The sequence below is a fragment of the Pleurodeles waltl genome, chromosome 12 (assembly GCF_031143425.1).
Source record: "Pleurodeles waltl isolate 20211129_DDA chromosome 12, aPleWal1.hap1.20221129, whole genome shotgun sequence".
Classification (NCBI taxonomy): domain Eukaryota; kingdom Metazoa; phylum Chordata; class Amphibia; order Caudata; family Salamandridae; genus Pleurodeles; species Pleurodeles waltl.
The window spans coordinates 419890042-419962130 of record NC_090451.1 but is presented as its reverse complement, the minus strand read 5'-3'; positions in this window follow the sequence as shown (position 1 = coordinate 419962130).

Sequence of the window (72089 nt, the reverse complement as noted above, 5' to 3'; positions counted from 1 at the left end):
ATGCCTTACATTACGTAGCTCTATTGAGGGGTTATTTGAACTGAGGATGTGGACATGCATTCACACAAGATGGTCACCTGCGCATTTATTGACACATTCTGCCACTATTTCCTGGACTGCATCTGTGCATGGTCCTGCGTCTTGGCAGGATTTACCTTACATAAATGCATTGCTTTTGAGCAAATGTTTTATTTTCTAACTCTTTGTGTTGTGTTTTTACAAACACACATACATGTAGCTGTATGAGCCAACCCATTGTTTGTATCTGAATGCAAAACCTGAACATGGTAACATAACACTGTTCTGTGGGGAAAGTGTGGCAACATTGGTCCTAAGTAGTCAATTCTGCTCCCACACAGGATTCTGCATTTATATGTTTTCTGTGAGATGTCACAATGAATTTACTATGTGCCTGCAGATATTGATGTAACATATGAATACTGTATGGGCTGAACTGCGCTCTCAGGCATATACTATGTGCCTCTGTTCACAGTCATTAGACTATAAGTTCACTCTACTGTCCTCCACAAGTGAAGCTGTATAAATGGCAAGATGTACAACACATGCATGCAGTCACTGTACACTACAGTATTTACATTTGCACATTCTTTGGATTGTGGTAGGATGTCTGATGGTCATTACAATGCACCAGCACACATTATCATAACATGTCCAAACAGTGCCAAACTGGACCTGCATATGGCACAGATTGCTGACATGCACACATTTTTTGATTAACAAGATATTGTCCAGCGGTGTTTGTTACACATTGCTACATACATGTGTTATGGACCAATTACCGTCATATGTGATGTGAGTATTTTGATGTTTACAGTGACTATGAAGTAAGATTGCTTATGCAATGGGAGTGTTCATAAATTTATTGGCATTTTAGAACTTTTTTCAAGAAGTTTATATATTTGCGTCCATTGATGTGACTCATGCATCTGCAAAATAATACTGTACTATTTGGTCTCTCCTCCATGTCCCAGCAATTGTATGCACATTGTGGAGTTGGTGCTCACCTTCCTGATCATCATCCTCCGTGCCTTCATGGTCCTCATTTCGCTTGTCCCATAGGACATTGGTCTGCACAAATATATTGTGCAAAATGCAGCACACATGTATGATCTTATATACCATAGGGGTGAGTAGAGCAATCTCCCTCTGGACATGTCGAGGCAATGAAAGAGTGAATTAGGGACTCCAAAAGTCCACCCAACTAAGGACCTGGTCCTGCTAGGTTGCATGGTTGTAGCTCTGCTCGGCCTTCATCTGGGGCTGTGCATATGGGGTCATGACCCATTGCTGCAGATCATATATTTGGTCAGCTGAAAAGACAGGAGAGGAACAGTCAGTCAATGGTCATAATAGTTGAAGGACACACATTGAAGTGCAGTGCCATTGTTAAACTGTCAATACAGCACTGCTTCACTGTTTGAAGGCAGTGTAGGGCATATTTTTCGGCATTATGCAATGTCCTTGGTTTGCAGCCTCAACTGGCAGGCAATGGCCAGCATTGCACCAAGACAGGCACATTAGCAAAATGGTGAATGTGCATCTGCCTGTCCTATGAAATATACTATGTGCACGAGGATCTACCTTGCTGCACAGTCCGAACCCCTGGAGGACTGATGGAGAAGGTCTGTGTGCCACAATAAGAACCACACATAGGATGGCAAGTGTGTATATGATAATTAATGTAAATTTCCATGGTACACATGACCTGGCGTGGAACAATTATTTGTAACACATCTCAGTTTCACAGGTATTGTATACATGACATACCTCATGACCATGGGACTTACCTGTGGACACACAGACAACAGAAATGGAGGCCCTTTTTTCAACAAGATGTTGGAACACAGCATTTTCCATAGTGTTGCACTGCTGAGGATTTTTCTACCATTTTAAGACACACACAGGGCCTCATTTACGAGTTGTTGCCACAGGACAGCACAGGACGTCACTTAGCTGCACTGCCCTGTGTCAAAAGGAAAGGGCAGGTATGTGCTGTATTGATGAAATAGTGCACTTTCCTGTTCCTTCTGGATGCCCCAGATTGCAATTTGGTGCCTCGCTCCAAAGTAGGCATCCTTGCACCATGGTGCAGGTGTGCCTGCGTTGTTGGTTCAAATGTTTTCATGCAGTAAAGGACACTTTACAAAAATAATTATGGAGGCTTTTTCCTCTTTCTACGCGTGTTGCAGACTCTGCGTTTCATTTGCCAATGATGCACTACTTTCCCATAAACTTGCAGATATCGATGCGTCTGTCCTGCTGTGATTTTTACGGGGGTAATGCCTACCTTGCATATGTTTCACATTACCTGATGCAGCCGGTCGTAGAACAGGTTAAAAACAATGCAGACATAGAAAAGTGGTGCATTATACCTAATGCATCATTTGTAAATATGGAGCATGGAAAAAAATTAGCAGTAGCAGTGAAAGCTCCTTGCAAATATGCCCCTCATGTTGCAGGCGCAGGAATATTTTACAGTGCATTTTAGTGAGTGGCAAATGAGTGCTGCAGCCCACTTGTAGCATTTAATTTGCAGGCCATAGGTACACGTAATACTGTATACTAGGGACTAGTAAGTAAATTAAATGTGCTAATCAGCTGTATACCAATTTATAATGTTTTAAAGGGAGAGTTAGAACACTTTATCACTGGTTAGCAGGAGTAACGTGTGCAGAGTCCTATGGTGAACAAAACAAGCACAAAGGGTTCAGTTAATTGATGCAAAAATCTGAGGGAATTCCATACAATGCAACAGATGGCCTTTTCCTATTGTTTTCCAAGATTTCATGACTAATGTAATAATTGTGGTAATTAACTGTGCATGGCCAGGGAGCAAGATATTATCACCCTAGGGTACGAGTTATAGATTTCTGATCTAAATATAACTGCTGAATTTTTATGCTTCTGTGTGTGTTTTTGTGAATTTGAAGGGTTCTTTAAATTCTATTTCTTAACAATAATGTCCCAATAACCTTTGCTTTTTTCAGTGAATTTCCATGATTTTTTATTAAATTACCATACGTTAATCCAAATGCTGCTGTGCACTGCTTTTTTGCTCTACACAGTGGGGGGGTAAGCCACAGGTCTGGGCCTACAGCCAGGCCCTGTGGCTAACCCCCATGCTGCCAACCCCATGCTGTGGGTCTGTGAGTGGGTGTGGCAGTGGCTGCATTGGTGTGTGACTGGATGTGTATGGTTGCGTGGGTGTGTAAGTGGGTGTGTGCGTGGTTGTATAGGTGGCTGTGTGGGTCTATGAGTGGGTGTGTGAGTGGCTTTGTGGGTCTCTGAGTCAGTGTGTGAGTGACTGTGTTGGTGTGTGAATGGATGTGTGAGTGGATGTGTGGGTGTGTAAGTGAATGTGAGTGCATGAGTGGCTGTGTGGGTCTTTGGCTGGGTGTGTGGGTGTGTGAGTGGGTGTATGAGTGGGTGTGTGGGTCTGTGAGTGGGTGTGTGAGTGATTTTGTTGGTCTGTGAGTCAGTTTATGATTGGCTGTATAGGTGTGTATGTGAGGTAGGTCTGTGAGTGAGTATGTGAGTGAGTGACTGTGGATCAGTGACCGGGTGTGGTAGTGGTTTTGTGGGTCTGTAAATTGGTGTGTCAATGGGTGTGTAAGTGAGTGCATGTATTTTTTATAATTGGGGTCTGGATCTGTGGATCTTTCGTGGATTCACATGGGGGCACCTTGCTGAGCCCCTGAAAAAATATACCTCTATCCTGACCCCTTGTATCCTATTTAATCTTTAGCAATTTCCGGGGTACCATGTCCCAATAGACAAAATGGTGGCTGCATCTTTTCTCTAAGGTTGCTGGCAGCCAATCACAGAACTGGTGTGGCATCTGGGTCCGTGATTCCACTGCTATGGATCTGTGTCTCTAGATATATATAAATAGCTTTTTCTTTAATAGCTCGAGATCTTTCTGGACCAAGTTCTACCTTACTGCCAAATTTGGGCTAATTCCGTTCCTAAGTTCAGGCTGTAGTGGTATCTAAAATCCCTATGGGAACTTGCAAGGGGAAAAAGTGTTTTGGGACCCCCATTTCTCTCTTCACCCACTTGACAAATCATGCTGAATTTTTCCAGACAGCACCTGAAATGACCGGCAAACTAATTTTCCAAATTTCATGAAGATTCATCAAACAGCGCCAAAGGTATTAGCAAAACAAAAATCACTTTTCCTATGGAAACTATGGCCCAGATTTACTAAAACATCACGTATCACATGTGAGCAGCTGAAAATGCTGTGCTGCACCTTGTGAGAAAGAGAGAGCTGGAGAGTGCCATATTTGCAGAAATATGGTGCCCTTCTCCTCTCTCCCCAACCTGGAACAGAAATTTTCTGCTCTGCACCACACACACATTTTTTTATCATAGTGCAAGGGTGCCTGCATGAGTATAGCATTGGTTTTGTACTGAAGGATACCCTTCCAGTACAAAATAGTATGTTTAGGCTAAATTTAAAACTTTTCTCAGCTTGAATGTGTGCTGTAAAGTGCAGCACAAATGCAAAGTCGGAAAAGGAAGGAGAAATAAAAGCATTTCTCAGTGATAGCATCTATTTGAAATGTTGCTATTTGTGAATGTAAAATCCTATCTATTTTTTTTAAGTAAACTGGGTTTTGTGGAAAAAACCTTTAGTGGTTGCATGGGAACATCCATGCACCACCTATGGAATGCCCCCTTGGCGCTCAGTAATGCAAATCAGTGCTATGATGTTCTTTGCACTACTCTCAAGTGATTTTGCATGGCAAATACGTTTTTGCTGGAAGGTAAATTAGTAAATAAAGATTTTTCAAGAAACTGTGACTCACACCCATGTCAAGCACAATTTTCTCATCAATATTTGTTTGGTAAATGCTGCAGTTATGTCATAGAAGATATCACTACTGATCTAACATGTGGTATAATGTAGGATAAGTACTAGTGCATGGCAAGGGCATGGGCTGTAGTTACCTTAGGGTACGAGTTATCATTTCTTGAGATTAGTATAACTATAACTGTTGAATTTCTATGGATTTGTGAGTGTAAAATCTGAACCTAAGTATAACGTTCTAGTAACCTTTGGTTTGTTTTTTTCAGTGAATTTCTATGGGTTTTTTTAAAAATCTATTTTTAAACTATAATGTCCCTGTAACCTTTGTGTTTTTCAGGGAATGTATATATTTTTTTAATGTTAAGTGATGTTTAATTACCTTGTGTTAATCCAATCCCCACCAAGCAGTTTTAAGCCCTGCACAGTGGGGATTGGTCAGGCCCTGCAGCCAACCTCCAGCAAGTAAACACCTCTCCCCTCCAATCCGTTGGATGAATTACACCAACTTTTGATGAAAGCTAGCTCTTTATCCAGAAAGCATGCTTTTTGTGACTTGGTGTAAATCTGTTCAGTAGTTTTAGAGATATTAAAGGGAAAAGAAATATAGATATATAGGAATGTGGAGGCTCCACGGATCCCGGAGATCTCATGCTGAGATCTAATTGGCTACTAACACTTCAACAAGGAAAAAATGCAAAAATATAAGAAAAGGGGGCAGGATACAAATACACGAACTCTTTATCCTTTGTGCTGGGGTCCCCCTGGGATCCCACCAGGGCAAAAAAAAACATTTAAAAAAATAATTTCTTGCAAAATGTGCAGAGGTTCAGGGAATTTTGCTGTAAATTAAAATAAAATGTGATCTTCTGTGTTTTTTCTTAATGTACCCCCCTTGCAGGCCAGGCTCCAGGGGCATGCAGACTCTATAAAAATGGAGGAAGGTGCATGGGACCCCTCTCGAAGGGACCACCTCCCCAGGACCAATTGCTAATTTTAAATCAAGGAGGGGGGCTATATATGGCCCTGGGGACCACCATAATGGTATTGAAGAGAGACAGAGAGAGAGAGAGAGAGAGAGAGAGAGAGATTGTTATTCAATGGTCTCTCATACAATGACTTCAAAGTGTCACACTAACAAGATATTTAGTTTAAATGGTATATTTATGGTTTGATGCCAAAACAACAGAGTCACTTTTGGCCTACTGGTAAAGCACTTTGACTGTCACCTAGTAGGTTGAAGGTTCAACATTCCTAGTGATAGAACATTTACATCTTTTTCCAATCAAAATCTTTGGGTCAAATGTCATAGATATGTCTGGAGAGTGCATAGTAAGAAGTCACCTGGGGGCCTAGTTGTTAAGGTCCTTGACCCCCACAGTGACGATGAGGGTTCCAATCTAGGTGTGTCAGTGGATGTTTCCTTGCTTTAATTTCTTTTCAAATTCAAATGTTTAAGGTGAATACTGAAAGGTGATCTCACTCTTTTGCGGGGAGTTTGGGTACCTATAGGGGGTCAACTGCAGGGCCTAGCCACAGGCCAGGCCCTGCGCCAACCCTTGAAATTGACAGCCAAAAGCCATGCATTGCACAGGGATGGATGGTTATAGGGAGATGGCCAGATCCTGCTGCTAACCCCTGCTGTGCACTGGCAAAGCCCATGCGTGGCAAGGAGCTTGGTGCTTGTAGGGGGTTGGCTGTAGGGCCTAGCCACAGGCCAGGCCAGCTGTGGCACACAGCAGTGGTTGTATTAAAATAAAGAAATGTAAATTACTTTACGTTTTTAAAAAAAACAGAAATTCAATGAAAAAAATAAAGATTACCTGGAATTATCGTTAGGAAATATGATTAATAAAAAAACAGAGATTCACTTAGAAAACAAAGGTTACAGGGACATTATAGTTGTGTTCTAAATTTACACACACAGAACCAAAGAAATTCAGCAGTTATAGTTATGATTATCTCAAGTAACTGAAACTCGCACCCTCGTCATACATTGTTAGGTACCCCACACATTAGAGCACTCATGACTTCTTTAATAACATCATTGATAATATCAATGTAATATTGGCAGCAAAATTATTGAGGAAAAAACTGTATGGCGGGGGCACGAGCTATAGTAACCTTAGGGATCGAGTTAGTTACTTGAGAATACTATAACCACTGAATTTCTATGACTTTCTGTGTGTAAATTCAAACCCTACCTACAACTTCCCTGTAACCTTTGTTTTTTAACTGAAAAAAAATATATATATAGATATATATTTACATATATATATATTTATATATATATATATATATATATATTTATATATATATATATATATATATATATATATATATATATATATATATATATCTGAGTGTGTGTGTGTGATAGTTATAGTAAGGACCAGGTTTTCAAACCAAATGGATTTTTTGGTTTGATAATAACTGTGGCACTGTTTGAGGAATCTTCATGAACTGTTCTACAAAAATGCTTAAGCCAACTCAGCACTTTCCTGCAACGTTTCAGGGTGCTCCATCAAGTGGGTGACTGATGACATTGAGGGCTTCGAAAATACATTTTCTACATGCAGTTTTCCTTAGAATAATTAATCAACATTACCACCAAAATGGCTAAACAGAATTATACTAAATTTGGCAGAAAGCTAGATCTTGATCCGGAAAGTGTGCTTTTGTGATTTGGGGTAAGTCTCTTTAGTTGTTTTTGGGAAATTATGGTTCAAAATTATTGTATCTACAGCAATGTATTATATTTGCAGTACTTCTGCAACTAAAAAAACACTGTCATTCACCAGTTATATTTAACTGAGGTAACTAATACTCACACCCCCACGTTGCACTGCTTATGGTTTCACATATTGCATCACTCATGACATATTTTATAATATTATTTATAACATCAATGCGACACCTGCAATGACATCATTGATAACAATCCTGAGCATGGAATATATATGCTATTACTCTATTTGCTACACTATCACAGTATTTCAGAGGAAAGCACAAATGTAAATGCTTTTGCTAGATAAAAATGTAAGTACACTTACAACAATGAGCAAGTGCCCACATAGGGCCTTTATTTTATAGCGCAAGTGCTTCATTGATGTTTTTTCAGGGCTTGTTTTTCAGGGGCGAGCGCAAATTGCTCTGTCCCCTATTATAGTCTCTCTTTGGGCTTCTAACCACACCCATGTCATGTCAGTCACTTTCATTGGTTCGTAGGCTTGCCTTTTAAAATCCACTTGCTTTCATTAGTGAAAGGCATGCATATGTCATGCCTTCTCTGGTGTTTAGCCCTCTTCGAGCGCATCGAGAAACTACTGAAAACATATGAGACCCGATGTTTTCCGTCTGGTTTCTGGACTAATTTGTATCTTTTTTTGCCACGCGATGTATCTGGGCAGTAGTCCAGCACTTTGCATGACATCGATCCTGTTACATAGGTAATTGCACTTTTGCCGGTTACATAGATAATTGTACTTTTGCCGGTTACATGGATGATTGCAATTTTGCCAAACGTTTCACTGCAAGCAAACTTTTATTTCCCTTTGTGTGTCTGCTTTGCGCTGATGGCGGCTGTTGGTTCGTTTTTCTTCCTGCGGCCTCCTACCTCCCTCGGGTTTGTCCGTACCCTCCCATGAGGCTTGCTGTCAGTCACTATGATGCCCATTTTGTTAAACACAATTGAACTTTCACATTCAGCTGTGCACGGAGTACAGCTCACGTATTCACAGCTGCATTGTTTTCAACCAGGGAAGCAGATAATTCAACTCCCCACCTGAACCCCCAGGGCTCAGGCATTGCAGCGCCCACCACATTTAAGTGCCTCTTAGTTGTGGTGGAGGTTTCCGAAGAGGCAGTTCAGAGTTTGTCTCTAAGCAGATCCTGCTATGGCATTTATTGCCTGAATGCTGATTGTGCTAGCCTGAATCTGTTGGATAATTAGAATGCTTTGCTTACACCTGCTTCTTTCTGGCACCCCACCTGATACCGTTTTTACTGGAGTTGCCATTATTTTTTGTTTTTGAAGGGAAGTCATTACTTGACTGTGAATACGCTTGGCGCAGCTCCCACAGAGCATGTGATCTCAAGTGCACAGCACTTGACAGCTTCCCAGATGTATGCCAATCCACATCATTTTATTCTTACTTTTTTTTCCTTTCTAATTGTGTGGTTAGACAACGCCGCTGTTGGCAACGTATTGTTTATAATTATTTAAAATATAGCTAGATTGGCTTTGGTTTCATCCAGGGAAGTAGTACTCCAATACCTCATGCTATTGGCTATGTGGTGTATTATTCTGCTTTTCAGTGAATACTACGTTGGAATGCATGTGTTTGCATTTCAGAAGTAAATAGAGTCTCCACGCAGTTTATCACATCCCGTTCTTTATCTAGTGTATGCATTTTTATTCGGAAACCGTTTATTTGACTATATTTCCTTTCATTGCCAGTGCCATAAGGGCAGGCTTTAATGTGATGAACAGCATTTGTGCATTTAAACAGCATTTGTGAATGACTGTTCTTACATGCTTTGATGTATGAAAGTCAGATCTATTGGCTTTGTCAGTGCTTGTTTATTCCTTTTGCCCTGAAAACATGTGAAATTAAGGAATCACACATGTTCCTCCCATTATGAATTAATTAGGGACATACTGAAGGTACAGCCACATCGATAGCATATATATATATATATATATATATATATATATATATATATATATATATATATATATATATATATATATATATATATATATATGTATATATATATATATATATATATATATCAATATGAGCCAACAAGAATTGCTGCACTCCCAGAGTTAAAGATTAGCAGATTCTATTTATTAACAGAGCAGTATTTCAAACAACCACTACCCATTTCAACATTCGTCTTCCTCAGGTGGTTTCAGTTTGTAGGCACACATGGTTCTCATTCACCTGCCTATATAGATGCAGGGGCATGCTGGGAGTTATAGTTCAAAGTGCCACTTTCAGAGTCCTTCTTTAAAGATAGCTGATCAATATTTGCTTTCTGCTTATTTCACAAGTAAACAAACTATGAGAAGTCATACCAGTCTCTGTGTTGTTTCTGCTCAGTGCTCTCATGCTCGTACTTCCATTAATAAAGACGACATTCACATAGAGTCAATTCATTAACCGTCACTCGGCAGATGCGACGCGGGAGGAGCATCCACGCACAAGACCTCTGTCCTCGGAGCCTGCGTCTGGGTCGACTTTGTGCTTCCCTGAGTTTCCCAGAGCCGGAGAGACCCCCGCCCAGCTTAAAGAGTTTTATGAGGCCATGCGCCTCATATTTGGGCGGTCCGACCCCGCGACGGTGCCTTCGGGCCCAAGGGGTTCTGCTGAGGGGGCCTTACGGTTCTGCGCCGGCGGCTTCTGCTCCGGCCACCGAGGTCACCTCCGGGTCTGCACGCAGACACGCACCAGCACCGGGCACACCCTTCTATGGACTGGGATCAGGAATTGGGTGAAGCCAGTGGTCTGGATACTTCTCCTGATCCTGGCATGCTGGCTCCTCCTACCGTGGCTACGGCACGGGGAGCGACTTATGGTATGGTGGTCAGTAGGGCAGCTGAGTTCCTTGGTCTTGTGCTTCCCACTGTTGAGGTCAGGTTTAATCTCCTGATGGAGGTGCTTCTGCCTGGGGCTTCTACTTCCGAACCCCTTTTGCCATTTAATGTTAATGAAGCCCTCCCCAATGTCCTTTTGGGTACCTGGTCCAAACCCATCACGGGTGCTCCTGTGAATAGGACTATCGCCGACATTGGCCCGCTCCAAACAGTCCTAAATTCCTGTCCCAACACCCAACTCCTGAGAGTCTTGTTATCCAGGCTTTCTCTTCTTCATTTGCATTCCCTTCCGCACCTCCGGACAGGGAATCCAAAAGGCTGGAACAGTTTGGCAAGAAGTTATTTTCTTCCTCCAGTCTCGTGCTGCGGTCTGTGAACACTGCATGCCTTTTGGGCCGCTATACCCACTCTTTGTGGGATACAGTTGCACATGTCCTGCCGCAGATACCAGAGTAGGCCCGTGCTATCGTCTCCCAAGCTGTGACCGATGGGAGAGATGCGGCAAAATTCACAAGATTCAAGGATTCCCAGGCTACAGCTTGGTCCCTCGGTCTTTCCTCTGCCCCTTGCCCCCCCAGTCTGCTTTTCCCCACTTTTGTGGCCACGGAAGGGGCTCCCTGTCATGTCCTCCCGCCAGCCACTGTGCCACCCATGCTGTTCAGCCTCTGCGTGGCCGGGAACGCAGAATCCCACGTGGCAGGGGGACTGGGAACCAGAGGTCTGCCCAGTCCACCTCTGCCCTGCTGCAGCTTCCAAACTTTCCTAGTCCATGCCCTCACTCCTGTCCAGTTGGTGGCAGGATTCGCCATCACCTGCCCCACTAAGAAAACATCACCACGGACAGGTGGGTTTTGCAGATAGTTCAAAAGGGCTACTCTGCCAGGAAGTCGCAGCTCTCTTGGCCAAGGGAGCTATAGAAAAGTTCCCTGTGCCCAAAGTAGGTTGTGGTTGTGCTTCCCGCTACTTTCTGATACCAATAAAGGACAAGGGCTTACGTCCTATCATAGACCTTTGGGACCTAAACTACTTCCTCAAGAAGGAGAAATTCAAAATGCTCAACCTGGCTCAGGTTCTGTCTGCCTTGGACCCAGGAGACTGGATGGTAGCGTTAGATTTGCCGGACGCTTATTAACACATCCCCATCCTGCCTGCCCGCAGACGTTTCCTACAATTCGTGGTAAGTCACAATCACTTTCAGTTTACTGTGCTCCCCTTCGGCCTTACCAGCGCCCCTTGGGTGTTCACGAAAGTGATGGCGGTGGTTGCAGCTCATCTGCACAGGTTAGGGGTCTCAGTCTTCCCCTACCTCGACGACTGGCTGTTGAAGGCGGACTCGCCCCAGAAAGTCATCTCCCACCTTCAGACTATGGCGAACCTCCTGCACACGTTGGGGTTCACTATAAACATGCCAAAGTCACACCTGACTTCCTCTCAGATGCTCCCTTTCATCAGAGCTGTTCTGGACACAGTACATTTTCCGGCTTATGCTACCAAAAAGCGATCCAAGACATTCAGGCCCATATTTATACTTTTTTACGCTAAACTGCGCTAACGCAGTTTAGCGTCAAAAAGTTTTGCGCCGGCTAACGCCATTCTGAAGCGCCATGCGGGCGCCGTATTTATTGAATGGCGTTAGCCGGCGCAAGCAGACCGGCGCTGCCTGGTGAGCGCGAGAAAAACCACGTACACCAGGCAGCGCCGGCGTAGGGGGAAAATGGCGCATGGGCGTCTTAAAATGGGGCGTCAGGTTACGTCGAAAAAATCATCGTAACCCGACTTGCGCCATTTATTTTCGACGCCCATCCCCCATCAACATGACTCCTATCATTGTAAAGATAGGAGTCATGCCCCCTTGCCCAATGGCCATGCCCAGGGGACTTCTGTCCCCTGGGCATGGTCATTGGGCATAGTGGCATGTAGGGGGGCACAAATCAGGCCCCCCTATGCCACAAAAAAATAAAAAAAAAATACTTACCTGAACTTACCTTAATGTCCATGGGATGGGTCCCTCCGTCCTTGGGTGTCCTCCTGGGGTGGGCAAGGGTGGCAGGGGAGGTCCCTGGGGGCAGGGGAGGGCACTCTGGGCTCATTTTGAGCCCACTTGTCCCTTAACGCCATCCCTGACCCAGGCGTTAAAAAGCGGCGCAAAAGCGCCGTTTTTGGCCACGCCCACTCCCGGGCGTCATTTTTGCCCGGGAGTATAAATACCACGTAAAGGCCTGGGAGTCATTTTTTAAGACGGGAACGCCTCCCTTGCATATCATTAACGCAAGGAAGGGGTTCACGCTAAAAAATGACGCACACTCCGGGCACTTTGGCGCCCGAAGCGTCTAACGCCAGAGTATAAATATGGCGTTAGTTGGCGTTAGTTCTGCGTCGAATTTGCGTCGAAAAAAACGACACAAATTCGGCGCAAACGGAGTATAAATACGGGCCCAAGGCTATGATTCTGATCTTTCAGCCTCAGTCTTGGGTTTCGGTGAGACTGACTCTGAGGCTGCTGGGCCTCATGGCTTCCTGCATCCTGCAAGTAACACATGCCAGATGGCATATGGGGGCTCTGCAGTGGGACCTGAAGTTCCAGTGGGCGCAGCATCAGGGGAATCTCTCTGACATTGTCCAGATCTTCGAGAGGACTGCGAAAGACCTGCAGTGGTGGCTTTCGAATCCGCATTGGGTTCACGGCAGATCCCTCTCCCTTCCCAAACTAGATTTCTCTATAGTGACAGATGCGTCACTTCTGGGTTGGGGTGGCCACATGGTAGAGTCAGAGATCAGAGGGCTCTGGTCTCCAGCGGAGTCTGGGCTCCATATCAATCTTCTGAAACTCTGGGTGATCAGGCTTGCGTTGAAAGCATTCTTCCCTCTCTCAAAGGGAAAGTGGTGCAGGTGTTCACGGAAAATACTACCGCCATGTGGTACTGCAACTAACAGGGTGGAGTAGGTCCTGGACCCTTTGTCAGGAGGCACTATGCCTCTGGACATGGCTGGAACATCAGGGCATTAACCTGATGGTTCAACATCTGGCGGGTTCCCTCAACGCCAGAGCGGACAAACTCAGCCGTCGATGCACAGCCAATCACGAATGGTGTCTCCATCCGGAGGTGGTGCAAGGTCTCTTTCAGCAATGGGGAGATCCTTGGTTAGATCTGTTCGCCTCCGGAGAGAACGCGCAATGTCAGCTGTTTTGCGCGTTGGAGTTTCTAAGGCGGCACTCGCTCAAAGACGCTTTTCATCTCGAGTGGAACTCCGGCCTCCTTTCCGCCTTTCTGCCTATACCTCTTCTGCACAGAGTTCTCAAGAAAATCAGGAATGACGGGGCCCAAGTCATCTTGGTGGCTCAGGACTGGCCAAGGAGAGTATGGTATCCAGAGCTATTGAGCATGTCTATCGATCCTCCACTCAGACTGCCTCTTCAGGCGGATCTTCTGTCGCAGCAACACGGGACGGTTCTTCACCCAAACCTGTCCAATCTCCACCTTCATGCGGGGAGATTGAGTGGCGACAGTTGACGGCTTTTGCACTTCCACCCGAAGTCTGCAATGTTATCTTGGCAGCCAGGCGTCCATCAACCAAAACTGTATATGCCTGTTGTTGGAATGAATTTGTGGCATGGTGTACCAACAAATCTGTTGATCTCCTTTAGGCCCCTCTATCTGAGATTCTTCTGTTCATTCTTTCTTTGGCCCAGCAGGACTCTGCTTTGGGCACCCTTAAAGGGTATTTATCTGCCATTTCGGCCTTTCTTAGGCTACCTGATAAGCCCTCACTCTTTAAATCTCCTATTGTGAGCAGATTCCCAAGAGGACTCACCCATTTATTTCCTCACACTCCAATTATCATGCCACAGTGGGACCTCAATCTTGTACTTACTTATTTGATGTGTACTCCCTTTGAGCCAATGCATAATTGTCCCTTGCGGCTCCTCACCTTCAAAACTGTCTTTCTTGTTTCAATCACCTCTGCTCTCAGGGTGAGTGAGCTTCAGGCCCTTTCCTCAAAACCTCCATACTTGTCTGTGCACCCTGACAAAGTAGTGTTGCGCATTAATGCTTCCTTCCTTCCTAAGGTGGTGACACCCTTTCATGTAGGCTACTCCATCACTCTGCCTACTTTCTACACACCCCCACATCCTTCCCATGAGGAGGAGAGACTCCACCATCTGGACCCAAAAAGAGCGTTGGCATTGTACCTCAATCATACTAAAGATTTCCGGGTGGACGATTAACTCTTTGTTGGGTGTATGGGTGCGAAAAAAGAGAAGGCGGTGCAAGAGCATACCATCTCTTGATGGGTTCTTTTTTGCATCAAAATGTGCTACGCTTTGCCCAAGAAGCAACCTCCTGAGGGATTGCGTGCTCATTCCACCAGAGCAACTGCTGCTTCCACTGCGTTAGCACATGGAGTTCCTGTCCTGGATATCAGCCAGGCAACTACGTGGGCCTCCCTGCACACGTTTGCTAAGCACTACTGTCTGGACAGTCAGGTCCGTTGGGACGGCTACTTTGGTCATTCGGTCCTGCATGACTTCCTAGTATGATCTTGGTTCGCAGCCCACCACCGAGGACGGCATTGCTTTGGTATCTATTCTAAGGTAAGGGATCTGCAACTAGAAGCCTCTATAAGATGTAGAAGTGTCTTACCTTCGGTAATGAAATATCTGGTAAGTAACTTGTACATCTAATGTGTAACTCTCAAAATACCCAGATAAGAATAAAACACCTTTGCATAAATTGCCCTTATTTGCATATTATGCTGTAAACTGTGCCTTGCCATTGCACTCAAGTCAACATTGGCTCATGATGTCATTCACCACTTCAATGTATTCTAATAGCTCTGCAAAACGAAAAGTCCGGTTAGGAGTTCACAATGCTAATAGCTCTAACTCGAGCAAATGCGAGACCAATTGCATTGCAAATCCTTTTTTTTTTTTTACTTTTGTGTTGTAGCCGTATGCAGAAGGTTATACTATGGTGCTAACATTATAGATATGGTCTGCTTAACCAAGTGATTTTTGTCATATCCCGCACATCAATTTATAAATAACATAGATAGTTCAATTTATGTCTGATCAGGTGTCCTGATCGACAAAAATCTCCTTCACCAGCCACCTCCTCACTGGGTAAATAGCGGTCACTGGACTCTACAACAATACATTTATACATATAGAATGTGCATACCCGCCCTCAAAGTGCTAGATATGTTCATGAGCCACACACTAGGACTGTCGTGGCTTCTATCAAAACAGAGCGACATATTTCTGTCAATGAAATGCTGTTATGACAAGGTCTGTCACCTAAGACGGATGGCCCTTTCTCTGAAGGCTTTAAATAGGAGCAATAGTGGCGGCGAGCGGCACCGAGTTGAATAATTAGATTGTTCTCCATAAATCTTCAGGTGCAGACATCCAAGCAGGTCCATTATGTGTGTCGTATGTTAGCACTAACTTTTATGTGGTGTGGACACAGCTCTCTGCTATGCTGCGATGATGGGTGAATAAATCAGGCCGAGAGAATGGGACTCAGAAAATGTAACACCTTATTTGCTCTGAAGGTGCGAACGGCCTAGAGTATAATTACAGTACCAGGGTAATCTATTTTATAGCTAAAACACTTATTGATTGGATATGCTGGAGAGATTGTTAGTTACTGCATCAATGGTTTGTGTTCCTTACTATCCCTAGGCTTGTTTACGCTGTTGTGTGAGTCGGTAGACTATTAAAAAGAGTGTTCTAGGCCACACAGCCTCACTGTGGAAGAGAATGCCATCCCTATGCAGTCTTATCCTCTGATCTCATGCCTCTGCTATAGTGGGTCAGTTTATTGATGCAAGGCTGAATTACTAGCACTGTGTAGTTTCACCAAAAAGCACAGGGTTAGCGAATGTGATATCACATAGCCTTCAACACATAATTGTGTAACAGGAAGTTAAATTATAGACTACAAAATTGAAAAAAGACTAACTAGTAAACCGGAAGACACGCTAGCTTTTAAAGAGCAGGATTGAGGCCACTTATGGGCACATTTAGGAGCATATTTATACCTGTTTTGCGCCGAATATGTGTTATTTTTTTTTTTTTTTACACAAATTGGGTGCAAAACTAACATCATATTTATACTTTGGCGCTAGACCCGTCAAGTGCCAAATGTTTGGAGAGTTAAAGTCATTTTTGGGACGTGGAAACCTACTTTGTGCAAAGTAGGTGTTCCTGTGCAAAAAATGACTCTATGGCCTTAGCACAATATTTATTCCCCGTGTTAAAATCACAGACAGGAGGGAGGAGGGGTCAAAAAATGGTGCAAAGCTTGCTTTGTTCCATTCTTTAACGCCTGGGTCACAGCAGGCATTAGGGGACCTGTGGACCTATTTCCATGGTGGAACACCATGAAATAAGCCCACAGGTGCCCACCCTAGGCATCAGGGACACCACAACCCACAGGGGGGAAGGGGAGGGTGTGGGACCCCTCTTTTCTAAGACAGGAGTCATGTGGCATGGATGGTTTTGCGTCAGAAAATGACTCTAGGCATTTTTTTTTTTACTCTAACCTGCCTAACGTCATTTTTTGGTGCAAAACCCCCTTCTTCCATACCGCCAGCCCCACCCGACTAACATCATTTTTTTTTTATGTTTAGCCTACCCTTTGCACCGGCTTGCACCATTCCATAAATATGGTGTCCGGCTGGTGCACAGAAATGGTGCAAGCCAGTGCTGAACTTTTTGGTGCAAAACTGCGTTAGTGCAGTTTTGCACAAAAAAGTATAAATCAGGGCCCTATTAAGACACAGCACCGCTGTAAAGTCATGCACGTTGGAGCAAAGTAGCACAAAGGGCCAGATTTACAAGGTTCTAGTGCTTCTTAGCTTCACACTAGAGTCATTAATTTTTTTTTACCCTAATGTGGCGTGAAGGAAACCATTCTCCTTCGCCATATTTACAAAGTGGTGCAATGCTTGCATTGCTCCACTTAGTAACCCCTTGAACAACATTAAGCCTGCACCAGGCATAATGTATGCAGGGGGGCGTTACCCTGCAGGGATGCCCGTAAAAATTAAGCAGTGAAATTTACATTTCACTGTGCCATTTTTAGCATCTTTTTTAACGCCTGCCCAGAGATAGTGTTAAAATGACGTGCCCATTACTTTCAATAGGCCTCCCTTAACTTTGCAGTATTAGCGCCACAGTTTATGGTGCTAATCCTGCAAAGCACCACAACAGCATCATAAATTCTTATGCTATTGTCATAACGTGCGCCATTTTGTAAATACGGCGCACACCTGGTGTCGTTAGGGGGAGCAGGGGGGCGCGCAAGAAAAGTGGCGCATTACAGCTGATGCGCCACTTTCGTGTAAATCTGGCCCGAAGTCTGGTGCTTTTCAAGGTGCACATATTGCTTTGTTCTTCTTTGCGCCTTTCTCTTTCAGACAAGGTGTTACATTGGTGGCAGATGGGCCTTACAACTTATTTGTTGACCCAAAGCCCGAACCAATAAGATTGTCAGAATGACTTTATGTTATACAAATGTTGCCTCTTTGAAGCATGTGAAAAGTTGAAGATTTTTTTTTTTATTTCTCAAAACATTTCACACATTGCATGTGTGTTGCACTATAAATCCCATATTCAGTGTGTGGAGTGTTAGAAAAATTGTCTTGGATTTTGTACTGGAAGGGTATACTTCCAACACAAAACATATGCTAGTACACACAATTGCGCCTTCTTCCAAAGCTTGTGTTTGGTGTCAAGGCAGCTAGTTTTTGCTCTCATGCAGAACAGAGAGGGGAGGAAGGCCATTTTTATGAGTAAATATTGTTATGTGCTGCTTTTATCCCCCTTGTGCAACGAAGCACAGGATTTTGGTTGCTGTGCTGCGTTGTGCTCAAGTTTAATATCTTTTAATTTCAACCAGTGACAGGCAATTCGGGGTGTTTGGCAAATTGTCATCTCCCTTCAAACCTAATTTGTTTCAACCAAATGGCAAAAAATGTACATTTTCCACTTTTCAGTCGATGCAATTGTCATTTTAACACTGGTTGGTCGCGCACGTTTCCCTGCAAAATTGCCCAACACTGGTGAGAAACTGTCGATAACCGTCAGTAGTGTAACAAGGATGTCATGGGCCTCGTGCAAACAAGGAAAATTACCCCTTTAACTGCCGTTGGGTAGTCAAACAATGTTCAGGGTCCAATGGGCCCCTCAGGCCTCTGTGCCCCGGTTCCACAGCACCTGCTGCACCAAGGGTAGCTACGCCCCTGATAATCTGTGAAAATCGACCAGCACTAGAGCAGTTTATATGATGAAGCCCCAGTAAGCACACTAGTTAAGGCACAGAGGTGGAATAGAAGAAAAATAATGATAGCCATTGTTCTGCTTTTAGAATCGTATTTCAGTTCGGCAAAGCATCATGTTTAATTATCTAATACTTAATTAAGCTAAATGCTAACTCCAGTATTTTTTAAGGGACACACTCTGCTGGCTGTAGTGCTACATTGCAGCCAACTCCAACCTGGATCTGTTTTTGGATGTTCATTTTTATCAGGATTTATGGTGTCTGGCTGAAACGTAGCATATGGAAGGGAGGGGAAAAGCTCTTAGCAGATGACAACAATTGCAAGGGTCAAACCTAGAGCCACTAAGAGCTGAGGTAATTTACAATTGCATGCACCAGTGACAAGAAATCTTGTTCCCGTTTGTTCATGTGATGTGCTGTTTCTTTCAACAATATATTTTAGTCCGGCAACAAATTACTAGATGTACCTCACTTTAGTATAAAAATGTGTCTTACAAATAGCCATTATATTCACGGTGAGTTTATACAAGGAAAATGTATTTCGACTGCCCAATCCTTTTTTATCTTCATGTATTGTTTAAATGTTATTAAAAAACTACAGGAATATTACATACATGCTCAAAACATTGCATTTAAAGTCACCAAAAATAACTTCTCTGACATTGCAGACTACTGAGATCATAGCAACGTCACACAAAACATTACCTTTACAAATGAAGGGAGTTTCTGAAATTGTGAGTGGCTCTCAACATATAGTCTTGCATCTATGTGTCTTCTACACACTAATGCTATTCTTATGTTGATCACACACTGTGATGGCAAATATGGATGCAGTATTTGATTTAAGATTTGTGGTTATTTCAAACAGCAAGCTTTCATCAGACAGAATGATTCAGTACGTTAGTTGTCAAAGTGTAGAAGTAATCCAAAATCCAGAAAGTCCAAAAAGGCAGAACGTGTCTTGTGATAATCAGTGCTTGCTGTGGTGCCAAAAGATGTGCTAGGTAACTTTTGTCAAAAGTTCTGTTTCACATAACTTCCCTCCTCAAGAGATAACTTTTAGGCTCAATGGGTCTCAATAGATTGGAACAGAGCTTTGGTGCGATTACAGTGGAGAGGCCCGAGGTTGCCGAAGATCTCTCCCAAAAAGGGAATGTGCTGACACAGGTGTAGTTTGTGGTGTCTTTGATGGATCAATGTAAGTACTACACCAAGTCATAACAACTGGTGAGTCACAAGTGAGAGACAGGCCCCTCTACGGAGCTTGCAGCCACCAGGCCACCAGGTTTAGTCTGATTTCACTGACATCGAATAATTTTTTACCTCCCTAATCAGTGGGATGTAGCCTCACTTGGGCAAGTCAAAGGTGTGATGAACCCTAGGCTTATTCCTCATTACCTTAACATGCCCCAATGCGTCCCTTTCAAGGAAGTTCATGGCAGACCCAGAGAACATTTGTAATTTAGACAGTGGATAGCTGAACATTAAGATAACAATGTATAATGATGTTACAAATTAAACATTTAGGGCCTTGTATATCTTCGACAATTTATTCTGATCCCTACATAAACATAACCTGTGCGTAACCCAACATTTACGCATAGGCTGGAATTACAAGCTAGTAAGTTTTGCATGGTTTTGAATTACAAGTTAGTAAACACCTCATCAGGAAAAGAATACAGGGCCATATTCATACTTTTCGACGCACAACTGCACCAACGCAGTTGTGCGTCAAAAAATCTAACGCCGGCTAACGCCATTCTGAAGCGCCATGCGGGCGCCGTATTTATTCAATGACGTTAGCAGGCGTTAGCCGGCGGAGCTGCCTGGTGTGCGTAAAAAAAAATGACTTACACCAGGCAGCGCCGGTGTAGGGGAATATGGAGCTTGGGCGTCAAAAAATGGGGCAAGTCAGGCTGAGGCAAAATTTTCGCCTCAACCCGATTTGCGCCATTTTTTTTTACTCCCAACCCCCATTGAAATGACTCCTGTCTCAGCAAAGACAGGAGTCATGCCCCCTTGCCCAATGGCCATGCCCAGGGGACTTATGTCCTCTGGGCATGGTCATTGGGCATAGTGGCATGTAGGGGGGCACAAATCAGGCCCCCCTATGCCACAAAAAAAAAAAATATATATACTTACCTGAACTTACCTTAAGTTCCCTGGGATGGGTCCCTCCATCCTTGGGCGTCCTCCTGGGGTGGGCAAGGGTGGCAGGGGGTGCCCCTGGGGGCATGGGAGGGCACCTCTGGGCTCCTTCCGAGCCCACAGGTCCCTTAACGCCTGCCCTGACCAGGCGCTAAAAAACGACACAAAAGCGGCTGGATGTCATTTTTTTTGACCCGCCCACTCCCGGGCGTCATTTTTGCCCGGGAGTGTAAATACGGCGCACATGCCTCAGAGTCATTTTTTAGAAGGGAACGCCTACCTTGCATATCATTAACGCAAAGTAGGTGTCCACGCTAAAAAATGACGCAAACTCCATGAACTTTGGCGCTAGACGCATCTAACGCCAGAGTATAAATATGGAGTTCGTTTTGTGTCGAATTTGCGTAAAAAAAACCGACGCAAATCCGGCGCAAACAGAGTATAAATATGGCCCACAGTATTTACCATAACATGTGCATTTTGGTGCATTAAACCCCAAAATCTGAATGCTAATCCCCAATAACTCCTAATAGGTATTATTCATCACACCTGGTAAATAAACTACCCCATGGTATCATTATTTGTAAAGTGCGATAAATAGTACCCAAACTCATAACCTTGCACATGCATTCAAATCTTTACCAAGCAAATAGCAACTTTTTTATTTTTATCTACATTCATGCATATCTTTCAGATATCATCACATTGTCTGGCTTGGTTTGTAGAGGGTACCTAAGGTACTTACACCTTATACCAGGTCCAGCTATCCCTGATTAGTGAAATGTAGGCAGTGTTCAAGCAGCTTAGGCTGTCTAGGGGTAGCTGTAGCAGAGCAGCCAAGGCTGAACAAGGAGAGATGCAAAGCTCCTGCAATACCACTATAGTTACCGAGTACTTATACACAATAAAAGACAATACTCTGTGTTACCAAAAATAAAGGTACTTTATTTCAGTGACTCAAGGCTACAAATATCTTAGAGGCAATACTCCTTCTGGAGGTAAGTATTATACACAGTATATACACTAGTAACTAAAATCAGGTAAGTAAACAGTCATAGAATAGTGCAAACCGTAGAAAATACAATGGATAGCAATGGGCCGAGGGGCAACACAACCATATAGTAAAATAGTGGAATGCAAATGTTCAATTCCTCCTTAGGCAAGTCTAGTGTGTAGAGGGGAAATGTGAGTGTAGGAAAGCACCAAAGGTAAGTAAAATACCCCACCCCAGAGCCCAGGAAAGCAGGAGCAACGTACAGCAAGTTTCCTCAGAACACACTACAATTTGTGATGAAGAATTTATGCAAGAACCAAGCAAGACTGCAAGCAACAACTGATGGATTCCTGGACCTGAAGACATGTGGAGAGAGGAGACCAAGACCAGAAGTTGAAGAAGAGACCAGGAGGAACAGGAGCCCCTGCCAACCTGGAAGAAGGTGCAAAAGTGGATTTTCCGGTTGGAAGAAAAGTACAGAAATGCATCAAAGAAGATAGGTGCAGGTTCCTGCTTGGTGCAAGAGATGTCCCACATTGAGTTGTTGGATGCAGGTTGTTTGTGTCGCTGGATTCCACCAACAAGCCTTGGTTCATGCAAGTACGCGTTTTGTGTCAAAGGGGAACTGCTTGGACCTGGGACGGACCTGGGGTTCTCAACTCAGACTGAGGAGACAGAGGGGGCACTCAGCACTTCAGAGAGCCCTCAGAAGACCAGGCAGTGCCCACGGGAGTCCCAGAACACAGGGACAAAGGAGATGCAAAGTGTTGTTATCACAGCACTAAACTGGAGGATCCCATGCCACCGGAGAACAATTCAGAGGGCTGTGCATTGCAGGATTGAGTGCTGGGGAACTTGGCTATGCTGTACATGAAGAACTTTTGGAAGAAGTGCATAGAAGCCCAAGGAGCAGCAGAAGACACAATGCACAGGGGTACTGTCACAGCACGGGGGGGCAAGCTCTTACCTCCAACAAATTTGGACAGCTGTACCTTTGGGCAGTCTGGGTCACTTTGATCTACCACCTGTGTTCCAGGGATCACTTTCGTCAACAGGAGAGGAGTCCCAGAGTACCGGTTGTCGTCGCAGAGAGGTGACTGCTGAAGCAGGGAAGTCAGCTCTACTGGAGATTCCTTTTGTTCTTCTGGTGCAGGGTGAAGACATGCAGTCCTTAGAGCATTCACACCTTGGAAACTGTTGCAATTGCTGGCTGGAGCTGACATTGTAGGTCACAGGAGTCTTCCTGGATACTTTGTTGCAGTTACAGTGGTTCCTGGTGCAGTCTGAGGTTTATCTGATGGTCAGAAGCTGAAGCAGAGGATGCAGAGGAGTCCTGAAGGAATCTTAAAAACCGTCATCTGAGGAAGCACCCAGAGGAGAGACCCTAAATAGCCCTGAGAGGGGGATTGGCTACCTACCCAGATATGCACTTATCAGGAGGGGTCTCTGATGTCACCTGCTGGGACTGGCCACTCAGAGGTCTCCAAAGGGTGCCCACACCTTGGAATCCAAGATGGCTAACACTAGGGACACCCTGGAGGAGATCTGGCCACCACCCCTGGGGTAGTAATGGACTTGGAAGTGGTCACTCCCCTTTCCTTTGTCCGGTTTCGAGCCAGAGCAGGGACTGGGGGTTCCTGAACCGGTGTAGTCTGGATTATGCAAGGAGGGCACTGTTTGTGCCCTTCAAAGCATTTCCAGCGGCTCTGGGAGGATACCCTTTCCATGCCTGTAACACCTATTTCCAATGGGAGAGGGTGTAACACCCCTCTCCTAAAGGAAATGCATTGTTCTGCCTTCCTGCGATTGAGCTGCTCAATACCCAGGAGGGCATAAACCTGCCTGTGAGGTGGCAGCAGCTGGGGCTGCAGTGGAAACCTCATGGAGCTGGTTTGGCAGTACTCGGGGTCCATGGTGGAGCCCCCAGTGTGCATGGGATTGGCCCCCCAATACCAGATTTGGATTGGGGCATCAATTCCATAATACACCTCACATGGCCATATTCGGAGTTACCATTGTGAAGCGACATATATGTATTGACATATATGTAGTGCATGCCTATAATGGTGTCCTAGCACTCATAAACTCCAGGGGATTGGCCCTGGACACCGTGGGGGCACCTTTGTTAGTAAAAGGGGGCCCTCACACACAGTAACTTTGCACCTAGCCTTCCGTAAATGAAGGTTAGACATTTAGGTGACTTACAAGTTACCTGGTGCAGTGAACAATGGCTGTGAAATAGTGAGTGCACTATTTCACTCAGACTGCAGTGGCAGTCCTGAAGAAAGGTTTGTCTGAGCTCCTTATGGGTGGCAAAGGAAATGCTGCACCCCATAAGGATCTCCTGGAACCCCAATGCTCTGGGTACCTAGGTACCATAAAACATATGTGTGAGGCACTCAATACGTGTATATATAAGGTACAATAACTTCTCCGAAATATGTGGAAATATTATACGAAAGGATTAACAATCAAAGTCAGAACAGTTCTTAATATTTAATCCAGTCCACATGATTTATCGAGAATAGTCTTGAAGAACTTGAGTCCCAACAGTCCAAACACCCAAAACTCCAAGCCAACACGTGATCACCGTGATCTGGCATGAACACATGCCAGGAATTTTATGGATTTGGCTCTCGGTTTAATGACTAAGAAACTTGAAGAGATTAGAAGGAACGCATAGAAACATTGTTTTTGTAACTTGATTCAGACTTGGTCTGTGTTGTTCTGGACCAACGGACTTCACGTGAACGGACAACGTGTGCTTAGATATTGTTTACTTTCATTGCGTATAAGCCCTGAAGAAGTCGTTTGGGTAATTTTCCCATGACGAAACACGTGTCGGCTTGGAGTTTTGGGTGTTTGGACTGTTGGGACTCAAGTTCTTCAAGACTATTCTCAATAAATCATGTGGACTGGATTAAATATTAAGAACTGTTCTGACTTTGATTGTTAATCCTTTCGTATAATATTTCCACATATTTCGGAGAAGTTATTGTACCTTATATATACACGTATTGAGTGCCTCACACATATGTTGCATTAGCTTTGGTTTACCACGTAAACCCTTAAGGGTTGGGTGTAGTCCCTTGTGAAGGCACCTTTCAGGTATATTGGTGGCCAGATTTTCCCTGAGCGCCCTTTCTTTCCCCTCACTAACACACCCCTTTAGTAAATACCTAGGTACCATATACTAAGGACTTATAAGGGGGGGTCCAGTGTGCCAATTGGAACTGGAATATGGAGTCACTAAACTGTAGTGACAAGTTTGGTAAATAGAGAGAGCATAAGCACTGGAGCTGTGGTTAGCAGAACTTCAGTGACACAGTCAAGCATATTGACAACACATATAGACCACAAACTATGAGCACTGGGGTCCTGGCTAGCAGGATCCCAGTAAGACAGGCAACACACACTGACAAATAGCGTTTAAACTATGAGCACTGGGGTCCTGGCTAGCAGGATCCCAGTGAGACAGTAAAAACACACTGACAAACACAGATAAATAGGCCACAAATGGGGGTAATCATGCTAATGAGAGGTTACTTTCTCACACTCGTGATGTGCTACCATTATATTTTAATGAACTTTTAGCTTCTTTCATAAGATTTTCTTGATAAACTGCCTTGTAGGTGTCCAGCTTATCCTTGTGTTTGACAAGAGACTGCACAACAGCCGAAAACATGTAACCTGGACAGGGAATAACTTTCTCTTTAGTTCACTATAGAGGTTGCACAATAACAAAATGTGTAAGAGCTGTCAAATCTGAAGCATAATATGTATTAAAAATGTCCAATTTAAAGAACAAAGAAGCCTACATAAACACCAGTAGGCCTTACCTGAGATGATCATCTCTCTTGGAACTTCTGTGATAACCACATAAGCGAGGGGGTAGGCATTTTCATAAAACCACATCTTAGTTGAGACAGGCTCATAATCTTCAGATCTCAATGGATTTTTGAAATCAGGGTGCTGAGAAAGGCAAACTATTTGGAGATGTTAGAGAACTGCAATAATTTTGCAGGTTAGTTTTTATTTCATTTAGCACGGGAAACAGAAGTGCAATAACCACAGATGATGCATTGCCATTAAAACAAAGGGTCTGGTTTAGGTCTTGGCTGATGGGATACACCATCACGTATATCATGTCTTCTATATTACAAGTGTATTATATCCTATGGAACTTTAAAAAAGGGCAGGCTTGATATCTATCATGTTCGTGATTGAGTATCCCATCTACGAAGATCCAAATCAGGCCCAAAGTCACTTCTCAATGTATCATAAACCCTTATTAAAAGGTTCACCAGTTCCTAGATCACAGAATTGGCATGCCACTTCAGACTGAGGAGTTGCTTTTTAGGTCTGAGTTCATCTCATAAACATGAAATACACAAAAAGCAATACACTAAAGGGACTTTGGAGCAGTCATAAGCTTGTTTTGGTGAGCCTTGTCACTCATTTTTCTTGAATATGCGGAGGTCACATTTCACCTAGGTAATTGGCTAACAATCTCTTATAGGAAGACATCATGATAAAAACTATCCGCTCGAGGAGCTTCTCTAGCTTATGCCAGTCACACATGTTCTCAATTTTTAAATGAGCTGCCAGCAGGTGCCACACAAATAAAAAGCCACTCATTGTACAGAATAAAGAATAAAGGCACTTTGTATGTGCCATATATTATTAACCTTTATAAATGCAAAGGTGCATTTAGGTGTTTCATCAGGAACATAACGTAGGCATACTTAGAGTTGTATTAAGGACTACCTTTATCATAACTTAGTGCTGGCATACTTCTGCAGCACACATGAAGGAAATAAAGATCATTAGAGTAGCAAAAGTGAAAATGCAAATGTGTTCTTGCTGATCACTCACTATCATCTGCGGTGCACAAAAGCATAGTTACGTTTTTTCTTTTGCTCCACCTTTCATCAAATGGTGTACAGCATAATAAATACATTAGTGTATTAATCAGTCCATTATGCATCGTGACAAACATGTTAATCAATAATTGCTGACCTTCAAATAGGGACAATTGGTTATTTCCTATTTTTTAATAATACTGAGTTTGCAATCACAAAGAACTAATAAAAGGAAATGGCTGGAGTGTTAACTTACAAATGGAAGTCAGTAAATATTGATTGACTGCTTGACTGAAAATATCAGTTAAAAGAAAATAGTTCATATGTTGACCTGATAAAAGGAGCCAGACTCAAGAAGGTCATCTAGTAATGGCCAGTGGCACTGCATTACATGAAAAGTTTGGATGAGTGTGAGAAATTGGGTTGTTGGCTGACTGGGGAGTGAGCCCTGATCAAGCAACAGCCACAATATCTTGCAGGGTGAACCACAAAAAGTCACTAAATTAACCTGTGCTTAACCCTCGATAGCAAGGCACAAAAAGCAGTCAGGCTAAACTTAGAGGCAATATGTTAAGTATTTAAGCAGTACACAAACAGCAACACAGTGAAACCACAACATAATAAAAATCCCAAACCAATTTAGAAAAATAGAGAACGTTTTAATAAATTATTTGACACCAAAACCATCAAAATCCAATTAGTAAAACCAGAGGTATGAATTTGTAAAGTTTAAGGTTAAAAATAGCAAGTCCTCAGTTTCAAAAAATGGCTACCTGGGCACCTTGAGCACCACAACCAATGGTCTAGGAGTTGGTGAAGATCTCTTAGGGGTGCAAGACTCACTCAGGCTGGGTCCACATGCAGGTTTAAGATGGAGGGAGACTGTTATGTGCCTGTGGCTCAAAACAGGAGACTCTAGTCTCTGGAGCAGGGCTGGTCTCTAAAGGTCCCAAGTAGGCTCCAGGCAGCAGAAGCAGTCCTTCCAGGTATAGCAGCAGCCTGGCAAAGTGCACAGCAGATAATAACAGCAGGCAGTTCCCTTAGAGTCCTTCCACAAATCGAGTAATGAACTGAGGAGCAGGTCGGAGAGTCCCAGTTTTATACCCTGGTGCCCATGCCCCTAGAAGATGGGAGACATTTCCAGAAGAGTCCTTTAAATTCCAGGGATTCCCTGCCTCCCCTGCCCTAGCTGGCTGTACTGACAATGCAGGGTTGGTAAGCCTATTGTGTGGTGGCAGAACCCAGCCTATTGAGTTGCAAGTGGGGCTGTGCTTAGTTCCACCCCCCATTAAGTCAGTTAATGGCCCATTCAGACTCTGCTAATCCCCCTAATGTGTGCCTGTCTGAGGTGAATTCACAAAGTCCAAACTGTCAGTTACGCCCAGTCATGTGACCTAAAGTAGATTATAGGCACAGAGGGCTAAGGGCAGGAAAATGCCAACTTTTTAAAACTGTAATTTTCAAACTTGTAATGGGAAATTCAACTTTACCATCAAAGTGGGCTTATCATTACTAGTTTGTAGGTAAGCATGACATATCTATCACCTCTGGTTTAGGAATTACAGCTTACTACTTTTAATAGGGCATCCTCAATGTTACTCTTTGGGAGAGGAAGGCCTCTCAATAGCGAGCAAACACATTTGAGAGTTTTGTCACTACTAGGACATGGAAAAATTAAAAGTGCATGTCCTGGCTTTTAATTACAGATCACCCTGTCCTATGGGCTACCTATGGCCTCCATTATGGGTGAGTTATATGTAATAAAAGGAGAGTTTAAGGCTTGGCAAAGGGTTTAAATGCCACTTCGACATGGCAGTGGGACACTGCCTTCAGGCTGCAATGGCAAATGTGGGATACGTTTTAAGGGGCTACTTAAGTGGGTGGCACAACAAGTGTTGCAGGCCCATTAGCAGCATTTACTTTACAAGCCCTGGGTATATGTTATACCACTCTACAAGGGACTTATTTGTAAAGTAAATATACCAATCAGGTGTATGTTAATCAGACCATGTTGAGGGAAGTGAGCACATGCACTTTAGCACTGGTCAGCTCTTGTAAAGTGCACAGAGTCTTAAGGCCAACAGAGCAAAAATCCAGACAAAATGGAGTTAAGTAGGCAATAAGTTTAGGGAAAGAAAACACTAAGGCTGGCAGGTCTAACAAATGAGTCTGAAATGTTCCCATTCCATAATTCTGAAAGGAACTTCATCTTTCCTGCTAAAATAACATAGGACCTGAAGGAAGGTGAGATTGTGCTCCATGTGTAAACCAAGAGCTTTTGGCAAACATTCAGAGCAGAATCTGTGAGATATTGGGTCATGGCATACACTAGCACAACTAGAAACAGTTATGCCGGTTATGGTTGGATAGAACATCCTGTCACTCACTACACCAGCATGCAGGGAAATCCCTGTACCTCTTTGAAGAGCTAGCCAGCTGCTGCCTGCACAATGAAAGGCAATCTGGCTGATTTAAACAGCTGGTCCAGATTTAAAGTCATACAACCTGTGATGGATGCAACCAGTTAAAGGTCCACCTTTGTGCAGGCCACAGCAATGCACTCTATCAGTAACACAGAAATAAGTAACCGCTACTGTACACTCCATCAGTTGTTCACAATAATCCCAAGCAGCGACACTAAGGGTAAGCTGATGGTCCAATTGCATATTGTGCCTTTTCAGTGCCCCATTGGCTGGAACTTGAGGGCAAAATTGAAAGGAGCAGAGCATAAGGATTTAAGGTGTGTTGAGTTGTGAAAAGAGCAGGATTGGGAAACCTAATTTTGGGGCTTATGAAAGGGTGGTATATTTAGTGTCTTGCATGATTTAGAATGGAACCTATCTTGCTTCTCTAGGACTTTGTATCAGAGTGTGACATAATTATTAGAATAGAATGTATGAATGCTTGGTTTAGAATGCTGGGGTCCACAGGTGCACACAGAGGTATAAAGACATGTGATTCACAGCTCCGTGTTTGCCCTATTCAAAGGGTATCAGCCTGGGGAAGACTCTACAACATAGAGATGTAAAACAAATGTATTTATGTTTTTTTGCTTTTTTCACAGAGCAGAGAAGTTTTTAAATACATTGCACTTGCTGAGTTTTTGAGTTTTATTTTGCATATTCACATAGTGCTGCAGGGTCAATGACCTCTCAAATATTTAAGATGGGCATGACTCAGACCTCCACATGTTACATAGGTACAAAGCACTTCACCTCACATTGTGTAGCACTCAGCAAAAAGCAATGTGTAACACATAGCCATCAACCGTGACAGCTAACAGATGCTTAATGTTACCCAACCCATTTCTCAATCCACTCACATGCATTTGTACATTGGTTACCTGTCACAGCATAGTTCCTATTTCAATACCTTGAATGGTCTGACCAGATTACTCGACGAAACCAAAAAACATGGTTATATTATAGTATTTCTATATAGTTTGCAAGTGAATTGCGGAATTTGTAGCATTTGAGCGCTTCAGTCAGATATGTCACGTTTACCAAGTCCATGCATTAGTATCTTATCCAGTCCAGGTAATATTTTACTTTATTTTATTTTATTTATTTTGCTTTATTTTATTTTAAGTTAATTTAATATAATTTAATTTTATTTTTGCATTATGGTACTTGCAGTCTCTTTTGTCCAACTGTGAATTCACAACTACGCCCATCATAATGCACATAAACAAAACTGACATGGATGAGTTGCTCACGCATGGATAAAGGACACACTTTTTAAAAAAAATTCTAGGGCGACACAGAGTTGTTTCAATGACTTGGTGTCACTAGGTTAGACCTAGTGCACGTGAATTACTAAATTTGCACATGCAGTAGTTTGTGTTTTTTTTCACAAAGCGGAAACACACATTACAGGAACACAATGTATTTATAATGTGTTGACAAATCTCTTATCAGCATGTTTAGAGAACAGGTTTTCTGTTTTGCCTCTTAATTTATTAGGAAATTACTTCCAAATGAGAGTTGCAAAAATACCAGTGCTGGCACTGGGTGAGTAGCAGGAATGTCGAAGGCCACTCTCAAACTTAGGGGCTCCTTTGCAAGCCACCATAGTTTAATTTTGTTGGATGCTATGGTGGCGCAAAACAGTCTCCCACCCTGTGCCGTATTCACAAACTGGCTCAATGACACCATTGCACCAATTTGTAATCCCTTGCACCACATTATACCTGCACAAGGTACAATGTATGCAAGGGAGGCATTCCCATGCAGGGAGGCCCCAAAAAATGGTGCAAGACAATCTACAAAATTTCACTGCTCCTTCCTAGCATCATTTTTTAATGCCTTCCCAGGGAAGGCGTTAAACGGACTCTAGGCTCTTTTATGTGGGCCTCCCCAAGCTTTGCAGGGCTAGTGGCAAAAAAAATTACGCTAGTCCAGCAAAACGCCACAACTGCGTCAAAAATGTTGGCGTAGTTGTGCTAACGAGTGCCATGGTGCACTGTACTATAAATACAGCGCAATCATGCTTTTGTTGGGGGGGGGGCGCAGATCGACGCAGGGAAACTGATGCATTGGAGCCAATGCGCCAGATCCTCGTAAATGAGGCCCTAAATACATCATTATTCCAAAAGCACCTTATGTTAACGTTCCTTCCCCATATTTTTGAAAACTGCTCAAGCCCCTCTTGTTTTTATTTTTTTTCTGTAACTTGCACAGACCTTATGTTAATGCACCATAATTTTAGCATTTTTTGCTTTGAATACAGCTTTCATATATATCATTCATCAGTTCTGCGTTTCTAATGTTGTTCCATTAGTACATCGTGCCCTCTTTCGCTTGTATGTCAATGTATTGATTGGACAGCAGCAGCTGAGAGCCTGTGTTGGCACCACTTGTTCCTGCTGAGTGTATGGTTGCATCTCCACGCACTGTAAACCTTTGGTATTGTATTACACATGTCTCTACTGCTCTCACAGTCACAGGAGGAAAAAAAAAAAACATCTTCACGTTCTGAGCACATTCCTCTGGCGTCGTGTGCCAAACAAATGCCCTTTCTAGTGGCTCTCAGGAGCAATCGCAAAGCTGTTAGTTCAGAGGTAAGAAGCAGCCAGCCCAGTGACTTGACATCCGCCTGGGGAGGGAGTACTTCAGCTCAGAGGTCTGAAATCCCACAGCGGGGAGCTTTCCTGAAGCCCGTGCGCTTGTTATGTTCCTCTCTTCTATATAAATAATATATTTAATAGTTTCCTGTCTGCTTGATGCTGTCTCCTGTTAGGAAGTTGACAGTTCAATCGCCGTGCCCTTCGCGTGTTGCACTGCAAATCGCTACAGATACTATCTGCAAAACGGATTTATCTACTTGCCTGGGACCTGTCAGCCTTTGCATGGTGGCTCACTTTTTATTCGCTCTGTGCAATATTTATATAAAAATGTGGTTTCTATACACAGGCAAAAGTGTCCCATTTTTTGACAGCAGAAGAGAATTCTCGACTTGCTGGCGGTGAGGAATAAGTAACACTGTGCAATCTTCAGATTACCAAATATTTCTGTTTTTCTGAATGATATTGAGTAAAGTAGCATTAGCACATTGCTTCAGAAATATTGGTACCAGAAAAAGAATGGAAAAAATGTGAGACAAAAAAATTAAAACATATTTTTCTTAGAAGGTGAGCTATTGGCACCTGCACGTTCACAGCATTTTTGCACTTGTTGCAACACCCCAGTTGCTAACTGTGTTATTGTAATTACTTAGGTCAGATATTACTTGAAGAAATCGACCCCATTCCTAATTAAGCACCGCTGCAGGAATATCTTTCAGGATACAGAGCAGGGAAGAGGAAGGCCAATGTTCCTTCATGGACCGCACAGAACTGAGCCCTAGAACCGGAACAGCGCATTGATGTAATAAATGGTCATGAGGCTGCACAGCCTTCAGTTCTAAAAATCATGGGTGCATTTTTAAGAGCCCTTAGGTCCTTATTTATACTTTTTGGTGCAAAACTGCACTAAGGCAGTTTTGCCCCAAAAAGTTTTGCACCGGCTTGCACCATTTTTTAGCACCAGCTGGGCACCATATTTATGGAATGGTGCAAGCCGGTGCAAAGGGTAGGCTAGCTTAAAAAAAAAATGACGTTAGGCAGTTTTGAGTCAAAATAAATGATTCTGACCAGATTAGCATCATTTTTTGACGCTAAGGGGCATATTTATACTCTGTTTGCACTGAATTAGCGTCCTTCTTTTAAAACTTTAATTCAGTGCAAAACTAACTCCATATTTATACGTTGGTGCTAGACCCGTCTAGCACCAAATTTATGGAGTTAAAGTCATTGTTTGGAAGTGGAAACCTACCTTGCCTTAATGAAATGCAAGGTAGGCGTTCCCGTGCAAACAAATGACTCTATGGCCTTAACACCATATTTATACTCCCATGTAAAAATGGTGCAAGGGAGGGAGGAGGGGTCAAAAAATGAGGCAAAGCTTGCTTTGCCCCATTTTTTAAGAACTGGGTCAGGGCAGGTGTTAGGGGACCTGTGGCCCTATTTCCATGGTGGAACACCATGGAATAAGCCCAGAGGTGCCCTCCCTAGGCCCTAGGGGCACCCCCACCCACACTAGAGGGACTGCGAGGATGGGGGACCACATTCCAGGTAAGTACAGGTAAGTGCATTTTATTTTTGAAAGTGCCATAGGGGGCCCTGAAATGGGCCCCCATACATGGCACCGGGTGCAATGGCCATGCCCAGGGGACCCCTGTCCTCTGTGCTGGCCACTGGGGTGGTGGGCATGACTCCTGCCTTTTCTAAGGCAGGAGTCATGTGGCATGGTAGGTTTAGCACCATAAAATGACGCTAATCTGGTTAGAGTCATTTTTTTTTACTCTAACCTGCCTAAAGCCAATTTTGGGTGCTAAACCCTCTTCTTCTATACTGCCAGCCCCACCCGACTAAAGTCATTTTTTAAAACTCTAGTCTACCCTTTGCACCGGCTTGCACCATTCCATAAATATGGTGCCCGGCTGGTGCACAGAAATGGTGCAAGCCGGTGCTAAACTTTTAGGTGCAAAACTGAGTTAGTGCAGTTTTGCAGCAAAAAGTATAAATAAGGGCCAATATTTTGTTAGTTTGCGCCACTTTTGTGTCATAAAATGACGTTAATGCGGTGCAAAAAAAGTTTAAATCAGGGCCTCGGTGCTAGATGGGTCTAGCACCAACGTATAAATATGGAGTTAGTTTTGCACCGAATTAGAGTAAAAAAAAATGACACTAATTCGGTGCAAACAGAGTATAAATATGCCGCAGAGTATAAATATGCCCCTAAATATGGCGTTAAGGCCATAGAGTCATTTTTTGCACGGGAACGCCTACCTTGCATCTCATTAAGGCAAAGTAGGTCTCCACTTTCAAAAAATGACTTTAACTCCATAAATTTGGTGCTAGAGGGGTCTAGCACCAAAGTATAAATATGGAGTTAGTTTTGCACCGAATTAGAGTAAAAAAAAATGACACTAATTCAGTGCAAACAAAGTATAAATATGCCCCTTAGTGCCTCCTTGCCCCACATTAGCGTAATTTGTTTGCGCTAATATAGTCCAACGAGGCCAAAATGGCTGTGCCAAATTTACAAAGTGGTGCAATGCTTGTAGTGCGCCACTTTGTATCTGTTTGCGCTACATCATGCCTGTGCCAGGCATAATGTATGCAAAGGGGGTGTTCCCCCATTATGGGGCCCGAAAAAATGTCACTAAGAAATCTAAAAGATTTCTTTGCGCCATTTATTTCGGAACTTTTAATGCTTGCTCAGAGCAAGCGTTAAAATGAGGCATGCCATTGTTTTCAGAGGGCCTCGATTGGCTCTGCAGGATTAGCATCAAAATTTTGTGACGCTAATACTGCAAAGCTCCAAACTAATGTAAAAAATGTTGACGCTAGTTCCCCTAACTGCCGCCATGGTGTGCTGTATCTTAGATATGCCTCACACATAGTGGCGTTAAGGGGGCGCGAAGGGTGCAAAAAAAGTGTCGCTGCACTGGCTGCAGCACCACTTTTCTTAAATCAGGGCCATAGGGTTTGCAACCGAACTAAATCAGAAACTTTTTTGTGACTCATAATGTGCACTTTGCGAGGCACCAGGATTTAGAAGGACATGAACAAAAGGGGAGGTCTCCCCTCCTTACGATTGCACTGACATATGTCAATCAGAATGACCAAACCATCTCTCAAGATAGTGAATTCTCAAAGTCGAAGTGACCATTACCTAAAGCTTCCAGTGTGTGACAGTTGCTTGAGCGCTGGGGAAGCATACAGTGGTACAGGGAGTGGCTGCTCTAGATCAGTAGTCCTTAACCTGTTGAGTTCTCTGGACACCCACTTAGTCATTAAAGGAATCCGGGGTGAGTGGCCTAAGCACTTTCGATGATTTGAACCACAAAATAATGTAAAAAAAAAAAAAAGAAACATGGGTTTATCAAACAAATACACAAATTATCTCATATTTTATTTCATTCACAAACAAATACAAAATAATCTAAATTGTATTTTTTGTTGGGTGGTTGGACCTTTTCTAAATTCATTTGTGGTCACCCATTGTCCATACTATATTGTATTTGATGCACTTCTCTGCTCTCACAAATCAATCTCAGGATACTAACTTAATTTTTAGCCTACAATTACAAATATCTTCACACCTACAGAATGTTTTAAAATTGTTCAATTTAATATTATGCTTCTTTATTTACATACTTTTTATTAATCTGTTAATACTATTTAATTTTTTGAGGAGTCTTTGTGGACCCCCAAGTATTCCCTGGCTATAGGTAACAATTACTGCTCTAGAATATCAATAATAGAATGTCTGTACTTTCCCTGATGGGGACAGTACTGATTAGAAAATACGAATTGGGAAAGCCAATCCGTCATCTATGGTGCTAAGTAAAAATAGTACTTTTCTAACATTGGTGATGAAATTGATGTGACCAAAAGTAGGAAGATAACGGCGAAGGTGAAATGAAGACATTGATGGTTAGTGTAATTTATTTGTAGTCCTAAAAAGAGGACAAGTGCATGATTGTGAGTGCAGTGCAACTCCCTCGAGCTTGAGAAGGCGTGAGAAGGCTGCAAAAATCAGCTTTATTGAGGAGGTTGGTGTGGCTCATTTAAAATTCCTTTTTATGTTCCTCCCTGGACTCCTTGTGGCCCTAATGCCTCTTGCTCCAGTTCAGTTCATGTTCTATCAGTATAAGTTAATCCTGAGAAGGTGCATGTCCCTCATATTCTAAGGGTGGAACAAGCAGCATGGTTTTGCGCACGACTTCCATGGAAATCAATGGTCTGCACATTGTTTAACACTTGTAGTGCTCAGTTTTAGGAAATAGGCTTTTGAAGGTCTTTGCCTCAATTTGGACTACTAAGTGCTGTTTTATAACTCTGAGAGTGCACTGAGGCCTGCTAACCAGACCGCAGTGCCAATGTTCTAACCCCTTGCAAAGTTTACGTCCAATTGGCTATGCCCGATTGGCAGGTACTGACTTACTTATGAATCCCTAGTTTATGGTGCACCCGGTACCAAAGGAATGTATGGAAGAGTGTCCACCCAAGGCTGCAGCACTGTTTGTGCAACCCTGTGAGTGACAAAGTACAAAATAGCTCCCAGCCTGCCACTGCAGACCGGAAGAACAGTGATCACACTGCTAATTTGACTTTGACATTTAAACTAATGGCAAAGTGACCTCTTCCCCTAACAATATATGTACGTCTCCCCTAAGGAAGGCCTAAAGTGCCCTTGGGCAGGGAGCTCTGTATCATAAGCAGGACATATATTTTTCATATGTCTTAATACCAACACTTCAACATTTTTGTTTTGTTGTAGAAAAGATAGTAGCCCAATTGGCTAACACAGGGTTACCGGCTGGCATCCCAGCCTGGCTTACTCCTGAATAAGTCTACCTAAATGGGTTCTGTAAAGTGCCAAACTAATCATGGCATTAATACTGATCTAACTCCCAGGTTGAATTTGTCACAATTAAAGTAATGCAACTTTTAGAAAGCTGCCACTCTGTGACCCAGCTGGTCCAGTACCCTCACATGAGCACTGGCCAACAAGCATCTTTCTGCGCACCTGGGAAGTTGTGCGTACGACTCTCAGGCTTAGGAACAATCAGCGTATAGAAAGGGTGATGTATTACCTTCCCTTTGAAGGAAGCCACTAAGGGTGTTGGCCCAAAAGGTGAGCTTCAAAGAAGAAGCCCTTTTTGGTGGAAAAATGATGATAACAAACCCAAGAGGCTCTCCTTTGTTCAAGTAGACAGGATGGAGACAGGGCCAGAGAGGGAAGACCGGTGCCCAAACTGGTTTTTACATGGCGTGCAAACCCCAGTTAGCCACACATCTATGGTGGGCGACCAAGATTCTTGCAGTCAAGGGAAGATTTAGAAATCTTGAGAATGGCCAGAATAGTGCACTCTGGGATTGCCAAATGCCATACATCGCTGGAACTTTGTCATCGCAAGGAAAGGGAACTGGTAGCCCATTGGCTAGTGACTGCATGGTCCCCATCAGGACGCCTTCCTGGGATAAATATGACACCCCTGCCACCCTGAACTTCAAATCACACCAGAACAGTAGTAAAGACTGAAGAAAGACAGCATGGTGTAGTGATTTAGGATGGCCAAATGCTGATTTAGACCTTTCAGAGTGAGGTAAATCACCGCTATATCATCAGCATATAGAAGGCAGGAGATCGAATGCCCTCCGATTTTGGGTGCCAGGCCATCAATGTTCACTAAAGTAATAGGCAGGTCATGGTACCAACATACAATCTTGCTTCAATCCGTTTTTTGTAGGGAATTCTGAAAACATACCCTGCACTCCTCCTAAAAGAACTATGAACCAAGTCAAAGTATGCAAAGCTATGACCAAACGTAACAAGTTTGTCGGGACACCCAACTCATATAATTTCTTCCATAAGATCTTCTAATCTACCCTGTCAAAAGCTGTTTAAAAGTCTATACATGCAGCATATACCACTCCACCCCTGATGTGCACATATTTTTCATTTAATGTTTGCATTACTAAGATGTTGTCGAGAGTATTATGTTCCTTCCCAAAACCTGCTTGTTCCAAAGGAAGCATCGAGTTTTCCTCAACCCAGGATGTTAAGTGCGTAAGAATACTTTTAGCAAATATCTTGCCAGCTTCATCCGACAATGCAATTTGACGATAATGTATGGGTAAAGATCTACCTCCCTTTTTATATAGGGGAACTATAACACTCCCAATCCAAGAGGCTGGAACTCTACCTTGTAAGTAGCAGAAATAGAAAACCAGCTAGGGAATCCTTGCCCAAAGCTGAGGCTCTCATTTAATTATTGCCATCGGGGCCCACTGCTCCGGAGGCCTGCATTGACTTTATGAACCCCTCGATCTCAATCACTGAGGGAGGGCCGAAGCTGTCAAATTCAGCTCTATTACTTATACTAGGGTCCCTTTCCCATGGCTCTGTGTCCCGGTTTTCCACATATGGGGAGAGTATGTACTCCCTCCATTCTGCCTCAGCTATCGGTGGGGCAACAGAAGATTTACGATGCCCTCAACCTTCAGAAATAATAGACCAAAATTCGCAGGAATCTTTAGTCACAGCGGCATCCCCCAGTGCAACCCACTTCTGTTCGGACTCCTCCTTCCTTATGCCTATCTTCATTCGCACTCTTCTTCTCTTTAATAGAGATATTCTTCTACTCCTATCCTTTGACTCTCATTCACACCGTAACCTTACCAATTTATTGATTTTTCTATTCAACATTAAAACAGATAACTTTATCTTCTTTTGTGGAGGCTTAATACACTTAGGCTGATCACTTTGAATTATGTATCCGATAAATTCAGTGAAGTAATTTAGCACATCCCCACTCCATTCGTCAGTGTGTCTTCCGGACCTTTCAAGTACTTTTTTAATTGACAGTATTTCAGCATATGTCCAACAAGTTCTACCTGTTTTCCAATTAAAATGAATGTCCTGGCTCTTAAAATTCCATGCCTCTATTGAAGACAAATGAATTTTTAGCAACAGACTAAGGCCCTCATTCCGACCCTGGCGGTTTGAAACCGCCAGGGTGGAGGGCAACGGAAGCACTGCCAACAGGCTGGTGGTGCTTCCAGGGCTATTCTGACCGCGGCGGTAAAGCCGCGGTCAGAAAAGGGGAACCAGCGGTTTCCTGCCGGTTTTCCCCTGGCCCAGGGAATACTCCAGCGCCGCCATGGGGATTCCGACCCCCTTCCCGCCAGCCTGTTCCTGGCGGTAAAACCCGCCAGGAACAGGATGGCGGGAACGGGTGTCGTGGGGCCCCTGGGGGCCCCTGCACGGCCCATGCCACTGGCATGGGCAGTGCAGGGACCCCCTAACAGGGCCCCACCATGATTTTCACTGTCTGCTATGCAGACAGTGAAAATCGCGACGGGTGCTACTGCACCCGTCGCACCCCTGCAACTCCGCCGGCTCCATTTGGAGCCGGCTTCCTCGTTGCAGGGGCTTTCCCGCTGGGCCGGCGGGCGATCTTCTGGAGATCGCCCGCCGGCCCAGCGGGAAAGTCAAAATGACCCCCACGGTCATTTGCCCGCCGCCCGCCAGACTCGGAATGAGCCCCTAAGTATCTTATGATCACTAAGCGGGGAATCGATAATTATCATATACTCCACCGATTGGGCTATAGCGCAAAAGTCTAAGAAATAGTTGATAATGGAACTACTCTGTTTGTTGTGTAATGGCTGCGGGGGAATCTGAATGAAAACGCCCATTTAGGATGATATAGCAGAGATTCCTCAAACCTTTTAATAAGATGAACCCCCTTTTATCCGTCCTAATTCTTGGGGGAAATAAAATGGGACGGCTATTAAAGGCAGATTCCCTCTCTATATCACAAAAGATGGAAAGAGATAGGTTAGAGATTTTACTATTTAGGTCCCCCATCAACAATACCTCAAGGGCACATTCATGTGGAAATGAACAGATGGAGGAAATGTGATTAGAAGTGCAATAAGGCCTTAGCATAATTCCTATCAGGGGGAATAGAAGCGTTTACTATTAACATGGGGGTTTTCCTACTATCCTTCAATGTAGGATAAACTCTCACTATCTGATAGAGATTTAGTGGGACTGGAAAACTAACATATTCCCATTTATGGTTATTACGTAATACCAACAATACCACAATACCCCCTTTTGCATGCCCTTTCTTAGAAGAATGTGCCTTTTGACAAAGTACTGTGTACCCAGGGCAGGTGAAGTCAGATACACTCCAGGTCTCTTGGATACAGATAAAATCTGCCTACAAAGAGCAAATATGATCTACTTTTTCAGAGTGGTTCACTATTCCCACAGCATTCCAGGAGACCAAAGAGAATTTAGGGTTAATGGCCGGGTTGTAGAGTCATTCCCTTTGTCCGAGTGCTATTTAAAAGTCCCCACCAACCAACTCCAGTTTTCCTGTTTAGAACCTAAATAATGTGAAGGGACATCTTCCACAAACTTCACCACTCTTTCTACATAGAAAAGGGAAACTTTAACATTTTCCAAAGAAGAAATAGGGTCACGCACTAGGTGAAGACTACGATCATATGAGTATTGTACAAGGGGGGACTGCTGCTTAATACAAGTAATTTATTTTTCAAATACTGGGACCACATCTAGGCCTCTACACTGTAACTGCTCAAAGTTAACTAAAATCTGATTTATAATGGATTTAGAATAAAACCAGACTTTTGTCTTTACCACTCCTACACGTTGATCAAGATACACACAAGACATGTCACTGCTTTCAATTAATTTTAACTCCTCTATATCTGTAAAACAAGAGATTAAAAGAAAATAGTCAAAGTTAGATTTTGATCAAATAGAACTGAAAACTCTAGACAAACAAGGGTCTCCCTATAGCATTTGATATCTTCCTCCTTACTGTTTACTTTCCCACCTTTAAGAAGATCAGCTGTAGAGTTCAATAACACTGCATTTGATTTTACATACAAAATGAGTCGGCGCATGGATTTAAAGCCGACACAACCCTCTTTATATCTGGTGGATTATCCTGTTGTGAACCCCACAAAGGGGCCAAATCATGTTCTTCCCTAAAATGGGGAGACCCAACAGTTCCCAGGTCTTTGGACCTATCCTTACTTAGGTCCGGTTCATGTTCTTTCATGGGAAAGGAAGTTCCTACAGGACCCACATCCTCAAACTTAACTATTCTTGGGTTCTTTTTAGAGATTGACAGTTTCCCTTTTTTCTCCACCTTTTTCCCTTTTTACGTATCCAGTTTCCTCTCTTTATCTACCTTTACTGATAAGATCTCATTATGCTCTGCAATCAAAGGGTCAGAGTATACTTTAGGTAGCGACCGAAATATAGTGAAAGGGGCCATCAGAGGGTTTGGCCCTTTTTTCAGAATAACAGTTTCCGAGACGGCAGGATCCAGGTTACTCGGAAAAAGGGGTCTGAAAAAAAGATTTTCCAAGGAATAAACAGCATTCTCTTTGTTGAAGAATTCCTATGAATTCGTAGATTTAAAAAATACTTGCGTTTTGCCCGCCTGAGTTCCTTGTTCAATATAAGTGGGCTGATCAAATAGACTCACAGTCGGACGAGTGTCCAAAGAGAACAATGGTGGACCAGGGCCTTGGTGCCCCAATTTTATGGGAGCATCCTTTGCGGCCATCGGAACTTTCTGATCTGGAGCTGACTTGACATTCTTTTGATCCATCAGGACTTTCAATATAGTCAGAAATATGTCTTGGGTATGATCAGAGTTGTTTATTGATTTTTCTAAAAGTGCCAAAATAGAGGCTAAAATTCTCTCTAGACATTTAATGGATTCCAAAATTACTGTATATTGGTGTGGAGAGCACTGGGAAGATTCTCAGGGCGCACAAGATCTGGGGTCAATAAAGACAGTAATGGAGAAAATGATTGATCAGTAGGAGTACTACTAAAGAGCCTTAGACCGGGGGATTTAATTTTAATTTTGCCATCCAAAGGGATGGATGCACAACAGGCAGAAAGATTCCTTGTACCTTGAACACCATTCAAATCAATGTTGGGTAGAGTAAAATCCCCCACTCCAGAGATACAAACATCGTTGGCTGAGGGAGAGACGTTGTTCACAGAGTCCCCCACGAGCAGCGAAGGGGCTTTCCCATCACCAAATTTAAGTCCACATCATTTCCCCTGATGTCCACAAAACTAGTGGCTAAACCATCTACTTCCTTGTGAAACAGTTTGTCAAATGGCTCCTTTTGGAAGGAAGGCAGGATGGAATTTGAGCTTTTTAGGTTCAAATGGGGAATGCCCTTATTTCTTAAAGGATTAGACTTGGTCTTTTTACATGCCCGGCTAAGAAAAGCCCTGCTCACTCAAAGGTATTTGGCAGTCATCCTCGAAATTGGGAGGCTTTCTCGCCCTTGACCAATACCTTGATAAGGAAAGCACCTTAAAGGGTTAGCCCACAACTGTTAGAAAAATATAATGAGCAGTTTTGGTCACCTTTCCAGGGAAACAAATACTCCAATCCTAAATCAAGGAAGCTCCCAAAAGGGCTTTTGGGAGAAGACTGAGGAGGACGACACCCCCTGAGAAAAACAGGCCGCACTGACATAATATCAGCTGCTTCTGCTCCACCTCAGGGACCCACAGCTCTAAGCTGTACCTTCTCTAAACCCGACTAGGTTCTTTAAAGCTCCTTTACAGCTCTTATTCAGCCCTTTATTTGTGCACTTTTGCATGCTTTGCGTGCTTTACCAACTTTTGCAGACCAAATTTAAAGTAATTAGGCTATGTAGCTGGAAGACAGGCTGGAAAAGTTTCCGAAGGGAGAGAACAAGAGGGTGAAGCCTCTGAAGACTACTTAACAATGAAGTCTTTTGGTATTATCAGAACATTTTGCCACTGAGCCCATTGGAAGCTTTAGCAATAGAATTAAACAGAAAGTCTAATGTACCAAACCTGGAGATACGTTTGCTGCGGGTAATTTTCATAGTTAGAATTTGGTTAACATGAAAATGACATTTATGACGTTCCATACACTTAAAATGCTTATTTAAGTCCTGTAAACTAATTAGACTTTTAATTGTTTTCTGTCCCCTCATTATGCACAATTGTGGCTGTAACAGAATGTCCAGGCGTGCTAAAAATGTTACTACAGTAATTTGGTCTTGTTCCACCAAATTAGGACATCATTAATACTAGGATGAACAAACATTCATAGAAAAAAGCAATGTCAATTTATAGCAATGTCCACATAAATACTTTTCTAAACTTTATCTGTCACGTGTCATCACCATTAGGTAAAGTAAAATAGTTTAGTGAAGAATATACTCCTGTTTTGCTATTTTTAGGTATGGCGTTAGCCAAGACCTTTTAATTTCAATAAATTTAAATACATTTGAAACCTAATTATGGGGCTTCCAGATTTTACAAAACTAAATAAACCAAGCATTGACAAAGCTAAAAGAATTGGAGCAAGAGCTAGACCACTGGCTTTGCCCCTGGTTGTGTTTGGGGAAACATCCATTGTGCTCTCCTTTGTTATAAGCAATGCTCCCTTTAAATCACCAATAGGGGAAAGATTGGGTCTTAAACATGTTTATCTAAATTTTACATAAGGATCGCTGCTTTTATTAACTGTCACTTGTATCCAAGTTTTACACCATATAATGATGTTTGAAATGTCAAAATGGTAATTGGTATTTTGCAACTTTAGTAAGCTGTTTTCGATTTGAATGACCCAATTATTTTTTTTCAATCAATATTTTCCCACTTGTGTTCACAGTTAATTGACCATATAGGTGTGTTACTACTTATCTAGTGTGAAAGCTAATGTACTTTGTGCAGTAAGAAGGAACAATGGGGCTTACGTTCAAAGTTATTTTGTGGTTGCAAAACCTGCGATTCACAATGTTGCATCTGCAAAATACACATGTACAAGTGCAAAAAATCTTTCCAACTTGTAAAAAGGCATTTGTGACTCTATCTGAATTGCAAATAAGAGGGGGCCTGAAATGGGTGTTCCCTCTCATTCGCAATTCAGAGATCAATGTATCAGTGATCAATGGTTTGTGACCAGAATTGAGATTACAAACCATTAATCAGAGAGCAACACCTAGAAGTAGATGGCATCCTCTTCACAGTGAGCAGGCTGCCCCTCTGGATCATCTTCCGAATGAACAAACATGACAACATGACAGGAGCCTCAGGGAGAGCCATCCCCGATGTTCTGTGTTCCCATAATTCTACCAATAAAAAGAGTATCTCACATTTAGGTTTGTCTAAATGAAAGACAGGCCAAATGCATGACAGCATGAAGTCAATGCAGTGCCCATGTGGTCTTTACTAGTTCTCAATTTTGGCCTAATACTGACCCAAGATAGAATTTCTTTTAACCCATGCTCTGAAATTTGCATGGTAGTCTGGGAAATTAAATGTGCCGGGGTTCATACAATACATATCACAGTTGATTCTTCTGTGTCTATGGTGTGAGAAATATCTGAGTTTGCTAGATTCCTCTGAATGCCTACCATACTTAAGCCTAAATGCTGCCGTAATCTCCTTGGAATCTCCTCTTCAAAAACATTCCCTGATGTCTAGTGTGTGAATTCCTGATCAAATCGATGGATCCCCTCTCATGTCTGAAGAGCCTGTAATTGGAAAACCTAGAGAAACAAAGAGTTGGGTCAAGACTTGTGATGGACATGCTCCCGTGTTAGGGGGCTTAGGTAAAGAATTCACATGTTTTGGGAAATAATTCCATAAAAAGTTATAATTAGTGTGATCACACAGCCAGGCTATCAGGGTAAAGGACATCTAGCATCAAGCAATAGAAATATTAATAATGTAGGGTTTTGATATGTTTCCATACGGCCTTGGTGTGATATCAGTGATGCAAATACATGTAACATATACAGTTACATTTACAAATTTTGCTGGCAGCTGCTTTCTAAATGTCAAAAAAGCACTGTACACAGTTTATGGCCTGTCAGTATCCTGAACCCACAGAAATCCATATATGTCTGGTACCCTCATATTCTAGAAATCCAGAGAAATAAAGCTGGTGGTCAGGCCTTGTCTCAAAACTGTTGGTGTGTGAGGGAAACTGGTAGGGATTACCATGGTTTGGAAAAATCCTAACATCTGACTAGTTTTGTGTTCAGAGTCTTCTACTGGCCAGCCAATCAGATCAAGGGAGGTCTGGGCTACACCAGTAGATTTCTTAATTCATACAGAATTACAAATATGTAATTTGTACTCTTTCCATGTAGTTCTTAGTTTGGTATCTACAATCAAATGAATGGAGCCCCATAAATAGTGATGCTGCACTATATGGTGATATGCACTAATATTACAAAATTGATTGTGCATACTACATTCTTAGGAGGATCCACCTATATTAGTATGGTGGAATTCTAGGCATTCTGGGTAACTTGTCCTTGGTTAATACTTCGGGATTTATATTAGTTTATTTTAAAACTACAACAAAATATTGAGCAAATTTTGAATAAATAAAAAATATCTCCACATTTTTCATTATTTCTTCAGGTTGCTATGAGCTATTGATGCACGGTTTGCACTAATACAAAAACCCTGAATCTGCTGAAAACAAAAATATATTTTATATGGGTGCAAAATGATTCCAAAGAGTTATATATGCTTTAACAACCTGAAGCCCATGGAGCTATAGTACAGTGATTGGAAAACACCACAGCGGTGAAAGGGTTAATTGTGTCTTTGTCATTTAATTATGTGTGTGGTCCTAGGATAGTAAAACCTTTGGTGGTATATATTACCTGTAGTTTCCTCTCTGTATGCCAATACCTCTTTTTGTATGATCATTCCCATTTTCTTAGTCTGATGCTGCTGTTTTGTTGACATTGCATACTGTGGCAGTACTAACCAGGCCCCAGTGCAGTGCTCTGCCCCCTAAACCATGTAAAAGTTGATTACATTCCTGATTGGCATATTTCAATGGCACGAAATTGTCCCCAGGACCTGTAAGTTAAATGCCACTAATGGACTGCATCACATATAGGGCCACCACTAAAGTGACAATTAAAAACATGTCTCCAGTCCAGCCACTGCAGCCTGGGGGTGCAGTTGTAAAACTTCCAACTCGAGCTGGCAAAAAAAAAAAAACATTTTACCAGGCCTAAAAGTCCCTTTTAAATACTTATGAGTCTCCCCTAAGGTAGAACCTAAATGCCCATACGGCACGATGCATGGTATTTTAAAAGTATGCATTATGTTATTTCTCACATGACCTGGCTTTGAGGAACTTCCAAAGACGTTTTTCACTTTGGCAAGGCTGGTTCTCACATAGGAAAGCAGTGGATTATATTAAATACACTATAAGGCTTAACTTTAATTTGGGAGTAGCTAGAAAAACGATTGAAGGACCCATTTTATTACTAATTAAATACCCAACCTGATGGTCAGGTTGGATTTTATATCACTATTTTAAGAATGACTCTTTTAGAAAGTTGTCATTTTCTTGTCTAAGCCTTTTTGCCAGTGTTCAGTGTTACCTGTCAGTAGCTCCTGTGTGAGCAAGTGAGCAAGGATGACACCCAAAGGCCTGTAGATTGAAACCAGTAGAGAATACTTACTATATGGCCTGCTAGCCTGGGCTTGTGTGAGAATTAACCAAAACGCTAAGGATAATTGAACACAAATCATACCATTCTGTGTCACCTTGTTACCAGATGGCTGCTGTTGGATCTCTCTTTTTTATTATATTGAATGTATGTGGAAATGTAACAAGGCTTTTCCAAATACTGTACATAGTAATAAAGTGACCCATTAGATCACATGGGAGGTAATGCTTCTATAAACCAGTGGAAAAGGGAGTAGATGATACATGCGACAATACTGTGACAGGACATCATATTACATTAGTAGTGAATAGCACAACCTGGATTACTGCATCCATGACATCCTTGAAGTGTTTATTGAAGAAGAGAGGTATCAAGACACAAACTTCCACACTTCACTCATAAATGAATATGTCAGTTAGAAATTCTCCTATTCAGTGTTAGTAAGTACATCTAGAAAAGCTTTGACTGAGACTTTATCACTGGTATGAAGCAGTACATAAATACTACAATAAAATACAATACAATGCTACTCAAATGGGTGAGCAAGCCAAATACAGAATGGAGGTCCATAAGAGTCGAAAGAGAATTTTTATATTCAAAAGCAAACATAAATAGGAGCAAAATTTAAATATGACTGAAAAGACCCTACAAGGGACTTTTTCTTTCCCATTAAGTATTTAACACTGCACTAGCCATAATGGACACAGGAAAAGCACCAGATATGCTAGATGACAGTACACCCATTTTCAAGGCTGAATAGGTAGAGCCATTTTTAGCAAAAGGAGGGCCTCATTTTCTTGGTGCAGCTGCGGTGCTAGCAGTGCACTACACTGCTTCATATTAACAAACAGACACATTGGGTCCAATGCAACAGTTTGTAAAGCCCTGGGTCACATTAAACCTGCACCAGGTATAATGTATGAGGGGTAGGCATTCCCACAGAAAAAGCCACATAGAACTGACACATTGAAATGTACAACTTTTCACTGCAACACTCTGCAACTTGACTGTGTGAAAGGTTTACCGCCTGCTCAGAACAGGCCTAAAATTGATGCAGAGCTTTTTCCAATTGAACTCTCTTGCAATGCTGGAGTTGCATCAGTTTAACGATGCAACTCCAGCAATGAGTCACTTTAGCGATAACAGATGCATCAGAATTTCTGATACATCTGTGAAAAGGCGTGCCATGGAGCTCTGTATTGTAAGTACAGCGCATCCATGGCATCATTACGGGATATGTAGCAGGTGCAAGAAATCTAACACATCAATGATGATGCGGCAGTTTCTTGACAATGAGGCCCGAGTCCCCAAAGCATCCCTGAGAAAGTAGCACACAGAGCGTCACATTCATGATTTACTGTTGTGGAAAGATGCTTCTGGGTACTGTGACAAACCCTTACGTTTACATGCATTTTGAGAGGTACTATTCAGAATTGACTGTAAAGCCTATAATATTTTAACCAATTAATTGGGAACATTGTGTGTGAATTGTGAAATAAACTTTTACTCCTCCTTCTTTTTATTAACAATTGCAGCCCAATCACAAAAATCTATGTCACTTATTTAGAAGTGAAGAAAGGTTTTCTAATTCCTGCACCTTTTCCTACTAATATATAACAAGTATTTGCCACTCTAAAACACCTCTGAAAAATAAACCAATCAAAGGTCTGAAGTAGAATGTGTTCTTTAACACCTTTGTACATTAAATATTTTGCAGAAGACTAATACCAATAATCTTTTAAAATATATAATAGAATATGGAATTTGCATTTCTGAAAAGGCAGCAGAGGAGGTAACCTGCTTAATCTTTCACAAAGTGTTTAAATCCAGTAGTTTGGCTATAATTGTACACTAAGTAAAGTCACTTTAAATGGACTTTGAAGAACTCATTGTGGGATTGGAATCTTAATAGAAAAAAGATACCTTTGTTAAAATAGTCCACGGTTTGATCTGCATGCATCTCACATGGACAGAAGGCCCCCATGTGCCATGAATGTTGATTCCTGGATTGAGTTCGCTCTTACCTTGATGAATATCAAGGGACATTATTAGCATCTCTTTAAAGAAGCAAGCCACTGGTTCAATATTCTGAACTTCCACACAATTGTAAAGTAACTGTTATAACAAGTAAATTCACAAAGTGAAATGGTAGCATTGGTTGCTTTTTTCCTTTTGTTAATTGAATGCATGATTAAATGTTTTTGAACAATATTTTCCACCTTCCTCAATGTAATTTCATGATTTACTTATATGACAGTGCACTATATTTGTAGCAGCCTAGCTTAATCACTTGAAAGTAGCTTACTCATGGTGGTATTCTAATATAAGGATACATCTACACACACATATTCACTCATGCATACAAAGCAAAATAATGCCCAGGTCCATCATGCCAACATTTCAGTGTTCCCAAAGTAGAAATCCATCTACTAGACCCCCACAACCACTGCCTTTTCTAACCAAATGCACAAATGGTCTACAAAAAATCTAATAGCAATACTGACCAAAGACCAGAATTCTTTTCCCACCGCCCCAGAACAGCTATTAAACTGATCAAGTGAGTAGTACTCATAACACCAAGTCAAAATGTTCACAAAATGTCTATCAACTCCCATAACATGGCATTACATGTGCTTTCCCTGTCCAAAATAAAATGGACACATCAAAGTAAAAATAATCTAATCCAACAACATTGAAGGGGTGCTCCACTGACAAGTGTTAATGCCCCAACAATACCTTTCAGGAAACTCACATGATAGTATCCTGTAGCAAAGCGATTGCTAAATGTTTTTCCTCTCTAAGCCTCTCCTTCAGGAGGTCTTCCTTCTTCTAATACATTTCTGGCATTATCCTAGGGGAAGGTTATATCGCAAAACTCATGCCTGTACCACAGTGTCATACATACGCCAGTGTTTTGAACTACAGGGCTTGCACCATCACCGTTGAACAATTAACAACAGTAAGGTGCACTCAAAGTATGCTCATGTATTACACTGCTAAGCTGTAGAACATGTATGCAAGCATCTACCTGGTTATTTGTACTCGCTGTTGTGTCTTGTATTCTTTTAACTGTTTTTCATAGAAACTGAGTAACCATCTTCTATACCTGGAAATTTCATAATTCATATTTAGAAATCATAAAACTCTCTATGTAATGTGGACATTTCTAGTAGGACAAACTCACATATATTGTTTTCTGATGAAGTGAGTAACTCTCAACATTCCAAGAAAATGCTTTAAATATGCTGCGTGGCAGGGAAAGGGCAGAAATGTGCCATAATTAAAGTAATACATTTTTGCCTTTTTCCTAATCTGGTGCAGTTTTTGGAGGATTGTTTTTGTGCAGGAAGGGGCACCCTCCTGCACAAAAACAATCCCATGAAGAATGTCCCTCTTTCTACGTGTGTGGCAGAATGCAGCACACATAGAAAGAGGAAAAAACAAGGAGAAATAAACATATTGCTGCTTGTTACGCCTCCACTGGGGAGGCGTAGGAAATTTGGTGCATTTCCATATCCACCACTTTTAGTAAATCTGGGAATGCGTCAATGTCCATGGTGTTGAGTGGGAACACCCGGCAACACCCATGGACCCCTCCCTCAGGCAGAGTAAGGCAACAGCGTGATTTATGCTCCATTGCTTTACTCTATATGTATCAAGCCACTCAGGGCCATGCAAGGTGGACTTGCATAGCTGGATAAATCGCAATTTGGAGTTGCTTTGCACATGTACCATGTTGTGTGATGCAAGAGGAATGCAACTCACTTATAGATATGTCCCTAAGCCACGCAATCAATCACTTTTAGGTGAACCTCGTAGATAGTTTTGTGGGAATTCAGCAACTTTTTATGCTCTCTGCAGATCTCTTCTGGCTAAATCAAATAACTATTTTTCCCAGAAAGCGAGTGATACTGCACTTTCAGTGAAAACTGTTTCTGAATTTACCTTATAAAACCATGCCTTGGAGAGCAGTAACTCTCTATATTTGCTATTGCTAATTTCTGACTGGACCTCGTAAATATTTTCCTATGATCTAAGTAACTATCTACATGTCGTATTAATCATATCTTACACACATATACATAGAAATTGAGAATCTCTCTACATTCAATTGAACTCACTTCTGAGTGAACCTCACAAAATCTTCCATGACAAATGAGCAACTCCATACATTTCCTAGAGGTCACTTGTGAGTGTTTCACAAATTATTTTTTCGTATGAAATGAATAAGTTCAATAGAAATTTTATCTGGGCATTCCTTAAACAATTATTGTTCTAAAGGATTGAATAACATTTTACATTCCCTGTCTATCACTTTGGAGTGGACCTCAGAAATAGTTCTTTAGGAAATCAACAACTTTCTAAGTTTCAAATAAATTACATGTGACTGAACCACAGAAATATGTTCCTGACAACTGAATACATTTCTATGTTCCATAGTAATTTCTTTGAAATGCACTACACATATCTCCAAAATGAGAAACTTTTTTTATTTCCTTGTAAATTGCTTCCAGGTGGCATACACATTTTTTGCAAGAGGAACTGAATAACTGTCCATGTTTTTGTATATCACTTATGGATGTGCCTCACACATACTTATCCCAGGAATTTTATATCTCTCTAAATTCTCTATAAATCTCTTCTTGGTGGACCAAATATTTTACCTACTAACTGAGCATGTCCCTGATTCTTATTAAACTGCGTCAGGGAAGACTTTTCCAATACCATTGTACTGTCAAAACTATAGTTGGATCTTTCAAGAAAACTACACCATACTGCTCTTAGTCTTGATCTAGATTTAGCTGAGTTGAATACAGAGCATACCTTACGTCATCAGAATATGACTCAATTTCAACGTTTCCTACTAGCAAGCTTCTGGTATGTCATTTTGCTTTCATTCCTAAGATTCATATTGCTTGCTGTCTACATTGTTTAGACTTCTTTCCTTTGCTTGCTTTTTTTCCAAGATCATGCCTCATCCTCCCAAAACCCTTCATGCTTTCCACTACTCTAAGGATTCCCATCAATACCCATCTATCGATTCAGTTTCTCTGCAACTTGAGTCCACAGGCAGCTTCCTTCCAATGAGAACAAACACCACGATGCAAATACCATATCAGAGGCAGCATATGATTGCATTGCCTAAAATGAGCACTCAAAGGTTTCATTAAGATATGAGCTATCCTTACACTTGATAATATAAACAATGTTAATGATAAAGTATGACTTCAACTGCTGTAGTGTGAAACAGTTGATAATATAACATTTAAGTATTCAATGTTATATCAGAACTAAATGACTGTTAAACCTTTTGGTGAGGAGGCTCCAGGCCATTTTCCACACCAATGTGCATGTGCTGAGGACGGATCTAGGTCGTCCTAACACAAGAGGCAGGAAATCCCTCTGGGATTTCCTTTGATGTCGTTTAGCCTTGGGAGCTGGGGAACAGCTTCTCTAGCTCCCAAGGCTCTTTTTTTTCTCTGAAATGATGATCAAAGAGCTTGGACTGCTGAAGTCATTTTCAGAGAAAATGAAAATGAAATGAACCAATCAGCTCACTTTCACTGCTTCGGAGCTCAGCAGGACTCACATTGACCTTGGTTTGAAGCTTGCCTGTCACGTTCAATAGCCCCAGGCACACAAGTGAGGTTGCATTTTTTCTGGGACAAGTGAAAGAATGCTCGGTGGTAGGAATTCTGTGGATCTCTGATGATTCTGGAAATTTACGTCACAGAACTACGAGGAAAATGTGCACTTTTAGGCAAGGTTTAGCGTTCTCAGGGCATTGTGGGTAACAAAACTTTGTGGAATCCACACAATGCATATCACCCTGGACTTCCCGGAGTGTCTAGTTTTCATGCATGCATGTCCAGGTTTGGTGGGTTTCCTTGAGTGGCCATCGATCCTCGGCCAAAAAACATTGCTACCTCCATTGCCAAAGCATATCATTTTTGTGACAGGATAAGTTGATGTCTCTACATTGAATTTTGGGGCCTTTATTTTTGGGGGTACTAGGCCTACCCACACACATGAGGTACCATTTTTATTAGGAGACTTAGGGAAATGCTGGGTAGAAGGAAGTTTGTGGCTCACCACGTATTCAAGGACTTTCCACCACAGAAGTGTGAGGAAAATATTTTTTGGTCAACGTGTGAGGTTTGCAAGGCACTCTGGGTAAAAACAACCTGGTGAGAACTATTAAAGTCAACCAATCCTAGATTCCTCTAGGTGTCTAGTTTTCACAAATGTCCAGGTTTGCTAGGTTTCCCTCGGTGCCGGCTGAGTTGGGCCCAAAATCCACAGCTAACCACCCTGCAAAAAATGGGTCAGTTTTGAGTGGAAAAATGTGTTGTATCCATGTTAAATTTTGGACCGTTTCCTGCTGTAGGCCCTAGGCATACCCACACAAGTGAGGTAACATTTTTTTCAGAAGACTTAGGGGAATGCTGGGTGGAAGGGTGTTTTTGGCTCCCACAGATTCCAAATCTTTCCATCACAGAAATGTTAGGAAAATGTGTTTTTATTAGTCAAAGTTTGAGATTTGCAAAGGATTCTGGTAAAAACAACCTAGTGGGAGCCATGCATGTCACCCCACCCTGGCTTCCCCTGGGTGCCAAGTTTTTTAAAAAGTACAGGTTTGCTAGGTTTCCCTAGGTGCCGGCCTGAAATCCACAGTTACATACTTTGCAAAAAATGGGTATTTTTTGAGTGGAAAAATGTAATTTATCTATGTTATGTTTTGGGCCGTTTCCTGTCACAGGTCCTACCCACACAAGTGAGGTACCATTTTTATCAAAAGACTTAGGGTGATGCTGGGTGGAAGGAAGTTTATGACTCAAGAACTTTCTGTCACAGAAAAGTGAGGAAAATGTGTTTTAGCCAAAGTTCGAGGTTTTCAAGGGATTCTTGGTAAAACAACATACTGAGAGCCACAGAAGTCACCCCATCCTGGATTCTCCTAGCTGTCTAGTTTTTAAAAAATATACAGGTTTGCTAGGTTTCCCTTGGTGCCGGCTGATCGAGGGCCCGAAATCCACAGCTACCTACTTAGTAAAACATTGGTTAGTTTTGAGTGGAAAGATGTGATGTGTCCATGTTGTGCTTTGAGCAGTTTCCTGTTGTAGACGCTAGGCCAGGGTTCTGTAAAGTCAGTCCTGGAGAGCTGGGTCCATGCAAGGTTTTTAGCATATCCACATTTAGAAAAAAGATGTTTCAGAAATCTACATTCTTCTAAATGTGGATATGCTAAAAATCTGGCATGAACCCGGCTCTCCAGGACCGACTTTGCAGAACCCCGCACTAGGCCAATGCACACAAGGGAGGTACCATTTTTATTGGAAGACATGTGGGAGCATGGTATAGTAGGATATTTACTATCACCTATTGGAGTTTGCTGCATCTTTGGCTTCCAAATGAAAGCCAGTATAAAGAAAAAATAATTCTGAAAAATACCCTCTAAATGGTATGCTAGTGGGGATAGGGAAGGCTAAGCAGCAAAAGGGTTAACCTGCATCTGGCAATGCAATAAGCAAGCTAACATGTTAGAATACCTGTGCAACCCTTCAGTGAAACGGTCAGTTAAGATGCTCCAAACAGAACCCCAGGTAATTCCAACCAGCAGAAGAGGTCAAAAAGTTATTCACAGATATATTCAACATGTTTCCAATAGTTCATGTAGGGAGCTCTGATTGAACCCAAACATAGCACAAATAAAGAACTCTTCCAAATATAATCATGCTTCTATTTCAAGAGAAGACATGGTAAAGTGCCAGTAACTTCATAGCTTCATTTTAGCACTGTCCACTTGCCAGGGACAAATCCAGAGACAGGCATTGTGTAATTATACCAGTTCTAATGTCCATGCCTTATTTTAGCACCCTTACTGACATTCTCTTTTTATGAGCCCTTCCCTCACACTCTTAGGCCCTCATTACAACCCTGGCGGTCGGTGTTAAAGCGGCGGTAATACCTCCAACAGGCCGGCGAGAAAGAAAAATGCGATTACGACCACAGTGGAAACCACCAACATAGACAGCCACTTTAACACTGCGACCGCCACGGCGGTAGCAACAAACAGCGTGGCGGTAACCGCAAACAGACAGGCGGAAGACAATGTACCGCCCACCCTATCACAAGGTGCCAATCCGTCACCTTTTCCGGGGCGGAACCAACGCGATCAAAAACACAGTGGAAACAGTACACAGAAGGGGAAATCACTCACCTCTCCACACCCCACGAGGAACCAGGACGCAATGGAGCCAGAACTGCAGATCCTGCCGGCGATCGTCTTCCTACTACTCTATCAGGAGCTCCAGAGACGGCGGCACGACCACAGTGAGTAATGCACCTACAACACAGGGGAGGGGGGGAGGGGGGGAGGGAAAAGAGAGTGACACACACACGCAACACACAACACCCCCACCCACAACGCCATACACACAAATACATGCTGCAACATTACATATACATCCGCCCACCCCCCCTTCAATAACGCAAGGACAAAAGGAATTGATTTGAACGATTGTAATAAATAAAAATCCAGTAGTCAAAACTCTAAATACAGTATATCCAATTATGTACACCAACTACACAAGTCTGGATAGTGCACCAATCATTGTCCGTGGACCACTGGGCCCAAAATGCATGGGCGAGGCCCACACTCAATACCTGACTCCAAATGGAGAGAACACTGGAGGGGCATCAGATGGAAAATAAACAGGCACCTCGGGGGATGGGGGCACTTCATCCTGATGAACGCACAACGCCACTGCTCCACGAGGGGGCTCAATGTCCATTGATGTATCCTGGGAAGTGCAAAGCCACAGTTTCTCAAGTCTCTCCAGTGGGTGATTTACCCACTGCTTTATCCTGGGGAGTGCCAAGCCACAGTCTCTCAAGCCTTTTCAGTAGGTGGGTTGCCCACTGCTTTATCCTGGGGAGTGCAACGCCACAGTCTCACAAGTGGATGCCTTTCTCCACTGGTTCTGGAGGGGGCTTTGTGCCCAGAGTGCTTCATCCTGCCAAGGACTGTGTTAGTGGATGTGATACTCCACTGGTTCTGGAGGGGGCTTTGTGCCCAGAGTGCTTCATCCTGCCAAGGACAGAGGTAGTGGATGTATTTCTCCACTGGTTCTGGAGGGGGCTTCGTGCCCACAGTGCATCATCGGACGAATGACCACTGGGGATGCCAGCCATGTCTGCGGTGGTGCCACTGGCTGAGGATGTTGCGGGCCACTGGCAGTGCTTGCAGTGCTGTCAGTCGCGGCAGTGCTGGCAGCGGGGTTTGTGGCAGCGGTGCTGGCTGCGAGCTCTGTGGCAGCGTTGCTGGCTGCGGGCTCTGTGGCAGCGGTGCTGGCGGCGGTGCTGGCTGTGGGCTCGGTGGCAGTTGTGCTGGCGGCGGGCTCTGTGGCGGCAGTGCTGGCGGCAGGCTCTGTGGCAGCGTTGCTGGCTGCGGTCTCTGTGGTGGTTGTGCAGGTGGCTGGTGCTGGTTGCGGGCTCTGTGGTAGTGGTTGTGGCGGCGGGCTCTGTGGCAGCGGTGCTGGTGGTGGGCTCTGTGGCAGCGGTGCTGGTGGCAGTGCTGGTGGCGGTGCTGTGGCGGTGCTGGCTGTGGGCTTGGTGGCAGCGGTGCTGGTGGTGGGCTCTGTGGCGGCGGTGGTGATGGCGGGCTCTGTGGCAGCGGTGCTGGTGGTGGGCTCTGTGGTGGCGGTGCTGGCAGCGGTGCTGGCTGCGGGCTCAGTGGCAGCGGTGCTGGCAGCGGGCTCTGTGGCGGCGGTGCTGGCGGCGGACTCTGTGGCGGCGGTGCAGGTGGCTGGTGCTGGCTGCGGGCTCTGTGGTAGCGGTGCTGACGGCAGGCTCTGTGGCAGCGGTGCTGACGGCAGGCTCTGTGGCAGCGGTGCTGGCGGCGGGCTCTGTGGCAGCGGTGCTGGCGGCGGGCTCTGTGACGGCGGTGCTGGCGGCGGTGCTGGCGGCGGTGCTGGCTGCGGGCTTGGTGGCACCGGTGCTGGCGGCTGGCTCTGTGGCAGCGTTGCTGGCTGCGGGCTCTGTGGCGGCGGTGCAGCGGCTGGTGCTGGCTGCGGGCTCTGTGTCAGCGGTGCTGGCGGCAGCCTCTGTGGCAGCGGTGCTGGCCGCGGGCTCTGTGGCAGCGGTGCTGGCTGCGGGCTCTGTGGCAGCGGTGCTGGTGGCGGGCTCTGTGGCGGCGGTGCTGGCGGCGGACTCTGTGGCGACGGTGCAGGTGGCTGGTGCTGGCTGCGGGCTCTGTGGTAGCGGTGCTGACGGCAGGCTCTGTGGCAGCGGTGCTGACGGCAGGCTCTGTGGCAGCAGTGCTGGCGGCGGGCTCTGTGGCAGCGGTGCTGGCGGCGGGCTCTGTGACGGCGGTGCTGGCGGCGGTGCTGGCTGCGGGCTTGGTGGCACCGGTGCTGGCGGCTGGCTCTGTGGCAGCGGTGGTGGTGGCGGGCTCTGTGGCAGCGGTGCTGACGGCGGGCTCTGTGGCAGCATTGCTGGCTGCGGGCTCTGTGGCGGCGGTGCAGGTGGCTGGTACTGGCTGCGGTCTCTGTGGCAGAGGTGCTGGTGGCAAGCTCTGTGGCAGCAGTGCTGTCGGTGGGCTCGGTGGCAGCGGTGCTGTCTGCAGGCTCTGTGGCAGCGGTGCAGGTGGCAGGCTCAATGACAGCAGTGCTGGCGGCAGGCTCTGTGGCGGTGCAGGTGGCGGTGCAGGTGGCAGTCTTCTCCACCGTACATGTTGTCTTCGACGTGGACAGAAGGTGTGACACTGGTCCCTCAGTCGGTGCCACCATGCCCTCTCCTGACCTGCCCTTCAGTTTCTGCCCCTTCCCCACCCAGGATGGTGGCGCAGCTGTCTTGCCACTATCGCCTTTCATTTTCCCTGAGCCCTTGGTGGCAGGTGTTTTCTGCTTCTCCCTCCGGGATGTGGGCAACTTTTTTAATTTTGCAGGTGGCGGAATGTCCTTGCCCTCGCTCCGTGGCACACTGGCAGCCTTGATGGTTGCCGCACTCCAGTAGCCCACAGTTGCTGGCACCACTGTGCCTGGGGATGTGGTGGCTGAGGTGCTGGGTTGGGACCTGGAAAGCCTGGCCCTAGGGGATGGACGGCGGAGGAGGTGTAGGGAAGAGGTCAATATTAGCCAGGAAATATTTTTTAGACACACTGAGACGGGTAGATGGAGGGGGTTTGGGAGTGGAGGAAGAGGTAGTGGTTGTAGGAGGTGTACATCTGCTGAATTTGGGTGAAGGTGCATGGGATGGAGGCTGTTGTGAGGTGGATGGCTGTTGGGTGGGTGTGTACCTGCGCTTGTGTACTTTGGGAGGGGGGCTCACAGGCACACTGGGAGAGGACACAGGGGATGTGTGAATGGTAGTGGGGGTGGTGAGTGCTTGTGAGCGGTGTGTGGTGATGGGCGTGCTGGTGATGGAGCTAGTGGCTGAAGATGTAGTGCATGCAGGTGTGAGTGGAGATGAGACTGGGAGGAGGAGGGAGACGTGGAGGAGGGGGACACTGTGTAGGCAGTGGATGTTGGTATGTCTGCATGGGTATGATGCTTGTGTGAGTGCCTGTGGGATGAGTGGTGCTTATGTTTGCCTGAGCCACCCTTGTGTGTTGATGTGTGTGCATGCTGGTCTGATGGTGTGCTTGGAATAGGATGAGGTACAGGGGATTGGGTCTGGGGGGAGGAAGTTGGAGGGGGAGGCTGGACACAGGGACACTTGCTGCCATCAGTGCTGAGGCCAGAGCCTGAAATGCTCTCTATTGGGCTGCCTGGCCAGAATGAATGCCCTCCACATATGCATTGGTTTGTTGCAAATGCCTCTCAACACCTTGGATGGCATTTAGAATGGTAGACTGCCCAACACTGAGGGATCTCAGGAGGTCAATAGCCTCCTTTCTGAGGGCAGCAGGGCTGACTGGGGCAGGGCCTAAGGTGCCTGGGGCGAAGGAGATGCCCACCCTCCCGGGTGGACGGGCACGGGAAACATGCTGAGGGGCTGCTGGGAGGGTGGTGCTGGTAGGAGGGTGGCGGCTGTACCTGTAGACGCGGTGGGCACAGAGCGGCCCGCCACCGCAAGGGAGCTCCCATCAGAGGACTAGTCGGTGTTGCTGGTCTTAGCTCCTGTCCCCACCGTGGAGCTCCCCTCGCCCTCCGTCCCACCGGTGAATTCTGAGTCCATAGTCTCGCCCTCCAGGGCCATGTGTGATGCAGCTCCCTCCTTCTCCGGTGGCACAGCTCCTCTGCCTGATGATGCTAATGCACACAAGAACAGGGAGACCACAAAGAGGGGGGGGAAGAAAGTAGAAAGACATGTTCAGTGTATGCAATACCGCTACTGTTGGCAGACACTACAGACACAGCAGACCTCTGCACTACGCCATGCACTTATAGTTCCTAGATTATTCACAGGGCCATGGGGTACAAGGCCTATGCCCAATTGCTGCACACATGGAAGTCACAGGAGCCTCACTAGGTGTAGATGGCACCAACCACTAGTGGGGTTGGGGTGCCACTGAGCCTGCCTCACAAGGGACCTTGCCTACCAAGCTGGTCCTGGCCTAGGGGAACCCACTGCCCACCTCCCCTACCCAGACACCTCGTAATGCACGCAGAGTCAGCTGAATGATAGTGTACTCACCCCCTTGTGGCTGCTGTGATGCCCTCAAACGCCCATCCAACTCCTGATACGCCACCGCCAGGATCCGGAACATCAGGGGGGTCATGGTGTGATGGGCACCCCTCCCACATTGGGAGGCCATCCCCAGCTGGGCCTCCGCCGTCTTCTTGCTCCAGCGGCGAATGTCCTCCCACCTTTTTTCCGCCAGTGGGTGCTCCGTCTGTGGTGGACCCCCAGGGTCTGGATGTCCTTGGCGATGGCACGCCAAATATCCTTCTTCTGGTGGGCGCTGACCTAGAAGAATAGTACAGGGGAAAAGGATAATCTTTACCAGTCTGGACCGAGATACTTATTGGCCCACATTCCCACTCTTGCCCTGACGCACATACACTCACTGTCCGCTCACGCAGGCCTCAGTCCCCCCCCCCATGTATCTTCCAGCCACACCACTCCAAACAGGCATTGGCCATGCAGCATGCTCACAGTGTACTCACCTGTTTGTCTGGAGGACCGTAGAGTAGCGTGTACTGGGGAGGACCCCATCCACCAACTTCTCCATCTCCTCCGAAGTGAAGGCAGGGGCCCTTTCCCCAGACACATGAGCCATCGTCGCTTCCAGACCCAGGTCACAGCAGCACTTGCAGTGTAGGTCCTCTCCTGTCAAAGGTCAGGTATCAAGTGAGTGAACAGACAGAAAATGGCGGTCACGTCCGTGGCGGTGCGTACCGTCACCGCCGGCGTACATCGTCATTGGCTCCTGGGGCCAATAGGGTCCAATGTTAACCAATGCAGAATTGCTCTGCGGTCTTCGACCACCTACCGCAACGGTGTTGAACGTCAGTGCAGTTACCTCATATCCCCTTGTCCCACCTTACAGGTCAGGCAGCCGTCACTTCAGGGTGCCACATGCCATTAATAATAACTGTGTCACACCTATCTAGGCCTTGCATACAGACAGTAACAGGCACATTGCGGAGTGATAAATGTGTGCTAATGACATTTTGTAATACCTCAGTGTTGGCTGACTCTCTGCTCGCTGTTCTCGTCCATAGGGCACGTCCGCTGGGGCAGGTGGTGAGATGGTGGCATCCTCCGGTGTACAGACCGACACGTAACAGTCACCTACAGACTTGATCGTGCAGCAATCCATGAACTGTGTGCCCAGTTGGAGCCAGACCTGATGTCAGCTATTAGCCATCCAACAGGGATCCCCCCTCTAGTGCAGGTCCTGTCAGTACTCCATTTCCTGGCAAGTGGGTCTTTTCACAGGGATGTCCCAGCCAATGTTCTCTAATGTGTTGTCCAGAGTGTTGTCTGCCTTGCTGAAACACAGGTGCAGCTACATCGTTTTCCCTCAGGTGGAGGATTTGCCTACAGTGAAAGGTGACTTCTATGCCCTGGGACATATCCCCAACCTCATAGGTGCCATTGATGGGACACATGTGGCCTTGGTACCCCCGCAGTGGTGAAAAGGTGTACAGAAACCGGAAGAGCTACCATTCGGTGAATGTGCAGCTGGTGTGTTTGGCCGACCAGTACATCTCCCATGTGAATGGCAAGTTTCCTGGCTCAGTGCATGACACTTACATTCTGAGGAATAGCAGCATCCCTTATGTGAGGGGGCAACTCCAGAGGCACCGTGTGTGGCTAATAGGTGAGGACAAGGACCCTATACCCTGTGAATAGTTGTCTGGGGTTGTCCCCACAGGTTAGTGTGTGTCTAATAGTTGCCCCTCAATATTTTCAGGTGACTCTGGTTACCCCAACCTGTCATGGCTACTGACCCCAGTGAGAGATCCCAGGACAAGGGCAGAGGAACGCTACAATGAGGCACATGGGTGAACTAGGAGGATTAAAGAAAGAACCTTTGGCCTCCTGAAGGCCAGGTTCGGTGCCTCCATATGACAGGTGGTTCTCTCTACTACTCACCAAAGAAGGTGTGCCAGATCATCGTGGCATGCTGTATGCTGCACAACCTGGCTTTGCGATGACAAGTGCCTTTTCTGCAGGAGGATGGGCCAGCTGGAGGTCTTGTGGCAGCTGTGGAGCCTGTGGACAGAGAAGAAGAGGAGGCAGAAGAAGAGGATATCAACAACAGAAACAACGTTATCCAGCAATACTTCCAGTGAGACACAGGTAAGAAGATATCACTGCCTCCCACATCTCATACTATTATTTGGCCTATCATACGTCTGTCATTTTCACCCAGTGTATGGGCCCTGACTTGTCACTTTGCCTTTCCATTTAACAGATGTGGGTCCCACTTTGTGACCTCTGCTACATCTCCTCATGGACTAAAGCTGTGTTACATCGGTATGTTGACATTTAAATTGACATTGCCATATTCCATAGTTATTGCAATTACAGATTTGTGAAAGCACAGAGTGACTCCAAATTGTTTTGTGATTGATGTGTGTTTATTTGTGTGCAAATAAGTGGAGGGGTTGTAAAATGGGCAGGGGGGATGGTAGAGGAATGTCCATGGCAGAGTCCAGTCTATTTGTTTCACAGGTGCATTGTCCAAAGGGGCATAAGAAGTGGAGCAAGGGCAGTTGAAGGATGGACAGGGTGACAAAGTTGGACAGAAGGATGACATTCAGGGGGGTCTCATTTTCTGGCGGGGGTCTTGGCATTATTCTCTGTCTTGTTCCTGGATCTCAGGGACCATTTGTTCGGTGTCTCTACATCTGCAGGGGGTGGGGTGCTGGTGTTGTGGTCCTGTGGTGGTGTCTCCTGTCCACTAGCACCGGCGAAGGTGGTGGGCTGTTCATCATCCAGGCTAGTGCCAGGGGCCCCTTGTTGTGCCACAGTGTCCCTCCTGGTGTTGACTAGGCCCTGCAGAACCCCTACAATGGTGACCAGGGTGGTGTTGATGGACTTGAGTTCCTCCCTGATCCCCAGATAGTGTTCCTCCTGCAGCCGCTGGGTCTCCTGAAAGTTGGCCAGTACCGTTACCATCATCTCCTGGGAATGATGGTATGCTCCCATGATGTTCGAGAGGGCCTTGTGGAGACTGGGTTCCCTGGGCCTGTCCTCCCTCTGTCGCACAGCAGTCCTCCCAGTTCCCCTGTTTTCCTGTTCCTCTGACCCGTGAACCGTGTGTCCACTACCACTGCCCCCAGGTCCCTGATTTTCTTGGGGTGGTGGGTTTGCCTGGGTTCCCTGTAGTGGTGGACACACTGCTGCTTGATGTGTCCTGGGGACAGAGGGATGGGCCCACTGGGTGGGTGCTTTGCTGTTTGTTTCCTGAGGGGGGAGGCTCTGTGGTGGCTTGTGCCAGTGTCAGGGGAACCAACTGTCCCGAGGACCCAGATGGGCCAGGCTGGTCATCTTGATCCAGTTGTGCAGAGCTGCTGTCATCACTGTGGGCCTCTTCTGTGGGGGGACTGGACATGTCTGGAACCTCCTGTCCGGTGACGTTGGGTAGGGGTCCTGCAGGGGTGTAAAGGCATGATTATTGCATCTGTGTGTGCCATCGTGTGCATTGGGTGAGTGACCCTGTACTCCAGTGCTTGCATTCTTGTCTAGGTTCTTGTGTAATATTTGGTTTGGGGTCTGTGTGAGTATCCGTTCTGGACATGCTTTGGTGATGGGTGTCCATGCTTTGGTGTTGCATGCAGGGCTTGGTGTTGGGATGTGTGGGTTGTGATAGGGGGACATATGTGAGGTGTTGGAGTGATGGAGATGAGGGTGAGCGTGGGGGTATGTGATGGCATGTAGGTAGGGTGGGGATTAAAGTAGTAAAGATTTGCCTTACCAGAGGCCATTCCTCCTGCTACTCCTGCGAGGCCCTCAGGATGCAGTATTGCCAAGACTTGCTCCTCCCATGTTGTTAGTTGTGGGGAAGGAGGTGGGGGTCCACCGCCAGTCCTCTGTACAGCTATCTGGTGCCTGGAGACCACGGAACGCACCTTCCCCCGTAGGTCGTTCCACCTCTTCCTGATGTCATCCTGTGATCTGGGGTGCTGTCCCACTGCGTTGACCCTGTCAACGATTCTGCGCCAACGCTCCATCTTCCTAGCAATGGAGGTGTGCTGCACCTGTGATCCGAATAGCTGTGGCTCTACCAAGACGATTTCCTCCACCATGACCCTGAGCGCCTCCTCAGCGAACCTGGGGTGTCATTGAGGTGCCATGATGCGGTGTGGGTGGTGTGTGAGGTGGTGTCTGTTGTGATATGTGAGGGGATGTGTTTGTGTTTGTTGTCTGAGGTGCGTGGATGTTGTGTGAGTGATGATATTGTGTGCCTGTGGATGCTAGTGTTGTTTCTGGTGGTGTCTCTCTCTGGCCATCTATCGCAATTCTGGTCATAAGGGTTTGTGGGTGATGTGTGTGTGTATTTTATATTGGATTGGGTGTGTGGGAGTGGTGTGTGTATGTGTATCAGGTGTGTGTATTTCGATTTGTCCAATGTGGTTGTGTTTTGTATATGTGTGTGTATTTTGAGTGCGGCGGTGTGTACTGCCAATGGAATACCACGGTTGAAAGACCGCCGTGTGGATTTGTGGGTTGTGATAGTGTGGGCGTATTCCTGTTGGCGTGACGGTGTCGGTTTTGTTATCGCCAGTTTATCACTGACCTTTGGTGTAGCGGACTTGTGTGGGTGTCTGGATTTTGGCGGATTCCGAGCTTTGGGTCGTAAAAGCTGTAGCAGTATTCTGCCGCCGCAGCGGTGTTTTGGCAGTCTTCTGAACTGAGGTAAATGGGATTTACCGCCAATGTTGTAATGAGGGCCTTAATCTTCACATTTGAGCTGCCACTGTAGTGTTGTTTATAAGTCCTAGGTTATAACTTTAATACTCTGAGCTTGGGCTTCCAACCGGTTTCCTTTTTCCCTGTGCTTGAATGGCATGCCACTCCTCTTGACCCACTGGATCTGTGCACCGCATCTGGGCTCACACCTCTGGTCATTTTTCTAATTCCTCACAGGCTCTAGTGCCTGCCACCATGAAAGAAGAAGGGCCTATGGTAAGGAGGAGGATACTTCATAGCCCGTCTTCATCTCTACTGATAGAAACCTGGATTTGATAGCCTCAAGCTCACTTCTTCCTTTCCCTCTCCCTCTCCTTCAAGTCTAATTTGTGTAGGAACTTCCTAACAATATATTGCCCCTCCTTTCCCCACCACTATCTGTCCTCCACTCATGTGGTTCCTCCACTATAAAACTCAAGGTCCTGCCCCCTCCTCCTCACCAACAGTCCATGGTTTTCTCAGCTTCCTGAAATATACTTGCACAAAGGATTATTCCTTCTCCCTGTGACCTGCCTGTTCTTCCTTCCTAGGTAGCTGAGTTTGCTCTGCCCATTCTGGAACAAAGTTTCTGTTGAAAAATCTAGCAATTTTGTTTTGCCATGCTACAATGTAGTGTTGTCTCTTCTTGATGGTGTGCTCCCATCCTCCCACTACGTGCCCTCCCCATAACCACAGAGGCCCCTGTCTTGGACACTTCTCCTTCAGAGCTTAGTTCTGGGGTACGTTACATTCACCTAATCATAGTACCTAAAGAATACAGCTGGCAATACCCTGCAAGTGGAATAGGAGCTTCCTATCCTCACACAAAACTACATATCAGATCAAATCTACGCATGTTAGATTAAGGGGGTCATTCCACTCCGCCGCCCGCCAAAGTTCCCCCGTCGAAAGACCGCTCTGCGGTCAAAAGACCACGGGGGTCATTTCGACTTTCCCGCTGGGCCGGCGGGCGACCGCCAAAAGGGCGCCCGCCAGCCCAGCGGGAAAGACCCTGCAACAATGAAGCCGGCTCCGAATGGAGCCGGCGGAGTTGCAGGAGTGCGACGGGTGCAGTAGCACCCGTCGCGATTTTCACTGTCTGCAAAGCAGACTGTGAAAATCCTAATGGGGCCCTGTTAGGGGGCCCCTGCACTGCCCATGCCAGTGGCATGGGCAGTGCAGGGGCCTCAGGGGCCCCACGACACCCGTTCCCGCCATCCTGGTTCTGGCGGTGTAAACCGCCAGAAACAGGCTGGCGGGAAGGGGGTCGGAATCCCCATGGCGGCGCTGCAAGCAGCGCCGCCATGGAGGATTCTCTGGGCCAGGGGTTGCCCTTTTCTGACCGCGGCTTTACCGCCGCGGTCAGAATAGCCCTGGAAGCACCGCCAGCCTGTTGGCGGTGCTTCCGTTGCCCTCCGCCCTGGCGGTCATAGACCGCCAGGGTTGGAATGAGGGCCTAAATACACTACACTTACACATTTACTTCATTGCACTGAAGCCATAAGTCAGGTAACAGACAACTACGCATCCAGTAAAAAAGAAAATGAACATCAAATCTGTATGACATTTTCATATATAGTACAGTACAGTGAATTTGCATTGGATCAGACAAAACTCATCTTGGCTAACGGTCCATACAAACCATTACACTTTCATTTTTCCACCGAATTTCTGTGAAGGTGGTGGAAGAGTTCAAAATTCTCACAAGATACATTGAATAGCATATCATTGTGCATTATATATTATACATTGTTCTCCTTTCTGACAACCCCATGTCAAAACTGACCAATTTTCAAAGGAGAATGCCCACTGTCACAGAGTGGGTGGATGTCAACTGTTTACAGTTGAACATGATCAAAACAGAAAGTCTTCTATTAGTAAAAGGCACACACTCCTGGGGTGAGCACTGGTGGTCCAACTCCTTTGGGCCTCCCTCCAACCCAAGATCACCATAATAAATCTAGGCATATGGGTAGACCACACCTTAACCTTTGAAGCGCAGGTGAAATTGCTGGCAAGGATGTGTTTCAGGCTCTTGCAAGGTCTCAAACCGATTCTTGGACTTTTTGACTCTTGCACTCATTTGGGCACAAGTCCTATCCTGGCTATCCTATTGTAACATTATTTACCTGGAAGTCAACATGCACTCATGCAGTGGTTTGGTTGTTGTTTTCTCTTTCAAAATTCTGCTCTGCTTCTGGCCTCCTTCACAAACTGCATTGTCTCCCTGTGGAGAAGCGTGTGCACCTCAAGACCCTGTGTACTCCCCATAAAATCTTACTCTCTGAGGGAGCCCCCTTTCTATCTAGTTTGCTATCACTGTATAGTCCTTCATGGCCCCTGTGCTCACCCTACCTTAAGCTGGCCACTGTTCCCCGTGTAAGGAGAGTAGAGGCGGGAGGCTACTCGTTTCATGTAGAAGCCCCAGTTCTTTGGAATGCGCTTCCACCTTCTACCAGGAACGTCCAGAACCACTTATCCTTCTGAAATATTCTGAAGATCTGGCTTCTTTCTTCTTAGGATTTTCATTTTGGGCATTTTGCCCATCTGGCATTGTTGTAGTTAGTTGACACAAACGAGGCCTCGATATAAAGTATGAAAACCACTGGAGAAATAGGACCACCCTATTACATACTGCAATTGATGCAGAATTCTGTGTGAGGTTCTGATTAATGCATACAGTGGCAGTTGGTTGGCAGAACAAAGGGGGTCATTCTGACCCCGGCGGGCGGCGGGAGCCGCCCGCCTGGAAGGAACCGCCAGAATACCGCTGCGCGGTCAAAAGACCGCCGCGGGTATTCTGGGTTTCCCACTGGGCTGGCGGGCGACCGCCAAAAGGCCGCCCGCTAGCCCAGTGGGAAACACCCCTCCATGAGGATGCCGGCTCCGAATGGAGCCGGCGGAGTGGAGGATGTGCGACGGGTGCAGTAGCACCCGTCGCGAATTTCAGTGTCTGCTAAGCAGACACTGAAATTCAGGGTGGGGCCCCCAGGGGCCCCACAACACCCCATACCGCCATCCTGTTCCTGGCGGCCGAAGCCGCCAGGAACAGGATGGTGGTATGGGGGTCAGAATCCCCATGGCGGCGCCGCCATGGAGGATTCTACAGGGCAGCGGAAAACCGGCGGGAGACCGCCGGTTTTCCCTTTCTGGCCGCGGCTGAACCGCCGCGGTCAGAATACCCTGGGGAGCACCGCCAGCCTGTTGGCGGTGCTCCCGCCGACCCCGGCCCCGGCGGTCCTTGACCGCCGGGGTCGGAATCAGGCCCAAAGTCTGAAATGTGTGAGAAATGGCTCAAAAATTTGGAAGCACTCCAACATCTTATATAACAATTTCTAGTGCATCTGAAGTATGCAATTGCACCATCTAGAGAAATAATGGCTAAGTAACTTCCTGGGGGCTGAGCAATATATAGTACATGAATCACTTAGTTCTTATGACCAATGGCACTACGGCTGAAAACAAATCCACGTGCTTGCTGTGAACCAGGATAGGTGCTATTGACTCTTAGGGCCAGATGTAGCAAGCTCAGAATTTGCGATTCTGAAATTGCGAGTCGGTGCGACTCGGAATTTCAGAATCGCAAATCCTGATGCAGAACGGTGTCTCAGACACCGTCTGCGACTCGCTATGGGGTCGCAAAGACCCACCTCATAAATATTAATGAGGTGGGTAGCATTTTGCGACCCCAAAGCGAGTCCCTGCACTCACAGGGATGGTGGCCTGCTGAAGTCAGCAGACCTCCATGTCTGTGACTGCTTTTTCAATAAAGCAGTTTTTTTTATTTTGCAGCCCGTTTTCCTTAAAGGAAAACGAGTTGTAAAATAAAAAAAAAACGAAACCATTTGGGTTCGTTTTTTCAGAGTAGGCGGTGGTCCATTGGACCACTGCCTGCTCTGAAAAAACATTTTGGGCAACATTCACAAAGGGGAAGGGGTCCCATGGGGACCCCGTCCCTTTTGTGAATGAGTTACCACCAGTGTGACGCTGGTGGTAATTGCGATGCGAGTTGCAAATAGAAAGGGAACACCCCTTCCTATTTGCGAGTCGCATTCACAATTTGCGAGTCAGTACCGACTCGCAAATTGTGAATGTGCATCGCAGAAGGCTGTTTGCATGGCGCAAACTGCGATTTTCGCAGTTTGCACAATGCAAACAGCTTACTACATCTGGCCCTTACTTCTCACTTTCAAAATTAAGCAAAGACACGAGATGCTAAGATGTAAATAATTTGGGGTCCATGCACTTTTTACTGATTAGCCCAATATTGATTAACTGCCAGCTATAGGGAATGATAGATGTATTCGTGGCTTTCATGGCTTCCAAAATAATGCATAATGAATTTTGGATAGAAGATCATGACATATGCATGCGATTTCCCAAGAAGTCCATTCCCTACTGAAAACTTGTGTTATTGTATGTGGTTAATTGTGCTGCATTGTTCAGTCATGTTAATATTTTGGATATCAGTTATTTCCATTTGTAACAAAGCTTTGAGGCCATTCAAAATATTTAAAAGGTGGCAAGGTTTAACTACAGTTTCCTAACTGAAATAACAGGGTGTCATGATCCTTGTGCATACAACTGTGGGACATCAAAGTCAATTACACTGTCTCCCCATGGGGCTCTACGAAATTTCAGGATAGCGAAGGGAACCTATGTGTAAGAGGAAAATGGTGAAGGGGGGAGGGAGACACTCATTAAAGCAGGTAGTTTGTTGGAAGACCTGGGCTGGACTAGCAGGATCAATGGTAATGGCAGAACATCTTCAACAGTAGTCAAGGGAATGCAACTTTTCTGTCATATGGTAAAATTTACCTTAAGCAACCAAAACCAGGTACACATAGATATTAAACAGACCAAGCAAATTGGGGAATTGATTTACTCAGTGCAGAGGGCACGTAAACTATGACTAAACCCCAACCTTAAGAGGAATCCAACTCAAGAACCAAATTAGAATGAGAGGAGCAGTACAAAGGAGTCTACAAGAAGGAAAACAGATCAGCAACAACACAAGCAAACATCAAAGTCCAGGAATGATACGGAACCGATGAGGGTGGAAAACAATAAAAATGAGACAGGTAGCTTAGTGTGAAGTGGGGGCACCTTCATACATGAATAGGAGGTCCTATAGCTGGTGGTGTGGCTAACTAAACAACTGTGTTGTGGAAGTGTTTGTCCTACATGTTTGTAGTTTCTACTGTCCTATTCGCCATCTATTTCATATTGTTTACATTTCTTCCGAACTGCTGCACCTGTTGACATGAAACAGGGTCAATATGATCTAAATTGCTCAAATACATTAGTAACACAAAGTGTTTGAATAAATAATCTGCCTGCTCGGTTCTTCCCTCTTCTTTAATAAGTATCATATTTCCTCAAGCTGTGTGTCCTTTCTTTTACGTTACAGGAATCACACCCAAATATTGGCTCACTGATTCGTGATAAGCTTTCTGTGTAGAATATCTAAAGCCTAACCCCTGGGATCTGCTTTCAGTGTATCTCAGACTATATCTAAATGTATATTTGTATTTCACTTATAATTTATGTAGGAGAGAGAAAAGTGTGTGGCTGTGTTTGCCTAGTTCTGTGCATATCTAATGTCCTGCAGATCCTCGATGTACATTGCTTGTCATAAAAGCTGCTCCTGTTGAAGTCGATAACATGTTTGAACTTGTATCACGATGGGGGAAAGAAATTCAAGGTGATGTTTAATATGACTTTGAAATCCCCACCCAGAATAAAAGGTCCATTGACTGATGCATATTCTACCATGAAAACGGTCAAGTAAGATTTAACATCTGCTTTTTGGTCCATATTTAAAGCAAACACAGAATGTTCAATTGTATAAGTGGCACTCAACAATCATCATTAGCCCATCTATGTAGAGTTACATGGAGATCATATCATTAAACATCATAACAGCTACCCATTGGGTGTTTGTCACCTAAAATATGAGTAATTTTTCATTTGCTGCCCTACCTTTTTCAGCAATATCCTTTGAGTGTGGGAAATGTGTGTCTCCTAAAGACACAATGTACCTGACTTAATATCCCTCAGATGCAAAAACACCTTTTTATGCTTTTTAGGATGAAGAAACCGGTTAACATTCCAGGATCGGATTCCTACTCTAAGATTCATGGTGAACATATTAGATATGGATGAATTGTCAATATGTATCACACTTTCTGTGCACCCAAGTTTAGTGAAAGTTTAGTGAAAAGTGAAAAGAAAAGGGCGATATATTGCATGAGAAAATGTTTGATTTAGGAATACTGGTTGGGTATATATCTGAGTTATGACATAGTAGCTAGATCCACAGTTCCCCGACATTTATAAACCACACTTTTGTGGCCTATATAGTGTTTGGCTGTGATGTTGTCTGCAAGTTTCACTTTGATGGTTTAGCCAAAAAAGCTAAGTGTGCTGTCTCTCCCTTAGAACTCCTTCATGTGGAGACATTGCAGCAGGGGTGCGAGGCATCTGTTGATTCCATACTTGGATTCAAAATTTTCAGACACTTCACAACTAATGAGTAAGCCTTCGCTGTTCTAATTGTTGAAGCAGAGGACAAGTGAGGCAATGATTACATGACTTAATTCTCACTTGCGAAGCTGTGTGAAAAAAGTATGAGCATAACCCTTAGCTAAAACAGTAGCAAATAAGGGCAGGCACATTTTAAGTCCGTTGTTGTCAGTGAATGTAAAACATAGGGCAAGTCTGCCTATTTCAGCTGGCTTGCGTCTGTCAAACCTGAATTAAAAAATCCGGAATGCAGGCAGAATTTCATGCGGCAAAAGAGTACCTGGTTCTGTGCTGTCAATATCTGTGACCACTATCAGGGGCCAGACAGTCTAATTACCTTCATTCAATTTTAATTAACTTAATTACGCTGACCATCATGAGAGCATATTTCCTAGCACAGGAGTATGTGGAAGACACCTGCCTGTAATGATGGGGGAGGGCGGGTCTGCAGTCTGCTGCTACATAGGCTTTCCTTCATGGGAAGTTGCTTTCAAGACCACTGTCCGGGCAATATATTTATCTTAATGCAGGTATCATTAAGATAATTACATAGTCCGCCCTCTCAATGCTCCTAAAAGCAACTGTGTTGGGGTTTGGACTATCTATTTCCACCGGCAGAAAAACCTAAATTACGTTCTGCCGGCAGGAAATAATTTTGATTTTTGACAGTTCTGAAATGGGCCTGAAAAGTTCACCTATTCCTATGCCTAACACCAAGATCCCAGATGATACTATCTCGCTCTAAGAATGGACTTCATGATATGGCAGCTATCCTGATGGTGGGGCTGAAGAGATCATAAGCTCTGTTACTAAATACATGACCAAATAGTGCATTAGGCAGGCACATTTTGACTAAGCAGACTCAATGACCCAGGGAAAACATAGGCATTAGACAGAGAATTACAAAAGGATAATGAAAAGTAAATACAGATGTAGCGGAATGTCCAGTTGCAATATAACTCAAAGAGTTAATTGGTATGCAGTGTGGTTTTGGAGCAAAAATAGAATCTATTGTCTAAGAGCCACCTTCATCTAAAATATGAAAAATGCTATTGTACAATGTTCGCCATAACTTAATGAAAGCCATCTCAGTGGATTAATATCTCATATTTTTGTATATATCATTAAAGTATGTACAGCACCACAAAACAAGTGCTAAAGTTTAGCATTGCTGGGCTAGCCTCAATAAATGTTGACACTAGTCCAGCAATGCTAGCCCCCCCGCCTTGTAAACAGAACAGTGTCACTTAAATGCTTGCCCTGAGCAGGCACTAAAAAAATAACACTGTGAAGGACCAGAATGGCGCAGTGAAATCTTGTAGATTTCACTGCACAATTTCTGCAGGCCCATTTGCAGGGGAAACATGCATACATTTGAGAGAGTGTAGCATATATATATTCTATATTAACATGAAATGTTTATGAACTAATGTGTAATAATGCCACATAGAAAATTTATTAAGGTATTTTGCTAAAACATGCGCTTGAAATGTGCCCACGGGGAGTGGCCGCCAATGTATACGCGGATTAATGAAACTGACTAATAATTATGAAATGTTATATTGAAACGTGATCTGTACTAATAATCAAAGGTTATATGTTAGAATTCTGTTAATAAGCCATTAGGCCTTAGTTAGCCTGAGTCGAGGCTTAGCTGCCTGGTTTCATATAAAATGTGTTTTTTCTAACGTGCAGTGTGCTGACTTGTTGAAGGACTTGAACTCTTGTTTTTCCAAACTAGAAGATGAATGTAACTGTAGTAGATCCGTTCTCATGAAATTCGACTGGCTTAGTAAAACATTCTTGCTGAATGCAACAGTGTAAACCACTTGCAGGTACAAGGTTGCCTGACCCGGTACAGGCAATGGAGCCACTGACTGAAGATGTGCAAAGGACCACAAGAGT